At 33.2% G+C, this 71,323-nt stretch overlaps 6 protein-coding genes and 1 pseudogene across 10 annotated transcripts; 5 read left to right on the top strand and 2 right to left on the bottom strand.

Moving 5' to 3' along the window:
* Positions 1 to 1,310: 1,310 nt before the first annotated feature.
* On the top strand, positions 1,311 to 6,488 carry LOC145591816 (putative disease resistance protein RGA1). The gene is made up of 4 exons (XM_081648310.1): positions 1,311 to 1,436; positions 1,526 to 4,306; positions 5,642 to 5,750; positions 6,400 to 6,488. The coding sequence occupies exons 1-4, from the start codon at positions 1,311 to 1,313 to the stop codon at positions 6,486 to 6,488; spliced, it is 3,105 nt and encodes a 1,034-aa protein (XP_081504436.1).
* Positions 6,489 to 7,785: 1,297 nt separating this feature from the next.
* Positions 7,786 to 9,375, top strand: LOC145591814 (putative FBD-associated F-box protein At5g53635). The gene is made up of 2 exons (XM_081648309.1): positions 7,786 to 8,117; positions 8,247 to 9,375. Exons 1-2 carry the CDS (start codon positions 7,786 to 7,788, stop codon positions 9,373 to 9,375), a joined length of 1,461 nt encoding a protein of 486 aa, XP_081504435.1.
* Positions 9,376 to 17,072: 7,697 nt separating this feature from the next.
* LOC145591491 (COP9 signalosome complex subunit 5a-like) lies at positions 17,073 to 24,142 on the top strand. The gene is made up of 6 exons (XM_081647954.1): positions 17,073 to 17,618; positions 19,808 to 20,089; positions 20,184 to 20,331; positions 20,512 to 20,591; positions 23,560 to 23,637; positions 23,774 to 24,142. The coding sequence occupies exons 1-6, from the start codon at positions 17,154 to 17,156 to the stop codon at positions 23,858 to 23,860; spliced, it is 1,140 nt and encodes a 379-aa protein (XP_081504080.1). The 5' UTR covers positions 17,073 to 17,153; the 3' UTR covers positions 23,861 to 24,142.
* Positions 24,143 to 38,154: 14,012 nt separating this feature from the next.
* LOC145591487 (plasma membrane ATPase 4-like) lies at positions 38,155 to 46,210 on the top strand. Of its 2 annotated transcripts, none has more exons than XM_081647952.1 (17): positions 38,155 to 38,221; positions 38,353 to 38,440; positions 41,198 to 41,317; positions 41,435 to 41,671; positions 41,755 to 42,516; positions 42,602 to 42,724; positions 42,820 to 42,924; positions 43,056 to 43,200; positions 43,298 to 43,462; positions 43,655 to 43,893; positions 43,990 to 44,022; positions 44,110 to 44,191; positions 44,302 to 44,462; positions 44,557 to 44,724; positions 44,948 to 45,130; positions 45,216 to 45,400; positions 45,764 to 46,210. In XM_081647952.1, exons 2-17 carry the CDS (start codon positions 38,381 to 38,383, stop codon positions 45,858 to 45,860), a joined length of 2,865 nt encoding a protein of 954 aa, XP_081504078.1. In that variant the 5' UTR covers positions 38,155 to 38,221; positions 38,353 to 38,380; the 3' UTR covers positions 45,861 to 46,210. The 2 variants fall into 2 exon arrangements, with proteins under 2 accessions (XP_081504078.1, XP_081504077.1); XM_081647951.1 differs by having other exon boundaries at positions 38,162 to 38,217.
* A 144-nt stretch (positions 46,211 to 46,354) lies between these two features.
* LOC145591488 (U4/U6 small nuclear ribonucleoprotein Prp31 homolog pseudogene) lies at positions 46,355 to 47,886 on the top strand (annotated as a pseudogene).
* Positions 47,887 to 47,912: 26 nt separating this feature from the next.
* LOC145591490 (peroxidase 45-like) lies at positions 47,913 to 50,603 on the bottom strand. Its single transcript, XM_081647953.1, has 4 exons — positions 50,050 to 50,603; positions 49,609 to 49,806; positions 49,257 to 49,422; positions 47,913 to 48,465 (listed from the first exon to the last, which is right to left on the bottom strand). Exons 1-4 carry the CDS (start codon positions 50,266 to 50,268, stop codon positions 48,056 to 48,058), a joined length of 993 nt encoding a protein of 330 aa, XP_081504079.1. The 5' UTR covers positions 50,269 to 50,603; the 3' UTR covers positions 47,913 to 48,055.
* Positions 50,604 to 54,143: 3,540 nt separating this feature from the next.
* Positions 54,144 to 64,982, bottom strand: LOC145593091 (uncharacterized). Of its 4 annotated transcripts, none has more exons than XM_081649597.1 (12): positions 64,768 to 64,982; positions 64,626 to 64,674; positions 64,494 to 64,542; positions 63,543 to 63,613; positions 63,052 to 63,110; positions 62,779 to 62,877; positions 61,929 to 61,986; positions 59,209 to 59,345; positions 59,060 to 59,116; positions 55,612 to 55,709; positions 54,952 to 55,131; positions 54,144 to 54,376 (listed from the first exon to the last, which is right to left on the bottom strand). In XM_081649597.1, exons 1-11 carry the CDS (start codon positions 64,801 to 64,803, stop codon positions 54,963 to 54,965), a joined length of 882 nt encoding a protein of 293 aa, XP_081505723.1. In that variant the 5' UTR covers positions 64,804 to 64,982; the 3' UTR covers positions 54,144 to 54,376; positions 54,952 to 54,962. The 4 variants fall into 4 exon arrangements, with proteins under 4 accessions (XP_081505723.1, XP_081505721.1, XP_081505720.1 ...); XM_081649595.1 differs by having other exon boundaries at positions 54,144 to 54,385; positions 64,768 to 64,979; XM_081649594.1 differs by having other exon boundaries at positions 54,952 to 55,163; positions 64,768 to 64,978.
* Positions 64,983 to 71,323: the final 6,341 nt, after the last annotated feature.

Here is a 71,323-nt window from a genome sequence, read left to right as displayed (position 1 = left end):
CCTTTTGCTCAATTTTAAGTACTTCGTCTCGCCTAACTTCAAAATCCAATCGGACATGGAAAGGAAACACCTTCTTACTCAACTCCAATTCATCAAAACCCACCTCAATCCTACCTTATAATACCCAGCGAAAGGCCACTCTCATTTTCCCAATTATATTCATTCTTGTATTTCACCGAGTTATATAATAGTAATGCACACCACCTGTTTGACAAAATAACAGCATTTGCTACCAAACTCAGATTGATGATCACCGTTTTTATTCTTTTCATGTTGAATTGGCTTCATGTGATTGATAAGTTGATTGGCTTTAGTAAATAAACCCAACAAAGAGGGCAATTAAGGAATTGCCGAGCGCTTCTTATGCTCCTGATTTGTTTCACCATGTATGGACTGAAATTAACGTATGATTTCTGATTATGGCACTTATTGTTATGATTTCTCTTTCTTATTCACATGTTATTTTAATTACTCCCGTATTTTATTTTAGGGGAAGAGACGTTTGCTTTGTTTTACTCTGTATTTTTAACTCTTTAAATTGCAACTTCTTAGTAAGAGTTGCAATTGAACAAGGCACGTACTCCACCACGTAATCTAGAACATATGGCCAACCAAGAGAAGATAACCCATACGGCCTTACCCATCACTGGCCAAAGTTAAAATATTAAAAAAAAAAACTACAGAGTACTTTATTTGGAGTTACATGTCATTATTCACAAGTTTCTTGAAAGCAGAGTTGTTCTTCCATTATATTACCTTAAATCAAGATTATTTAGTGGAACCTTGCCATGAAATGCGGATGTCATGTTGGGTGGGTAATTTGCTCTCATTTTTAATTTGGTCTATTAGTAGCTTGTTGTTAGTGGTCATGAACACCATTACTAGTAGCTCAAACAAATGTAACCGGAATAACTAACATAGTTATGCTTTTTGTAAACATTGTAGTTGGAATCATATTATAAGTATAACTACATCAAAGCTAAAAAAAAATGGCATCTTCTTATAACTACATCAAAGTGATTAAGTGAATAAATGTAATAGAAAGGTGATTCAAACTATTAAAAATACTTTTATTTTCAATAAAAAGTGAGTCGAAGTTTTTTCATGAAACCGTAATATAGTGTGTAAAATTTCTAGGAGTACATTTGCAACATTTCATATCTCTCCGACAAGTCGTGTGTCTCAAAAGTTGTACCTTATGCTTGCACGTGATCTAGATCATGTTTAAGACCTTCAAGATTGACTATCACTTTCTTATCACTTACACTCTCTTTCTCTCATTTTCTCTCTAAAAATTTCAGCAACCAAAAATGGACATTGGAACAGCAATGTCTGTAGCTCAAACTTTGTTTGCAGCATTGCAGTGTTCGCAGCTCAATGAGATTTGTTCCATTGCTGGCTACAAATCCAAACTTGATGAACTCCGTGCCACCGTCGTAAGAATCAAATTAAAGCTGTGCTCAAGGATGCTGAGGCCAAGCAAATACTGTCCGAACAAGAACGGCTCTATATTGAAGAACTCAAGGATGCTGTTTATGAAGTCGATGATCTCTTCGATGAGTTTGTCACTCTTGCTGAGCGGAAGCAGCTCTCCAAGGGTATCAAGGTTCGTGTGCTTTCACTTTTCACCAAGTTTGGTACTGCTTACAATATGGCTCAAGGGGTTAAGAAGATCAAGAATAAGTTGGATGCTATTGCTTATGATAAGCGGTTCAGCTTGAACATTGATCCTAAGCCCATTAAGAATCGAAGGCTTGAGACCTGTTCTTATGTGTATGAAGCTGATATCATTGGAAGAGAACTTGATTTGGAGAAGGTTGTTGGTGCGTTGCTTGATTCTAATGTTCAACAAGATGTTTCTTTCCTTTCTATTGTGGGGATTGGTGGGTTGGGAAAAACAGCGCTTGCCCAACTTGTGTATAACGATGCAAGAGTCACAAATGCATTCTCATTAAAGTTGTGGACTTGTGTTGCTGATGAAAATCAGGAGTTGCTTGATGTGCAAGGGGTTCTTGATAACATTCTAGCTTCAGCTACGGGTAATAAGATGAATGAGGGTTGTACCATGGATTGGTTGCAAAGGAAACTCCGAGAACAACTTGCTGGGAAAAAGTACTTGCTTGTTTTGGATGATGTATGGACTGAAAATTTTGAGCGATGGCATACATTGAAGCAATATTTGATGGAAGGTCGGAAAGGAAGTTGGGTTGTGGTTACAACACGTTCACATGTAACTGCACAAATCATAGGAGATGGTCTAAGGCATGAGCTAAAAGGCTTGTCAAAAGAAGATTCATTATGTTTATTTAAAAGAGTAGCATTTGGATCACAACACTCAAATCCTCCCGAAGACTTGGTCCATATTGGTGAAGGTATTGTAGAGGAATGTGCTAACGTCCCTCTTGCAATTAGAGTGGTAGGAAGTCTTCTCTACGGGCAAGAAAAAAACAAGTGGCTTTCAATTCAGAAGCTGGGATTAGCAGAAGTTAAAGAAAGCCAAGTTAGTATTATGCCTATATTGAAACTTAGCTACTATAAGCTTGAATCTACATTAAAGAGTTGTTTTAGCTACTGTGCAATTTTCCCAAAAGATTATGTGATGGAGAAGGATACATTGATTAGGCTTTGGATGGCACAAGGCTACATCCCATTTAATGATCCTCAGAGTCCGGAAGATCTTGCCGAAGAATACTTCTCAATTTTGTTGCGGAGATGTTTTTTCCAAGACGTGAGCAAAGATGAAGATGGTAATATTATGTCATGTAAGGTACATGATTTAATGCATGATGTTGCTCAAGAAGTTGTGGGAAAGGAGATATGCACGGTGAAAGCCATGAATGGGAACATGGACAAAAAAGTACGACATCTTATTGTACAAGGTAAATCTTTAAATTATCTTTCTAATAAGACCCATATACGCTCATTTATTCAAACCAAATTTTTGAATGGATTTTTCTCGATGGATCATCTTTGTGTGGATTTATTAATAGCTAATTGGAAATGTTTAAGGGCTTTGGACTTGAGTAGATCAAGGGTCAAGAGTTTGCCGGGCTCAATAGGTGACTTGATACATTTGAGGTATCTAGACCTCTATTGCAATAGTGGTCTAGAATTTCTTCCGGGGTCAATTACAAAACTATATAATCTCCAGACTTTAGACTTAAGATCTTGTATTAATTTGAAGGAGTTGCCAAAAGGTTTGGGGAAGCTGGTTAAGTTGAGGGTCTTGGCTTTACAAGATTGTAATAAGCTGAGGTATATGCCAAGAGGCATAGGTATGTTGACTTGCCTTCACACTCTTAATGAGTTTGTGGTGGGAGGAACAAGTCAAAGTAAGAAGGAGGTGTTTGATGGGCTAGAAGATCTAAAAGCTCTAAGAAACCTAAGAGGTTCTCTTCGTATTCGGCTTATGAAAACAAGTGAAAGCACTTTTAAGATAAATGAAAGAAGGGAGGAAGGGTGCCTGATTAACAAGGAACATCTCAAAAAAGTTAATTTAATTTTTGATGGTGATGACAGTGATGAGGAGTCAGCGGGAAGGGAGGAGTATGATGAAGCAGTGATGGAGATGTTGCAGCCACTTAATTCTAATCTTAGAGAGTTATATGTGTATGGGTATCATGGCGTGAGAATGCCGCGCTGGCCAAGGGAAGATCGCCTAGCAACTTTTCTTCCCAATCTTGTTAAGATGGAATTTTACGATTGTTTGAATCTGCAGAATTTGGGACAAATAAGGTTTCCTCATTTGAAAATATTATCCGTGGAGAATTGCCCAAACTTAACTGGTATACTGGAGTGTCCTGCATTGGGACACCTAGGATTAACCAATTTCAATGATAGACTGGAAATAATCGACATCAATTCCAATTTTAAGAAGGTTAAAGTAGACAGATTGGGATGGCTTGATTCGCTGCATTTTCAGAGTGGTGCGAATAAAGCCAATACGAAGAGTTTTGCATGTCTCTCTGCCTTGGAGGTGTTAGAAATTACAAAATGCTCTAATTCAAGTCTATCAGTACTAGCCTTAGTGCCAGTGAGAGAGCTTCCCTTTTGTCACACCCTCCGCTCCTTGACATTGAGTTATGTCTCTGAGATGGTAGAACTGCCCAATTGGATAAGCTACTTGACTGCCCTCGAATTCCTTAATATTTGGGATTGCACAGAACTGGAATCAATGCCGAATTGGATGTCCAAACTCACCTCCCTTAGGGAACTTCACTTTGATTATTACCCAGCACGCCTACAAGAAAGATGCCAAAAATCAACTGGAGAGGATTGGCCCCATATTCAACACATCCCTAAGATTGTATTTGGGTTCAATAATAGTTTCTTTATCTAGTTTCATTGTGATTAGGAAATTTATTGAATTTTTTAATCTGTGTTGTGAAATAGAGTAACAAATCGTAATATTTAGTGTATTTGTTGTCTTTAGGATTGCGTTGCTCTGTGTAATTGAAGAAGAATCACTTGTACAATGCCCACCACCTGTTCAATTAAATGACTTCTTTTGCTACAGATCTCAAGTTATGGTAACGATATTGTAGTGTGAGAAGTAGTATGTAATTCTTACTCAAGTAGCACCCTTTCTTACAAGATTGTGGATTTTTCTGGTTGCTGAGTCTCGTGAACACAGAGTTGCATAATTTGTATGACACTACTATTCAAATTTTCTGGTTGCTGAGTCTCGTGAACACAGAGTTGCATAATTTGTATGACACTACTATTCAAATTTTCTGGTTGCTGAGTCTCGTGAACACAGAGTTGCATAATTTGTATGACACTACTATTCAAATTTTCTGGTTGCTGAGTCTCGTGAACACAGAGTTGCATAATTTGTATGACACTACTATTCAAATTTTCTTGCACGCTTTCTTCATTTGATTGAGATTATGTCACTGTTATCTCTTATGTGATTGTCAAGCAGTTGAGGTGATGTCAATATATACTTTGAGGAGTAGGGCGGCTAACCAAACTGAAGGTCATGAACTCATGAAATTTTTATTTTAACTCATCAAATCTTGCGAAGGTAAGTAATCGTTGCTTATCAATCACAGCCGAAAAACCAAAAGTAAAAAAAAAAAAAATCAATTGCTAAAAAAAGGACATGTTTTATGATAAGGGACCTTGGCTTTGGTTTGACACCAATAATAACAGAATATAACAGATCTGTTATATTCTGTTATTATTGGTGTCAAACCAAAGCCAAGGTCCCTTATCATTTTATTTTGTATATCTATCAAATAATAAAAATAATATTATACAGATACGTTGTTGTCAAAAAACTAAAAACAAACGTCAACTAATAAAATGATAGTTGAACCAAGGTCAAATTCAAGCCTTTTATACAATGTCTGCGAAAAAATTTGATCAATAACAGTTGAAGTTGCTTCCAGATCGAAGAGATCATAGTTGAGATATTCTTACACAACCATAGTTTGAGACTTTGAGATGAAAATTAAAAAGTATTTGCTAATATATCCAACTACAAGGAAGATTAAGGATGTGTTGAGATATGCTCATATAATGTTGTTATGATTTCTTACATTAATCAATCAAAGCCTTAATCCCATGATTTCTTACAGTGATCCTGATGCTCAGATGCATAATTTTTTTTATTATGTTAGAAATGGTACTTTGAAAGAGAGTTGAAAATGGTACAGGAGCGTTTAAGGATATTGTAGCTCATGGCATTCCAAATAACTCGGTATCGCCAGCCTTGCAGAGTTGGAGGGAGCTTCATGGAGAGACTTGTGAACAATCCACAGGGGACGACTAGTCCCGCATTCAATGTAGCCCCTCTATTGATATCTTGTGATCAGGAGAATATTCAATCTTACCTTCTTTCTTTATAAATTGCCCATCTCTGTTCTTCTTTTTATTAACATTTAATTTTATGTTTAATTTGTACCATACCTACTCTAATCAAATCATTACGACAACTTGCATCCAATGTAGGTTAGTTGCCGAGTTCCCTTGCATAAATCCTTATGTAATTCATGTTTGAACTCTTTGCTTTCAATCATGATCTGGGGACCAACTATAGTCTCAAATTTATGATTAAAGAACTAAATTAACTCAGGCCACTTACAACATACTCTTGATTATGCTACTAAGCATTCAACTTGTCTCTATGTTTGGGAATAGAAAATTCAGTACTGAAACATGACTATTGAATCTTGAATGATTTTATGATCCTTCCACATTCAAGTAGTATGCATTTATTTTCTTACTTTGAAATTGAGTACTAACATCTGAAATGGATGACACAAGGCGGCATTGCCCGTATATATCCTGAAGGTTTAGTTGTGCATTATTGAGCTCCATAGAGAAGTATGAATTTATTGTCAGACATGTTTGATATATACTGGTAATTTGATGTGACTTTTTTTGCTGATGCAGTCTGCTATGAAGAGTCTGGAAACTTCTCTGTACTTCTGCCAAATTTGAAGAAGTGTTATCTAGGCACTCATTTCCAAATGTTCGAGTAAATTAAACTTTATCATAAAGCCTATTATAGAAGAAAAGAAGGTACTTGAGGATGGCTTGTCATGGACTTAAGGCGATCCCTTTATTAACAAGCTCTGTTTCTTGTATTTTCTTAATGTTTACCTATCATCTCTCTTACAGATATGCAAACATTTGAACTGATTAATCCTTTTTTATTTTATTTTTTGAGGGAAATTAATCCTTTTTTATTTCAAATAATGTGAACCTGAACTTACTTTACTTGATCTATTCAACTATGCTGTTGTTTTCATTATCCATGTTTCAAATCATGGGGATCAACTGTACTCTCAATGAAATGAGATCGGACTAACTTGGCCTCTTTCAAGTTTCACCTTACTTCTTGTTCATGCTTCAGTTTATACCTTGCCTTTATGTTTGTTTGAAAATTGAAAGTAGAAAGTTCGGTTGTGCATGCAACATGATCACTGAACTCTTGGATGGATAGTTAATTCATAATATTAAGGTTTGGTAGTGTGTACATATGTTGATTAATTCCCATTTACTCCGCGCAATACAGCCTGCAATGTGAATATATCGGTGAGTATTATTAATTTATTACTACTAGTTTTTCTTTTATTTTTTGGTGTTTAAAGAGTCACAAAGGGAACCGTGAGAAAAGTTTTAACCACTTGAGTTATCATTCACTCTCTTACTACTAGTTTTAACTCTCATAAACATTTTTCATTTTTTTTACACACACATAAACATACTCTTTTTTTTTTTTTTTTTTTTTTTTTTGAAGAAAACATAAACATACTCTTGATTTTACCTTTATATATACAATTTTGGCATAGTTGAATTTGTGACTTTGTGTCCAACACTGTCCCAGATCTTTATTAAAATAACTTATCAATAAAAATTGTAAGTTTATTAAAATAATATAAAACTCAATTTTTTTTTTTAATCATCATCTTTAGACGATAATATATCTTGTTGGTTACGGACTATAATGCCCTTATTTAATAAACGTTTGATCATCTAAATTATAAAATAATTATGCGGAAAACACTTGCTTTGTATTGAGGCTCTTGGCCAAATATATAAAGTACAATAAATAAATAATTGACATAAATAAGTATAGAATCCTACCTATATATCAATATATGATCAAATATTCAAAACTCAACACATCTCTATGTTATGGCAACTAATATATCTCAATAATATCAAATCGAATCTCTATCATATCTTAACATAACAGACTTTATAATACAAACTCGATTGATTTTTATATATATATGAAATGAAGGTGCAATTGCAAATTGCAATTGCACGAATATGGAGTCGGCAAACTGCAACCCCAACCACGAGGACGGAGGCGAAGATCGATTGAGCTCACTTCCAGACGATATCCTCACCGAAATCCTCTCCCGCCTTCCAATCAATTCCGCAGTCACCACCTCCGTCTTATCCCATCGATGGCGCCACCTCTGGACTGGCATCACTCGCCTTGAATTCCACACTACTAAAATACCTACTATAATACCCAAATTCAGTTGTATCTTACAACATCTGACTTCAACGAAACTCGACGTATTCAGAGTTAAGGTCTCACGAATAATCTACTGGCATGATGGTATTGATGAAGAAGAAGACGATGATGGATTAAAGTAATTTATTTATGATATTTGCCATCGAAACGTGCAACAAGTCATCAGCAATATATTCTTTCCGGTACCTGATTGCTTGCTTAATTGTCGATCTCTTGTGATTTTGGATTTGTATGGTCCGTATGAAAGGAAGTATGAATACAAAGCTGCTGATATTCAACTTCCGAGTTTGAAAAAGCTTTCGTTACGATTTCTTACTTATATACCTCATTGGTTAGGGTCTTTACATAAATCTTCTCCATTATTAGAAGATTTAACTCTCACGTCTTCTATACACTTTATGCAGTCTCTAAGTACAATGCCGTCGATTAACATAATTTTCCCGAATTTAAGGTCATTGGAATTAGGGTTGTTCCCTTATAATGTAGAGCAAACGCCGGGTATCAATTCGATTTTTCATATCGATGCACCCAAATTGACAAACCTTGTAACATATGGTTGCGTTTTACCTTATGGATTTCGTACTAATCCACCAGCATTAGTCAAAGCGTGTATCAATTTGAGGAAGTATGTATTGAGACATGAAGACCTTGAGGTGGAGCTTCGTCGGTTTCCCGAATTTTTCAAAGGAATGTCTAGCGTTAGCAACCTTGAGCTAGTGGTGACGATGGAGGGGCAAAAGAATATATTCACTTACTTGAATGTGAATCCGCCCATCATGTTTTTTAATTTAGTCTGTCTTGAAGTGACCTTGTGTGGGTTTAGTCTTAATGATTGCACTGCTTTTTTGGTTTCACTGCGACGCTTCCCCAACTTAGAGCATCTTTGGGTGATAGTAAATCGTCGCCAAAGAGAGCAGAGAAATTGGTGTGCACCAAATGTTGTACCAAGTTGTCTAATAAGTAAGCTCAAGACGATATCAATATCGATAAGGGGATTTGGTAGCAAATATTGTTGGCTCGAGTTTCTAAGGTACATTCTAGGTAATGCAACAGTTTTGCAAAACTTAAATGTTTGTTTGGTTCATAATTTGCCTGAACGAGGTGAACATAAGTTCTGTAAGTCCTTGTTTAAGCTTCCAAGGAGCTCATTGAATTGTGAGGTTGTGTTTTCGGGTAGGTTTATTAAAGGATTATCAAGTAATGTATTCAAAATCGGAAAGCATAATGTCAATTATAGGCCATGGTTGATTGACATTTTTTGGTGCTACTTGTGGTTAACCAAAAAACAATTCAATACTCAAGCAAACATAGAAGATACTGCTGACTATGTACTATTCGATTCCGATTTGTCTCCATTCCAATATGATCACATATAGTTTATTCCTTTGATATGTATGTGTGCATATCCCTTATTGCTTTGATTAATTAATTTCATCAATGAGTAGTTAAAGATCAAATGCCTTATTTTCTCTCTGTTTTTTTTTTTTTATTATTTATATCTGTTAAGTATATCTTTATGTATATATTCGGTTTCCTAATGCATAGCCTAGGATATATTCTTTGTATAGCTGTTTCCTAGTTTGTAGCTAAGTCAGTGGCTTTTGATAAGCCTTGCATATTGTATATATTGCCAAGAGAGCAATGAAATATTCTCACGGAATATAATTCTTTCACTATCATCTATGATGCATTAATTTATGTTAAAAATATAGTGATAAGTTAACTAGCACAAAGGCGATAAAGCATATAATTTTAGTAGCTACTCCTAGTTTTTCAAAAGCCAATTCAAAATTCGAGCAAACACATAAGGTTTGACTGTCTACTCCTTTTGTCACTTTTTATTATAGGGACTAATAAGTACCAACTTTACAATGTATCTTGAGGGGAATGATGATGCAATGGGATCGATCGAGTTGCTAGATGCATTTCAAAAAGTATAATTGGTTAAGTAGATGTGTTGATCTAGGTTGTGTTTTCTGGTAAGTACTTCAAGGTATCGAGTAATGGCTATGATGAAAAATAATATGACTTTATGGCGAACATCTTGTTTTCCAAAATCAACAGTACGTTGAGCATATAGAAAGGGCGCCATATTTGACTGCTTTCCAATTTGATGTGCACATATTATTTTTTTATCTTTGATGTACATTCATGTCCCTCCTGTTAATGATTAACTAGTGCGTGGCTCGGGCATTACACCGGTTTGCCACTTTAATTAAACCTTGTGATTATATGTTTCTAATATTTTTGGTGTTTTTGTACCTTTTTTTATTAGTCATTGTGATTTGCAATCATATAACTAATATATAAAGCTAAACTTTTAGCCAGGTCACGAGGCAGCGACACTTGGCGTAAAAGTTAGTTTAGAAATCTATTTGGATAGAATTTTAGGATAAAATTGTTAGTTTAGAGTTTTATTTTTGATAAAATACCAATATTTTAGATGTACAAATTGAATTATAATTTAATTCAAAAAAAATTATTAGATTATAATTCTAAAAAATTATCATATAAATTTATATTTATATCATAATTTTTTTTTGGGAGCAAAGAATGTAGTTCAAAAAAGTACAACATTCATTTACAATATATCCTAATCGATTTAAAAACAAAACTTCACAATCTAATATGATTTTATTACTTTATGTAGAACTTCAATCGAGTTGGATCACAGGTCATATCAGGTCGAGTCACTTCAGATCACGGGACAAAAAATGTTCACACTAGCACAAAGTTTTAGGTTCGGGTCAATTGAACAGGCTTAGAAATTTTTTTTGATTTGCTTTATTTTTGGCTAATTTTTAAAAATTTCTAATATTTCAAACTTACTTTGCTTTTTTTTTTTTTTAAATCAAGCATTTTCACCAATATTATTATTAGTCATTATATGCCTATTGCATAATTTAAATCGTCACAAAATTACATCAACTAACTAATTTTGTATCAATGATAAATTATAAAACTTGGTATATAGATAAAAGTTTATGTTATAAATTTATTAAACAACCCGGGCATCGCATGGGGCACCAAACTAGTTATATATATTTACTTTCATATTTATAACAAGGTTGTTAATTTGCTTATATGGTTAAATTACCATCTTTCCTATAAGAGGTTGGGGACTATTTTTTAATGATATAATCATCCTGTTTTGAGTCATTTAATCAGATGATATAATCACTTTCATAATGATATAATCAATTTTCGTATAATATAATAACATTTCGTATGATATACTAGATGGTTGGGTGCAAAAAAAGCACCAGTTTCATTAGACTTTACCATGATTTTAACTAATGGATTGGAACGATAAAAAACAATTCAATTAATTCAAAGTTAATTTTCTTTTCAAGATTTATTTTTTCAACTTGGAATAACGTATAAGAATTTGTGGGAAAAAATCTCAAATAATTATTTCTATAAAAGTTTTTTTATTAAAAAAAAAAAGAAAAAAAAAATGGTTTATTAATGTGTTAAGAGTCAGGACCAATGATGTGAATGTTTTTTAATTAACAAATACAAAAACTTTTAACATATTATTGTTAATGTGAATAATTCTATTTACAGAATCGTCAAACACATCATCATGTCTACACGAATGCACTAGACATCTTATGAGATTCAAACCATTTATGAATAATCTCAATCATATTTTCACGATTAAATTATACAACATTAGTTATCTGGGTGTACGGTACACCTGGGTGTATATAATAAATTCTAACATTATCAATTTTTTTATCATTTTCATGCTCTTTTTCATAGGAAAAGAAGGTTGTAGAACATAATTTATCCTCAAATCCTTTAAAACCAGGGAGACATTGAAGACCAACGGCTTGACAGACGATGGACTGACAGGCAATGTAAATGTAAATACTAAGTTTTATGTGAACGTGAGAATAAATGAATAAACATGAGTAGAAATTACAAGTACTCCGTATATCTTGTACAAAAAATAATACTCCCTATATGAGTTTGAGATATTAATCTTCATGTATATATATAATATGTTAATATATAATTAATTTTAATTTAATTTGTTTCATGTTGATTGAACCCACTAATTAAAAAAAAAGTTAGATATGCCAATAAGGGTTGTGATAAATAATAGTTACTACACGTTTTTAAAGATTGTAAGAATTATTGAATATGGTTTAATGCACGAGTTGCAAGGTAAGTTAAACAATATTTCAGGGTGTTTATTAAAAAAGTTGTCTTCATATTTAATCCTATAACCTTGGTAAAATTTGTAAAGTTATTGTTGACGAATGTACTAATGTTTCTCTTATAATAAGAGTGGAGGAAAGCTTAGAATGAAAAGGAAAGAAAAAAAAATATAATGAAGCAGTGATGAAAGAGTTGTTGCCACTTCATACTAATGTCAAGAAGTTGTGGATTTGGGGTATTATAGTCAGAAAATACCACAGGAAGATAAGTTGACAATCTTTCTCAACAATGTTGTTCTAATGGAATTTAAGAATTGTTTAAACATGCTGTCTTTGGCTTTCCGAAAAATTTATTTCTTCCTCGATTGAAAACATTGTACGTGGAGAAATGCCCAACCCTAAAGGTATTCTTGAGTGTCCAGCTTTAGAACAATTAAAATTAGTTGAATTCAGTATGAGATTCAATATAACAAAAAAAATTGTGGCTCATCATCTCCCAAATTATGGGAAGTTAGAATAAACAACAGGTTATATCTTCTTAACCTGCCCCTAGAGTGTGTTGTGAAGATGGTGTTAGAGAAGGACGAGGAGGTAAGGAGTTTGGAAAAAGTTTCTGGGATCAGTGTGGACTTGTCTTCCCTGCAATTGGAGTGCTAATTGAGTTGAGCAGTTCACGAGCAACTCAAACTCGACTCGGTCAAAACTCGACTCGAGTTAGCTCGACTTGAAATGTTAAAGAGCACGAGTTGAGCAAGGTCTAACTCGACTCGATAATATATTTTATTAATATAGAATTTACAAACAAAGTTACTCTGTTTAAACAAATTTGATACTTAATAAGTGTTACTTTATGTTATCAAAAAAGAAAGAGTAAATAAATCTTTAATAACAAATATATAAAAAAGAAAACAATATAAAGTGAAAAAAATAAAAAATAAAGGCATATAATTATAGAAGGGTCAAACTTAAACGAACAGATCGTGAGCTACTCGACACGACTCGAAACTGTAACGAGCACGAGTCGAGCAGGTTTTATTGGCTCGAAACTTTAGCGAGCACGAGTTGAGCACACATAAAAAGTTTTTGAGTCGGGTCGAGGACCTCTCAGCTTGTGATCGACTCGCTCGATAAGCACCCCTGCCTATAATCCTTATCAATTCATCAATTCTCCAATCTGAAGAGTGTGGTTTGTGGATTAAAGCATCTCTGCGACTTGGAGGAATTAAGAATTAGCCATTGCCTTATATTGAGTCAATCTGAAGTAGGTGGAGAGTATTCCTTTTGTTAATCCCTTTGTTCATTGGAATTGGTTGATCTCCCTGAGCTGGTGGAACTACCTAATTGGATACAGTATTTGACTGCCCTCCATACCCTTTGTATAAGGGGCTGTGATGGACTAGTGTGTATGCCAAATTGGATATCTAATCTCACCTCTCTTAGGGTACTTCAACTCGTGTATTGCTCAGAAATCCTCAAGTAAAGATGCCAACAAACTTGTGAGGATTGGCCCCTCATTCAACACATCCCTCGCATTGTATTCTGGGGTTAATAACCCTCTAGCTTCATTGTGCAGCTCTCTGGCCTTCATTATTATGCCTTATTTTAGCTTCTTAATATCTTGTCCTTCTAATTTATCTGTATGGTTGTAGGCTTCCCAAATAATATAAATCCCAACATATTAGATATCTCCCAAAATGTTTGAAAACTTTGAACCGTGCTGAAATGTATGAAAGTAATGTTTGGTAATTCATGGTGAACAAAACTAGAAATCGAGTTCAGTTGCAGTAATAACTGCTACACTCTAAGCAGCTGGCGGCTGTGTTGGTTAGGTGGAAGACAAATTTTCTTCACCCTGTAATTAATAAATATAAGCCTGGGGGTAGCCAATGCTTGTTCCTCCGTAGTCTACTAGTTTGATATTTGTATGTTTTTAAGTTCTTGTGTTGATAATATACCCCTATTTCAAATATAGGCACTTTAATTATGCTTCTCGCTGTGTTAGGAGCTTCATTATATTAGACTGAGGTGTCTGATTGCAACATAGAGAGTTTCTTGATCAACAACCATCATTATATTATCTACTTGTTAGATAAAATGCTTTTGAGATCGATATATGACATTCAATACCTTCTCCAAGATGCACTTCAGTCTATAAAAAGCTGTGAATTTTCTAATTTAGTTTATTATGCTAGTTTTATTGTCATAATATTACAGTTGTGACTCATGAATCTCATGATTATATGATGTGTTGGGTCACAAAAGTTAGGGGTTCATTTTTCTCACATTTTCTCCTCAGTTGTCATACCATTTTCTTCTTGCTATTTTATGAGCCAGGTGGCCCTGGTGATAGAGCCCAAAGACAGGGAAGCAAGTTTAATGTACAAAAAAGGCTAATGTGAAATGTTTATTATCTTGAGAAGTTGCTCGGCAGCAGTATTCAGTCATCTCAATCAAAAGATCCTTAAACTGATCTTGCTCAGGGCCTGGATGTTATGAACAAAATTTTGTAAAAGCAGGCACAAATGTTCCCGAAAAAAAAAACATTTACCAGATATCTCAAGTAAAATAGTTGTTACACCCTTTTTTTTCCTTATTGGTTCATTATTGTAATTGTCACTTTAATTTGTAACCATTTTTTGTTGTTGTTGTTGTTGATATATTACTTCAAAATGCAGCAGATCTTGAACCAATGAACCATGTTTTAAATACAAAATGTTAGATGCAGGAAAGTCTTGTCTTCGTTGCTGAAATTTGTTGAAGCCAAAAAAAAAAATAAGAAATTTTCTTTGGTGAACTCCAACCAAGCCCTTTTCTGCACCCACCTAGCCACCTGACCCCCCTGCCCCCGACCGACCGGCGCCCAACTCCCCTACCCCAACCGGCGACGCCCTACCCATGCCGAACCTCCTGTTGAATCGAAACACCAAAAATACCCAAACCAGTTAGGAGGCGTTTGGTTCGCAGATTATAGGTATTAGGTATAGGTTTAGAATGATCAAAACCCATACCATATGTTTGGTTGTCAAAAATATGATTTTTAAACTCATACCTCAAACCCATGAGGTATGGGGTTTAGAAACCTTGGGGGAAGGTGGGTTTGGCTCATTCCATTCCCTTAGGTATCAAATATATGAAATTAAGGGGACGATATTTCATTCCACAATTGAACCAAACACATGGTATTAAGTATCAAGTTCCAACCCGATACCACCTTAACCCTATTCCTGATTCCAAAACCTATACCACTCTGCGAACCAGACACCCCCTTAAGGGTTTTGAAACCAAACCTAGAAAACGGGTTTGGGTTTTCAACTGGTTTTGGGTGGGGTTAAGGGCCGCGCGAAAAGAGGCGGGGAGGGGAGTCGTCCGGGAAGGGCGTCGAGATGGGGGAAATAGGTTTCGTCGAAAAAGGTGAATGAACGACGGTGAGGCGTTAGGTGGGGAAATGGGAGGTGTCGAGATGGGGTAAAGAGTGAAGGTGGGGCGGGGGAGGCTGGACGTCGCGGCCGGTGGTGGGGGAGGTCGGGTGTCGCCGTCAGTGGCCTGGCCGCCGGCAGGGGGAGGGGCTGGTGGTGGAGTGGTGGCTAGGTTGGGTGGGGGACGGTTTTTTTTTTTCTTTTAAAAAATTTATAATAATTTAATTATTAAAAAATAAAAAAATAACTATAGTTAAGGATTTTTATTAAAATAACACTTATCAATGGTAATCAATAATTTAGGTTTATTATTGATAATAAAATTTAAAAAGGTTTACCGGTTAGAAAATTAAAAAGTTGGATTTTACCAAAGAGAATTTTAAAAAAAAATTAAAAAAAGAAAGAAAATTGCAGGAAAGAAAATGATGATTTTTTATTTTATTTTATTTTTTATTTATTGTTCATGACTTTGATGAATTTTGGAACAACTCGTGTGTATATAGATTATAGATGGTGTGGATGAGTAAGAATGTAGTAGAGAGAGGGATGAGGTATATTTTTAATTTTGTTATTAACGATGCTCATAGGGAATTCATAGGCTAAGATACTCCATAGTTTGTGCTTGGTTGGGAATTCTTGGGATTAGTCTCAAGATGTCCGGAAGTTTCTAGAGTGTGTACGAGTGAGGACAAAATGTGACGGAAGAACTTGTGTTGGTCTATAAACTCGTCTATCGGTCCTAGATGCACCCTTCGTGACATTACACTGTTTCTTTTTTCATCATGGTTAATAGTATAATGAGCTAGCTAGCCTTGACGAGAATCAATAAAAATAAGTTTTAAACAGAAAAATAATTTTCAATTCAGTACAATTAATTTAAGGAAAAAAAAAAAATCTATTTAGTAAATTCATTATTATGTCAAGAGAACATAGCCTTACACCATTTTTTTTTTTTTTTTTTGGTTTTCTACTAATAATTAAATAATGTGAGGGATATTTCTCACAAGTACTGTTGGAATCTCCCGTCCATATTCTCTCCAAAACAAGAACAATCTTCTAAAAATTTATGCATTACTTATAAGCTATTTCCTAGAGAATCATCCATCTATAATCGATACGTAACTAGCTAAAATTATATCACATTGTGGTCTAGTGAAAAACCGCAACAATTTGCTTATGTAGAACCGCTAACAATGTTACGATTAGTTATTTTTCTTAACAAAATCTCGCTATTAAACTTAACAACTTTCTTGTTTTTAAAAACTTATAATCAATTCTACGTGGATAATAATCTGCAAAATAGTTACTCCGCAGATTACAAACCAATACGATATACAAACCAATAAGCATTTTCCATGAAAATCGTTCATGGACCTAGCCCAAAATCTACCTCCACTCTATTTCAAATTGAATTGAATAAACCAAAAGGTTCAAAAAAAAAAAAAAAAAAAGGTTATAAGGTTTAAACTTTAAGCCCACATATTTCTACTCGTATTACAAGTTTACAACTTCCTATTACTCTCTTCACCTGTTCCTTCTTCTTCTTCGTCTTCTCTCTCTTTCTCCTCAACAATGGACCCAAACTCCATTGCAATGGCGAAACAAAGGTGGGAATTAGAGAACAACATCCAAACCCTCGAACCAACCGACCCCACCACTACAACCCCAACACCAATCCCAACAGAACCAACCCCATCTTCTTCATCTTCCACCGCCGCAACTTCCGACGCTTCCGACGCCATTTTCTTCTACGACGAAGCAGCACAGACCAAATTCCAGCAAGAAAAACCATGGGTTAATGACCCGCATTACTTTAAACGGGTTAAGATCTCGGCTCTCGCGTTGTTGAAGATGGTGGTTCATGCTCGTTCTGGGGGTACGATTGAAGTTATGGGGTTGATGCAAGGGAAAACTGATGGTGATGCGATTATTGTTTTGGATGCTTTTGCTTTGCCTGTTGAAGGTACTGAAACTAGGGTTAATGCTCAAGCTGATGCTTATGAGTATATGGTTGAGTATTCTCAGACTAATAAGCAGGTATTTTATCCTAATTTTGATTTTGATTTTGATTTCAATTGGAAGGAAGAGTTAATTTTGATGCGGTTGTTTTTAGGGTTTATTGATTTTTGGGGAAGAAGGGTTTGATCACTGTTTATTTTGTTTTGAATTTCCTTTTTTCTGGGGTTTTTTTTTATTTGATGAAGGGTGGAATTTTCTGTGTGTTCGTTGTGAAATTAATCTTGGTGTTGATAGAACCCTAGTTTTTTTTGGTTGTTTATTGATCAGGGGTTTTGGGGACTTGGTGAAAAAACCCTAATTTGATGTTTGATTTTTCGAAAGCATTGAGCCCTAGATTGTAGTTCTTTCTTTTGATATCAATTCTATGATACTTGAGGATATTTTGAAGGTTTTTGATGTTTTCTGTATAATGAAGTAGTATGAAGTTTTGGCTTTTGAGTGATTTGTTGTCTATTCGGTTGCAATTTTTATGTGAATAACGGGTTACGGTTTTGTCTCTGTGTGAATGTAATTAATGTGATGAATTGGTTTGAAGGGGAGAAGGATTACTCTGGTTCACCTTGAAAGAGTTGACACTTCTTTTGCACTTATGTGGTACACTACCTGTTTTTTAGGCTTTTAGCCTTTTAGTGAATTTTGTCGAAGTCGTTGATATTTCTTTTGAATAGGAAAGTAGGGGGATGGTAGAAGGGAGATGAGTATATTGGCAGCTGTGTGAAGGATGAGGATGAAGAGTGGTCATAGTAAATGATGTGATGTTTTTGCTTTAAGGGAATTTCTGTGTTTTCGTTGTGAAATTAATTTAACAGTTGATAGAACCCTAGTATTTTGTTGTTCATTGATCAGGGGTTTGGGGAAGAATCTGATGTTTGATTTTGCAATAGCATTGAATCCTAGACTTGAGTTCTTTCTTTTGATTTCAATTTAGGATACTTGGGGAGTTGGGGGTAATCTGAAGGTTTTTGTGGTTTTCTGTATAATGATGTAGTAAGAAGTTTTGAGTGATCGGTTGTCTATTTGGTTGCAATTTTTATTTGATTAACGGGTTACAGTTTTGTCTGTGTGAACGTAATTCATATTGGTTTGAAGGGGAGAAGGATTACTCTGGTTACACATTTGTTTCACTTAGCTCGTGCACTAGCCGCTTTCTAGGCTTTTAGCGAATTCTTATTGAAATATTTCTTTTGAATAAGGAATTAGGGGGGCGGTAGAAGGGAGAGGAGTATTCTGGCAGCTGTGAGAAGGATGTTGAAGAGTGGCCATAGTAATGAGTAAATGTTGTGATGTGGTGTTGAATGAGAGTTAGTTTTGGCATGACATTGATGATAGCGTTTTGAGATTGGCTGATAATTTTTATTTTTGTTGTTGTTGAAAGAACAACTTCTGTTTTCTTAATTTGGTTCATTTTACTTATTGTTGCACTACAGATGTGCATTTGCATTGAGTTAACTTATTTTCTCCTAACTAACTACAGTAATTGTTTTCTCTTAGGTGCTTAGAATTGTATTTTCTAGAAACTACACAATTTCTTCAATAAGTCCCCATTCTGCTAATCTTATTTTGACTCACTGTAATTCAGACAAATAGACAGTATAAGTTCAAGTTAGTTCAGACAAAAGCTCAAAGAAATTCAGACAAAATTATTTCAGTCAAAATAAGTTCACATAATTATAGACAAAATAAGTTTTTACCATGCAATTACACACACAAAGAAGAAAAATTCAATGTAAGGTTTTTTTTTCCAGACAACAAAAAGATCAAATAATTTCAAATACGGTAAGTTTTTACATAAAAAGTTGAAAAGAATATGGTCTAGTTATCATCAATTTAAGTGATGTTCATTCTATGTGATTTCTTTGTGCAACACATAGCTTTAAAATTTTTGCACCTCTGTCCTCCTAGTTTTTTATATTAATGGTTGGTTGCTATTCTTTTATATGCCTTATTCTTGAAAATTTTGGATGGCTTGCTCTTCTTTTATATATCAATGTTATTAACTTTAACTATATATAAGAGAAAGTGTTATTATTATTTGTTAATCTATTTATTTCTATTTCACACTAAATAATTTAATTAAGCATATTCTTGGTCAAAATTCAAAACAACAATGAACCTTTTTCTTTGTTGGAACCCTAAAGTTTCATGCCATTATTATTTCTGCTGCTGCTGCTTAGTCAGTGATGCTCATGCAAACATTGGTTGTTTAGGCAGGACGTCTGGAAAATGTGGTTGGTTGGTACCACTCTCATCCTGGTTATGGTTGCTGGCTTTCGGGTATTGATGTTTCAACACAAATGCTCAACCAACAATTCCAGGAGCCCTTTCTGGCTGTTGTTATTGATCCAACAAGGACTGTTTCTGCTGGAAAAGTTGAAATTGGTGCTTTCAGGACATATCCAGAAGGATATAAGCCACCAGATGACCCTATCTCAGAGTATCAGACAATTCCATTAAACAAGATTGAAGACTTTGGAGTACATTGTAGACAGGTCTCTTACAAGCCTCTGTTGCTTTGCTGCAACTTTTGATATTATTGGGTGCTTGATTTCTTCTTCCTCATTTTGTATTTTTCCTACTTGGCAGTACTACTCACTGGACATCACATATTTTAAGTCTTCACTTGATTGCCATCTGTTGGATCTTCTGTGGAACAAATATTGGGTGAATACTCTTTCCTCATCTCCATTGCTGGGAAATGGAGACTATGTTGCTGGGCAAATTTCAGATCTGGGTAATTTATCTATCTAGCCTTGATTATTGTTCTGATCATTAATTTTGTAGTAAAAGCCAGAATTGAAGTCGTTGAGCATCTGAATAAGTAGCTTCCTCTTACCATTTGCTTTGATAGTTTGATATATGAACCTTACCACTTGCTTCTCATTTCATAATCAGTAACTTCTTGATTGTGCAGCTGAGAAGTTGGAGCAGGCTGAGAATCAAATGGGCCATACACGATTTGGGTCTATAATCACTTCTCAAAGAAAAAAAGAGGTCAGCAGCGGGAGTGAATTTTTTTACTGCGGAGAATGGATTGAGTTGCTTGGTTTATGGTTTCTATAGTCATGCATAGTACTTGTTTAAATTTCTAACTATTGTACTGCTTTCAAGGCTTTTTTTTTAAGTTTTGGGGGGGGGGGGGGGGGGGGAGGGGGGGGGGGGGGCGCTCTTGAGTCTTAGCTTAATTATTACTAAGACCGTTCATCTTTTACAGTGGTCATAGAAATACACATTGATCAAAGAACAGGTATATGATGCTGCACATGTACATCAACTCACAATTTTTAAGGAATATGCAACACAATAGTGACTAGATTTGTGAAAATATTATCAAACTCTTAAGTAGTTAGTCTTGTCTTTTCTATGTTTTTTCTGGAAGTAATGTGCGGTAAATGTTAGTTTTACCCTTACCCTTACAAGTCATCTCAATCAATGATACTTGAGGTGCTTTGAATTTTAGGTTCCATCCAGGTATTTGAGTGTTTTTTTTTTTTTTAAAGCTTGAGAAATTGCAACTTGCTTATACCTAATTTGTTAATAGTACATACTGAAAGTAAATACGTTTTTGAGTGCTTTGGATACAATGTGCTGTTTCAGCAGTCTGCATGACACTTTTGGCTGTGTGGTTTTTCCTTTTTGCTGTGATCTGTTTTACAGGTAGTTTTGAGCACATACATAAATTGGATTTACTGTCAAGGTTTTTTTTTTCTTTTTTTTGTTGTTGTTTTAAGGGAATGCTGTTTTTTCTAGATTAATTATGCTTAGCCCTTCTTGCTTTAACTTCAGAAGACCAATGCCGTAGGGCTATCTTTCTGCTTCTTTCTCTTGCACGTGGACTCTCCGTGGTTTGTGTTGGTTTAAAATAGTTACACCAAAAAGATCATGAAGCTTAAAATATCTAGGTTTGAACTGGATTTTCTGTAATGGAATATGGTATAGTTGATGTATTTTTTCCATCATTGCTCCCTATCATTTCTATATCTTGACGCTCAACGGAGGTGATCATGACTTGCTGCCTGCTTGGTTAAACTAACTCTTGCATAAATGTATGCTTACACAATATCTTACTTCGTCACCTTATTTCCTGAAATGTACAGATGGTTAATGAACAAATTCAGAAATATAAGGTCATGCTTGTTTTTGCTATCTTTTTTTTTTTCCTTGACAATACATTTGTCATCACACTTGATAAAATTGTTCCAAGTAATTAAGCTGATGGATTTGATGGCCTGTGTTGTCTTGACTTAACCAAAAATAAAAAAAATAAAAAAGGCCAGTGAACTGTTAATTGTATGAATTTGAAGATGCTTATTCAAAATTTGATGGAAAAGGTATGACTGTATACCTGCCTAAGTGTTAGACCTAGCAATATTGTGGATATAAAAATCCATTTTTGTCTCCAGAATGAAGTGTTAAGTGTCCATATCGATGTTGGGGCGTTGAGGATCCACTGATCCAGCATGGTATTTGAGGTGAAGTGAAGGTTCCGAGTAATAAGTTTGGGAATGAGGTCTTGGATTTTCAGATGGTAAACTTGGAATCTTAATGTGTGAGCCGAAGTTTTGGGTTTAAGACTATTAATTTATGTTACGTTCAGTGGTTTATGACGTGACTTGATGATTTACATAAGAAATAGGGATGGACTTGAAGTGAATCGGAATACTGAAGTCTTGGTTTTAACACAATTAAGTCTTTTGTCCATCAACTGCATTTTTGCTTAGCAAGGTTTTTCTAAGGTTGGTCTTATAACCTGTAGGTTTGGTGGTTTGATTACCTAAAGGCTTAGATCTTTGAATGAGATGGGCTAACTGAGAATATAAAGGTTATTATACATATTCATGAGAAGCTTCACATTGGTCTTCTTGTAAGCTTAGGGTAAGAGAATTGCTTGTGGATACCTAATTCTTTCTATATCTCTTTGGCATTTTTCCTCTAGATGTTCTAATCATTTTTCACTCAACTAGCTGATTCTGGCATAAAGTTTTCGAATTCTTACCAGAAATTGTGTGTGTGGTGTGTGTAGGTTTCTTTCACCTTTTAAAGAAACTGCCTTGATCATTTATGTTTCCCTCTTTCTTTTACCAGTTCTCTCTTTGGAAAAGCAGATTTGCATTGAGTCTATAATAACCAGCTACTCCTGATGCATGTCTTTTGCTTTATGCTCCAGCAGAATATAAATGCTGTAGGCACTTTTATTTGATCAGCCTGATGACAAACACTAGAATACTCACATGCATCCCCCTCTATTAAGAGCTGCAAAAATACATCCTTATGTTACATCATTGGGTCACTTTAATGTTTTACCAACCTGAAGTCTAGCAGTCAATCTACGTTAATTTCTTGGATTTTATGTAGTATTTTAATCTTGAATCTGCAATTCTGCTAATATGTTCCCTTTGTTTGGAAGTATGTGGATTTACGTGAGGATGAAGTTTTGGATCGTAAGGGATGGAGGAGAAAGATTTATGTTGATGACTACACGGAATAATCAAATTTGGTTCATGTTAGCCGACCCCACTTTTGGGATTAAGGCTTTGATTGATTGATTGATTGATTGATTGTTTGGAAGTATGTGGAGCTCTAAATGTATCGCACTGAATGCCATTCTTGCAATGTCAAGTAGAGCTTGAAATTTGTCAGTTATGGGCTCTCTAATATTAGTTTCTCTGACTTCAATGGGATGATCTAGTTATCTACAAACGATGAGAAAGTTTTTATTCTCTAACTTTAATGGGATGGTCTATTAAAAGATGAGAAAAAAGTTTTTTTTTTTTTTTTTCTCTCTCTAACTTCAATGGGATGATCTAGTTATCTCCAGAAGATGAGAAAGTTCTTTCTTTGTACTGCTGCAATCTTTAGCCTATATACTAGGATGTCTGCAATTATGGCCAACATTGCTTTATTTTTACATCAGATATGATCTGAATTACTTTTTTTGGATTTTGACTTACATCAATTGCAGGAAGAACCGGCACTTGCCAAGATTACTCGTGACAGTACAAAGATAACGGTTGAACAAGTTCATGGTCTGATGTCGCAGGTATATGGCTAATTTTGTTTGTTATGCACTAGTGCTTATAGCTTTCCACTAGTGTATCTCTAGTCATGTGATGACCAATGTTTTAAATCTGTTTTCACTCACCTATCACTTTATGGCTCTTGTTTCCCTCTCACAGGTCATTAAAGATATACTTTTCAATTCTGTCCGGCCAGATCGGTCCCAGGCAGAATCATCAGAGCCCGAACCAATGGTTGAGGCATGAGTATGGTATGCATCCCATGCAAGATCCTGGAGTTTTATAAGCCTGAGGGTTTTCTTTTGAACATTTTAGATGTAAATCCCTTGTTGATTTTTGAGCACTCACACAAACTTTAGGATTCTTATAACTGACTGTGGATCTTATAGTCATTAATCTATAATATTATTAAAACTCATGGGAACAACATGCTAACAACATGTGTCACCCATATGCCACATGTGCACCACATGTCATTCTATGTGTCATCCCTCATCTCTCACCATATTGAATTGTATTAATGTTTAGTCTCTTTAACAAAAACTCTTCATTTGTCTAATTTTAATTCTATATAATTGTGTTTAATTTAATTGAAAAACTTTTCACATGGATCTCTTATTACATTTTTATTTAGTTATTAATATTGTTTAACATTAACTCTTCTAAATTAATTTAATCAAACTTATAATTTATGATGATCCGGGGCATCGTCCGGGTCACTAACTAGTTAAAGGATTAAATGCTTAAAATCATTCCATGTGTGATATTACTTGAAATCTGTTATGAACCTTAAATGCTTGCTTGTTCACGGTTTTGCCGACTGATATAAGGTTTGTCGTCTTTGTGGTCTTCCATCAGCCCGTTTTATCCATACTCTGTTACAAAAGCTACAATGGTAGACTACATTCTTTTCCTCAGATTTCCCCATTGCCTTGGGATATCAAGGCATATTGTTAAAGGTGACTAAAGAGCTTGTTATGGGCCCTTTGATTGAGGCTGAGAATATGGGTTAGAGGAAAAAGGCTTATTCCATTGTTTTGGCCTTTTGCTTTTAAAATCCTCTTCATCACTTTTGCTGTAAGAAGTTTACCACAAAATTGGCAAGTTGATTCCCATTTTGCTAAAAGGTTTCATGATTCCCCTACATAGAGAATCTCAATTATGAAATTGAAATTGGACCATATTAAAATTTAAAACACCACCTCTTATCCTCCCATGCTATAGAATCTATTATGTACTCGGGTATACCTTAAGTTAAGTTAGGTGTAACAAAGGTTACTTCTTAAAATACGCCTTGGGTAAACAAAGTCCTTGATCTACCTGTAAGAAGAAGGTTTTATACTTCTATTATCTTAGAAAATACGTATACAGTGAGAAACTTTAGGAGTTGGGATTTTGGCATGTATGTTTCGTGTATTGGTCCAATCAATAATTCTTCACTCCAAATATCAATCTCATTGACAATCCATCTAATGGACCCATGACGCATAGAGAATGGCTTCCATCCTTTATCGAGGGATAAAAGTCTATGATAATAACTACTTTAGTATTAGAAGACAATAACACTAATAAATAGTACGTGGATAATTGGATTATGCCAACATAGTTTATATACATCTGTAGTTTTATTGGGCAATGAGAGTGAGCTCAGGTAGTTAAAGTTTTCCTCCTAGTTTCTTCCGAGATTGATTCTCATCACTTGCCCTTATGGCTCTCTAAACACTAAAATAAAAATCGTTCTTGCATTGTTTGGGTATAATAAAGTAGTGATATGACATAAGATAAATTATCTACTACTAAAAAATTCCCTAAACTTGTTTAATTGATTTTTTAGTATGGGAAAAAAGTTTCTGAAATCCAATGAGACATGAACATCTTGTAAAAAAGAGTAGCTAAATTTGGTATTGGTAAGCAATAGCTCTTGAAGGTCTAAAAGAGCAAGTAGAGTGTTTTGCCTAGGAAGAGCCATTGATTTGAAATTCACTATTCAAAAATCAAATATTGTGGAATTTGAAAAGGAGTTAGTGGTGGGGCATGAATGACTTGAAAGGAAAATGAAGGCCACATAACTTGCCTTACTACTCTCAGTGAAGAATTGAATAGTTGAAGAAGACAGGAACCACAAAATTAGAGACTACCTCAAAATGGAAGGGACCAAGGGAAGTAGCACCCAATATAAATACTTAGTTACTTATTGAAAAGCTCATATACTCATTAAAATTGAAGGACAATGCAAGCCATCGTTGGTGGTTAAGGCTATTCCGCATAACAGAGTATCAATTAGTGGATGTCAATTATCTTAGTTGGTTAAAGTATTAGAGGTAGTATTTAAGAATTGTGATTAATAAATCCTGTGTTTATCATTTCCCTCCGCATTCTCTCTAAACCAAGACCGGGAGAGGAGGGGGGGGGGGGAGTATTAACACCTTAAGAAAATATATTGGATTGTTTATAGCTCTCCCTAACATTTTCTTAATCAAAGGATCTTCACAACTGGTAGATGAGAATCAAACCTTACTTCCAACTTTTCATTTAGAAGATAATATAATGAAGACTTTATCAAATCTTATTGTATCATGATAAATCTAGGAAAATCTCACAATCTTAATCAACATGTTAAAATGAGTAACGCTGAAAGTTTTTTTTTTTTTTTTTTTTTTCCCCCCTTAAAAAGGGAATACAGTTATACTATTCGAATTTGATTATCATATATATTTTAAATTTAAATTAAACTATCAATAATACAATTTTGTCAATTTAAGTAAAATAATGGCTGATTATATACAAGTATTTGCATTAATTTTTAAAAAGATTTATATACAAGTATTTGCATTAATTTTTAAAAAGAGGACAATATCAATTCTTTTTTCTTTTGACTAGATTACTCCCTTCCATTTTTCATTCCTTGCCTTGCCTTGTCTTCCTCCATATTGGTGGGTTGGAAATGGGGGTGTTACAAGCAATCATACATTCTCATGACTTTTTATCATCTCTATATCTATCATTTGAGAAATGGGATTGGATTCTCTCTCTTTAGTATTTAGGTTCAAATTGGATGCTCTCTACAATATCCTTAGCTTTTTGAACATCTTCACATGGCCTTTACCGACCTCCACTATTTCTTGGATTAGATTCTCCTAATATTTGGCTCTGATTATTAATAAACACTATAAATTAAATTAAAAGAGAATTAAATCAAAGAGTAAATTGATGCTTAAATTTCTTAGAACAAAATAAAATAAATGATTTGATGAAATTGGCATAAGATGGATAGAGAAGTATGTTTAGAATGGTGTCAACCTTGTAATAAGAGAAATGCAAGGTGCATAGCACATAGGTTCGTTGCATGATGTTATGGCCAAATTTTAGTGTGCCTTGTTTTTTAGGTGTTGCTTAAAAGTTAGACAGAGTAATAATTTCTCCTGACCAATAATAATGCTATACTATGAATTCCCAAAAATAAAATAAAAAAAAATAGTTGATGCAATTTTTTACTTATCGATTTTTGTTAGAAGTATATTTGAACCAGAGATAATAAAGCTTACATAAAGAAAGTTTCAAACTTTACTCATTATAAACGCTGAATAATGAATATATTAAAGCAACTTTAGGTTCTATAATTTTAGGTTAGGTTCAATTTTATCGAGTTTCTATTCTTTTAAAAAGTAGTTTATATAGAGGTCTTTTATGAAAAAGGGAAAGAAAGCGGGTGGGGTAGGGATTCAAGTCAATACAAATTTTAAAATAAGATCGTCTTACCATTATGCTTGCAGTGACTTATACAATACAAGCAGTCTTATGATGGATGATGAGGCGATTTTACGCAACCGTTTCTCTTAAGTTAATTAGGACAAGTTTTAAATGGGTTGTTTGCATTGCATGTGTTTGGTTCGAGTGGTGTTTAATTGATTTATATGTAAGTCACTTAGCCTGATTCATCATGTTTATAGGTTTTGGTTTGTTCAAAATCCTCTCATAACCCAAGCAATATACATTTTACTATTTGAAATGTTAATGTTTTTTATGCTATTAAGAATTTGTTCTCTGCCTTAAAAAAGCATGCATAGTTAATTGAGTAGTCCAACCCAATCACGTGTTAGTATAACACAAAATTACGACATATAAGTTCCAATTACGTAGTATTTCTATTTCAGAGGAAAAGAACACGGTCGATAACACTCCTAAACCCCTAAAATTATAAAACATACATCACACACTTAGAACAAATAATCATTTATTATCTACCAAGTATGATGGTTAGGTATGTAAGACCATAGTGTTATACTCCATTTGTTTTTCTTTTCTCGACTCACTCTTATATTTTATTTGTCATTATTTTGTGTTCTTTCTAACTTTAAGGCATACTTTCTTAATCATTTTACCCCTCTTACAAATACTTTGAATCCAACTGCATTAAACAATTTATAAAAATTTATATTCTCTTTTACTTAACCTTACACCTAATTAATTATATATATTTTATAAAATTTCTTATGCTATATGTATATATTATATCGATCAATAACTGAATATAACATAAAAGAGCGAAATTGTGGATTGTTTGCATAAACAATGTTTCTTAGGACATGGGTTTAAACATTCCCTACATGTGATGATATTAGGATCGGTCGTTATCGGCCAATCGTAATATCAAATTTAAGCACACGTTTTTTTTATTACCATCTTTCATGCATCACATGCATGCATGCTCTCTCATGCAATTTCAGCCTTCTCGACTTATTGAGTCCCGTGACAATTCCTTTAATTTTGCACCAATATAAATAATTTTTCCCAAATTGCATCATACATAATACATTAAAGTGGAGAAGAATTCAGGAGCATTACATAATTCACAATGACTATACTAAAATGTTACATTAGTAAAATAATTTTTGCGTGTAACTATCTATAGTTTTATGAGTTATTTGTTGTTATTTGTAATAGTAAAATAATTTTTGCGTGTAACTATCTATATTGGTATTGTTATTTGTAAGTTTGTAATTTGAGATTAATCCACCTTTACACTATTGTTGTTTGTGAATTGTGACATATATAAAAGTGTATAGTCCATCAACTGAATTTGAACTTTAAAATATTGGTCTCCATAATAATTAAATGAAAATCAATGACTTTGCCCAAGTATGTAACGACCTATTTAGGTCGCTTTGATAGATTTTAGAAAATTTAATTTGGTTCATGGAAAACAATACATAAGAGTAATCGATGTCAATTAACAGTTCATATTACAAATTAATAATAAAATTACGTATTTATCCTTATAATAACGATTATAAAAATAATTAATTTTACCTCAATTTCACACTTTTACTGTACACAAAACTTTTTACCGTTCTCTCTAGTGGTCAACGGCCACTAACGCTCATCGAACAACCACCCCAACCACCGTGAGTTTCAAAATCAAACAAATTTTTTAAATTTTGCAAAATCAAATTCGTTAGTTCTTATGGAACAACGACGAAATACCAGAAACACAACCTTAGATGCTCGCCAAAGGCTCGTCGAATCGTACGGAATCGGTACGTCTCAATAATTTTGTAAAAAAAATTCGAAACCCAAGAAACGCCTAGAATTTTTGAATACCCTAGGCTGAAACGCCTAGTTTTTTCGAAACATCCTAGGCTATTCGAAAAAACTAGGCGTTTCAGCCTAGGGTATTCTAAAAAACTAAACATTTCACCTCAAACGCCCAGATTTTTCATACAACCACACGGTTGTTTGCACGAACTAGGCGTTTGACCTTAGGACGTGCTTAAAATCTAGGCGTTTGCCGCGAATTCAGAAAATTAAAAAAAAACAAACATTTTCTCCGTCAGCGACCGACTTGTCTTTGTCCTTACTCGTCACTACTGCGGCTGTGTAGATCATGAAACCGGAGGTAAGGAGTTGGTGGTTAAAAGAGGAGGAGGAGGTGGTGGTGGTGGTGGTGGTGGTAGTGGTTGTTAGTATGAAGAGGTGGTAGTGGTGGGTAGTATGAAGAGGGGGGTAAATTGAGGGGGTAATTTTTTTTTATTAAAAAAGGGTAAATTTGTAATTTAAGTTTATTTTGCGGGCGTTAGTTAGATATTCGAGGGCGACGTTTAGCTTTCCACACAGAAATACTTGCGTGGACCTGGTCCACAATAATATTATTGTGGACCCGAGGTTTATACACACGCAATTGACATTATATTGAACATGTGACCCTTATTTTTAACATAGTAACCTTATTTTTAACATAGTAACCTTTTATAAAAGTTGTATAACGTTTAATACTATTGTGAACTTGAAGTACGACGTTATGACCCTAATTTTAACATAGTGACCTTTATTATTTATATTGACCTTATAAAATATTTCATTAAAAAAATTAACCTCTTATAGCCTATATATTACCAAAATGACTTTTATTTTCAACATAGTGACCTTCATTTTATTATATTGACTTTTTTTATTTATTAATAAAACAACCATAGTTTCTCTAATGTTAGTGGTCCACAATAAATTAGTGTGAACCAGGTCCATTTAAGATATAGATTTGACCAATTTAGAATTAAATAATCATTTTTATTCAACCAATACTAACACGTCACACCAAATCAGAAACCTTTTTTTTTTTTTTTTTTTGATAAAGAAATTAAAAAGCTTATTAATAGCTTTTCAAAATAAGTTTATTGAGTTTAGAATGTACTGTATCTCAATTTTCTCTCAGTCAAACACTTTGGGCCTGTTCTAATTAACTGAAATGAGCTGAAGTGAACTGAATTGTTTATACGAGAAAGAAATTAGGAAGTGAACTGAACTGAAATTAAGCTGAAGAGAACATGTCCATTAAATATTATAATTTGTGATCAAAACTCTCTTTTTGTCCCAAAACCCTTCTAATAACGGTCTAACACCCTCTTCACATCACTTCATTGGTGCAATCAATACCAAACAAAGAAAGTACGTATTTAGTCAATCCGATAAATGGAAACAGTACAATAGGATTAAGGGACTATTGTTCCTAGGAATCTCCTTTTCCAAAGGACAATCATAGGGCAATAGCAAAAGCACTGGTTCATAACAAATTGGAGGTTAAATACACATGCACTTGTGCTGTTCATTATCTTTCTGGCATCTATGTTTATTTTCTCCTTGTATAATTATCACATACTCTTACTTTATGCTCCTCCGGAGTTTGTGACCTTCTATTATTTGCTTATAACTAAAAAGTCCAATGTTTAAATTTTTTTTTTTTTTTTTTGAGGGGAGTCCAATGTTTAAATATGCAGTGCAATGTTATTGTTCTGAATTAAAGGAAAATAATTTTTACCATTAGAAATTACTTATTAGTTATATGTAGGTGCAGTTTTTTTGGTGTTCTACCCGGTTTACCCTTAGGGGCTAATCCGGATTCGGGGATCGGTTCTTGATGGTTAGGTTCCAGTCCCCTCTCGATTGTTGTTGTGGGGGATCGAATACGAGTCCTCCCTACCAAGTGTAATCCCAATCATCACTACACCAACATCCAAGTATGTAGGTACAGTGTTGTAGTGTAATTAGCTCCCCAAAACAAACTTCCAGTTACAACATACTATTACAAATTACTTGGCTACTATATCTATTTTGGTGAATCTTTAATTTATTATTTTGAAAAATAATTATTTCCTATAATGATATAAGAAAATATAAGAAATAGATAAATGGGTCAATTGATTTAAGGCCTTGTTCTGTTCAATTTATTTTTGGTAAAATTAAATATTTTTACCAAAAACATGAATTATTTTCTATCTAAACTTTTGCTTACTAAACCCTATTTATAGTATAAAAGTAATATTTTAAAATTAAAACTTATATTAATTGGTTTTCTTTTTTATCGGTTCTTTAGAGTTACTAGTTAGTTATTTACCGATTATTTCTTATACTTTGTATAGCTAGTTATTAGCTAAAAGACCAACTTAACCAAAAGCTTAAGCTTATTGTTGAAGTTCAAAATTGGTTTATATAAGTCCAAGATCGGTTTATATACTCTATCAAAGATCAATGATGACTATGTGAGAATTTTATAATATGAAATATAGTTGTTTGAGGTATATAATTGTTAGTGGGAGATAAAATAATAATATAATAGTGAATTTTTATCAAAAAAAAAAAAGTGTTGCATTTAATATCTAGAATGAAAAAAGTGTTGTAATTAATTAAAAATGAATGAAAAAAAGAAAACATTGTCCAATATATCTAGTAGGACAAGAGGATAGAGGTAGGGAAAGACAAAGAATTAGAAAGGCACATTACTCCTTCAACTAAATGTAAAAAGCGGGCCAGTCCTAGATAGGTTGGGCTGGTTAGAGGCAATGTGGGTGATAGATAGAGTGTAAAACATTTTTCTGAGTCTCAACTATCCGTTTAAATTTTTGATTGAGTTGGTCCTTTAATATGGTATTAGAGTCAACGTGACACAAAGGTCATATGTTCAAATCACATCCACTGACACTTTCGTGTGAGGGGACATGATAGAGTATAAAACATATTCCTTACCTCAATTATCAGCTTAACCTTTTAGTTGAGTTGGTCCTTTAACATTGAGTAGGACCATTCTAGTTTTGTTTACGGGTTAGGTTGAATTGTGCACAAGTTGGCTAGGTCAAATCTAGCTTTGGCTAATTGAGTTGTGGGTTTGTTTCAAAAAAAAAATTTGTGTTGTGGGTTGAGCAGGTTAGGTAGCTTGGTGCTAGAATTCTGAAGTAGGTTGGGTTTTCTTTTGGATAAGTTGTGTATTTGATTGGGTTGGGGCGGGTTTGACAGGGTTCATGGACCATTCTTTTAGCCCGAAAACAAGCAACCATCAGAGCTGGGTTGTATCGTGTTCAAGGCTTTGTGTTGGGTTGTCAATCGGTTGAGCGAGTTGGTCCAAGTAGACCATGTGTAACCAACTTAATGGATACCCCTACCTCCAACAATCAACAAGTTAGTTTTATTGATAGCATGAAAAATGACGTGAATGTATTTTCTTAAATGGAGTAGTTTTCTCACCATGTCAAAGAATTGGAAAACTTCATTAATTTGAATTGCATTGGAGGCCGGTGGATGTTTGTGCTTGATTGTTGAATTTGGGTCATGTAATATAGCTTTTTCATTTGATATTGTTGCACTACAACACCTTTTTGTACTCAAAAGCTCCAAGTCGATAACTCCAAATTAGCAAAACATTGAGTTGAGACTTTTATGGTCCGTGTAATATATCATTATAATGTGTATCTTTATGCAAGAGTGGTCCTAGTCATTTGGTGCAAGTCTCAAACAAATACTCATTATTTATTTAACTATTTATTTTTAGCATTTTTTGTTTACAAATATATAGATTTTGATGTCAGAAAATTTGAGAGAGCGATTGTTCAATGCAATTTTATAGGACTTATTCTATTCTATCCAATACGTTTCTTGAGAGAGACTAATGCTTGACTTAAAATTTAATCCAATATTCTTGTATCAAGAAAAGAATTTTCATGATTTTTTATCGTTTTGTATGCAAACTATCTTGCACGAAATATCCCTATCACTTTCATAGTTTAATTACATAGCATCGGTGTATTTTTATTTGATTATTTTAAAAGCAAATTGTACTATCGACATACATTCACAAGTAAATAAACTCATGAACATTTTTGTTAATATTATATAGTCTATCAAATGAGTTATTAAATTCAGTGTACTCCATAAACTCATTTGTGTGAATCCAAACACCAAAATAATTTTAAATTTTCTAATTAGTCATTTTATAAATGAATTGTGTCAATCTAACAACTTATTGGGTGCATTTTATTTATCTAATTATCTACACTTAATTGAGCTCTAGTTTTCTATACGTAGCTGAAAATAAATTAATCCCTTTAAGTTCATGTGAGAGATAATTGATTAATTTCATTCATATAAAAAGTTAGTTTATGATAAAATCTAATAAGTGATGAACATCTATTGGATAAATTGAACAAAACCTTATATGAACTTATTAGAGCTTTTTGTTAGAACTTATAATTCATATATTTAGTTATAAATACGGATTAAGCGGCCTTGTTAAGCCGTTTAAAAACTTAGCATGACATATATGATCAAATCATCAAAACATATAAATAACCATGCAGGGAAGGTGATGAACTTTTCTAAATTTTGTATAACAAAAACAATCTTTTCGGAGCCATATTAGTTTAAATGTGGTATACGTTAGGTAGGTAATAAAGTGAAAACATTAGGGTTTTCTCCTTCAATTGAAAAATATGGACACATGGTTCATGCTAACTTGCTCTAGTGACCTCTCTTGGAAAAGGAGTGGCTCATGAACAAACATAATCGGAGTCCAAATAATGCACTGGCTTGGATTTAGCACTAAGAAGCTAAGCATGCGCATAGAGTACTCCCTTTTATCATATGACTACACGAGTACATCTTTGATGAGATCATTTTACGTTTAATTTTTATTTTATTTTATTATTACTTCATATTAAGGAGTTAAGGACATTAAGGTCATTTCATTAATTATATGAAGTAAAATGTAACTAGACACTTTCAATAAAGAAAAAAAATTACAATATAAGGTGAGTTTATCTTATACAAGATATGTCATTGATTGTCATATACTCCGTTATTTTTAACAGCTTTGCCGATGCACGGCCCAATCCCACATGCAATTGTGCTAGGTCATGTCATATTTACATGCTCAAGTAAAATTATTTCACTAATTTTAACATAACAGATCATGTCATTTTTTATTCTTGCAAGACCAGTCTATCTCGGTGCTATCTTTACTTCTTTTAGTGAGAAACAAGTCCATAGAAAAGTGTTGAAAGAACATAGGAATTATCTCTCAATCTTTGAGCAAAATCCTAAAATATCAAGTGGGATTGAGTAATAGTATGGCTTTTGTACCTTCCACTGAAATGGAAGTTTGGCTTGAACATGAGTGGGAATTATAGGTGAAAGTGTGGAGGACAAAAGATGAAGCACCAAATCGTACGGCTTATCACAAAAGAAACTAAAAATAAAATCGTACGGCAGAGAAAAAGGATTTTCTCTAAAGTACTGAACACAATGAATCAACTATTGAACACGTATCAATGTCAAAGTGGAAAATCATTGACCCTATCTAACCCGGAGCCCACTATGGATAGGGTCTAATAATTTTTTTTTTTTAGATTGATTTTTGTCGTTGACGCTTGAGAGTCGAGAAAAAAATGGTGAACTTTAAACTTGTACTCTATAAGTTATAACTTAAAAAAAAAAAAAAAAAAAAAAAAAAAAAAAAAAAAAAAAGCCGAATTAATAGTTTGTGTTTAGATTAGACAAGTACATAAGTGCAAAACTAATCCATATGATTATGATATACTTATACTACTCTATATCTTATTGGTTTGTTCTTCATTGTTATCAATCAAAATACATACATGCAATATAATCATAATTGACTAAATGAGGTTTGATACATAGATTAAGAGCATATATAATTATATTCTATTCGGAAGTGAGGGATAGCTCAAGTGATTAAAGCTTTTTTACTTAATTACAGGTGATCCTGAGATCGATTATCACTCGCCATTGTAGCTCTCTGTACACCGATAGTAGTACATTGATTATTTGAAAAACAAATTATTACTAACTAGAGGTGGTGTATCGGTAGAGTTTAATAGTTTTGCTTCAAATTAAATAAATAAAAGGTTAAATTATTTAGCTCATACAAATGATTGATTAATGTGGATGTTTATTTAAATAATAAAGTTAAATTTGAAATTTTGGTTTAATTTATACTCCCTCTGTTTCAATTTGTTAGTCACATATACTATTTTGGGCGTTTCAAAAAGATCTACCCATATTGAATGTATTCCACTTTTAACTAAGTTTTTATTTCCTATTTTATACATAGTAATTTCTGATTGGTTAGATTATTTGATTGTGAATTAATGACATGACTCTAAGGGTCTGTTCACATTTACTGAACTGAGCTGAATTGAACTGAACTGAACTGAACTGATTGGTGCTGAATTGAACTGAACTAAACTGATTGAAACTGAACCGAACTGAACTGAACTGAACTGAACTGAACTGAGCTGAAATGAATATTTTATGAGAGAGGGAAATTAGGAGCTGAACTGAACTGAACTGAGATGAACTGATTGGAGCTAAATTGAACTAAACTGAACTGATTGGAGCTGAACTGAACTGAAATTAAGTAAATGTGAACAGGCCATAAGTAAAAAAAATTACTCCCTTAATTTATGCAATTATGGCTGATGTTTTCCTAAAAAAAAATCAAAAAAGTTAAATAAGACAAAATTATTTATGAATTGTTTTTTACTTTAATGCTAGATTCCAAATATTCTCCTTTTCTTTATTTATGTGATTGATTGCATATGGAACTATTATATTGAAACGGAGAAAATACTAAATTAATGTATCAAATGTCTATAATTAAATATACTTCGAATTATTTACTTTTGCTAAAGACCCTCAATCAAAAAAGTATTTCTATCTTTTCTTCAAAGAAAGAAAAAAAAAAATCTCTTTGTTCTTAAAAAAAAAAAAAAAAAAAAAAAAAAAAAAAAAAAAAAAAAAAAAAGAGAGAGAGAGAGAGAATTGATGATCGAATCTCTAGTCAAAAATTACTTGCTTTAGCTTTGACGAACTCATGTAACCATGTACTCATGTAGGCAAATATTATCCCATCATTTAGGCAAATAATATAATTGTCTAAGATTAAGAGTTTCTTCCACTTAAAATTAGGGGTTTATATAAATTTGTCAACTAACCGTCCTTAGTAAACACCCACCCTAGAAATCCCATTCTATACATTATTTTTCTTGTTGCCGCTCGATTAGGCTTCGCAAGGAAGATCGGCATCTTTTTTCTTTTTATTTTTTTTTTTCCTTGTAGAAAAGTTGAATTTCTATGTACAATCATTGAATTGTGGTTAATTTTTTTTGGGTTTTGAGTTTCGGAATTTTTAACTCTTACCACCTCTAAATAACTTTAACTAACTTATTTTATTTTATTTTTCTAAAAACCTATTTTGTCCAAAATAAGATAAAATAAAGGCAAATTCTTGTAAAATATAAAGTAACTAAGAATTAAATTATTATAAGTTAATGAATGTACAAGGTTAACTCAATTTTTTATTTGTGGCTGGCCACACTGTGTGACGGGTATTACTTGTGGGGGGTTACTCGTTTGGTCAGGGGTACTTGTAGGGGTTATTTATTTTGGGATTACTTAGGGTCTGTTCTGATTTACTAAACTGAGCTGAGCTGAATTAAACTTAACTGATTTGAGCTGAGCTGAACTTAACTGATTTGAATTGTTTATGAGAGAAGGAAATTAAAAATTGAACTGATTGGACCTGAATTAAACTGAACTGAAATTAAGCTGAAGAGAACATGTCCTTATTCAGGGGTTACTCGTTTGGTCAATGATACTTATTGAGGGGTTACTCGTTTGACCATGGGTAAATTATATAGGGGTTACTTATTTAAAGGTTACTCGGTCGTTCAAGGGTTACTCTCACACAAAAAAAAACGCGCGCTAACTCATGACCGAGTAAGTAAGCCCTACAATTAACCCCTACAAGTAACCCTTGAGTAAGTAACCCCTACAATTAACCCCTGAAGGCATGAATAAATAAACCATACAAGTAACCTTTGAATAAGTAACTCATACAAGTAACCCTTGAATAAGTAACTCATACAAGTAATCTGTGTCACACGGCGTGACCAGCTACACAAAAAAGTTGTTGAAAAGTTAATTGGTCTAACAAACTATTCTAAGGGTCTGTTCACATTTACTAAACTGAGCTGAGCTGAATTGAATTGAATTAAACTGATATTGAATTGAACTGAATAGTTTATGAGGAAAGGAAATTAGGAGCTAAACTAAACTGAACTAAACTGATTGGAGCTGAACTAAACTAAACTGAACAAAAATTAAGCTGAAGTACACAGGCCCTAATTCTAATCAAACCGTTTGACAAAACACTTGCTCAAAAAAAAAAAAAAAAAAAAAAAAAAAAAAAAAAAAAAAAAAAAAAACCAACGGACTAAAAAAAACCCTAAATATCACACTTGTCACAATCTCAAAAATTTGAAGTCGCCAAAAAAGAAAAAACAATTAATTAGTCTAATTAACTATTCTAATCTAGCCTCTAACAGAACACTTACTCTAAAAATTAAGATTGGACCGACCAAAAAAACCCTAAATATCACTCTTTTTTTTTTTTTTTTTTTTTTTTTGAAAACACCTAAATATCACTCTTATCACAATCTCAAAATTTCGAAATCTCTCAATAAAGAACACACATATCTTAAACAACTCCCTAAATGACATTGGCTAAATAGGAATAGAACTATAGAAGAGATAAAGAGAGAAAATATCATTAGAAGAAAATTACAAACGCATAAATAAATAAATAAAGCGAAAGCGAAAAAAAAAAAAAAAATCAAAAAAGGTTCTAGGTCCCACCAATTTCTCAACCTTTTCGTACTGCTAGTATAAATACCTGCCTCTGCACTTCTCTCTAATTCCTCTCCCACTGAAAAACGTGGCATTTTTAGAGAGAGAAAATTTCCCATTTTTCATCCCAGAAAGTGCGTATGTACTCCGCTTACTTCTTCCGCCATTGTTGATTTCCTTCCTTCTTCACTTTTTCTTCTTATTATCTCCATTATTTTTCTAGGTTTTCTTCTGTTACTCACAATTTTCTGTGTTTTTTCATTCCTCAGTTGATTAGAGTTGACGATTCGACTCAGTATGCCTGGTGGTGGAATGGCGGCGAGCCTTGAAGATATTAAAAATGAGGATGTTGATCTGGTATAATTTTATTTCTGTTTCTTCAAATTTCTGTGTATTATTAATAGATTATGCGATTTTTTTAGTACTCAGCTCGTATGATTTTATCGTAATTTTGGTGAATATAGTTCGTAGTTTATGTGATGAATAATCGTTTGAAATCGACGTTTTTTTTACGATTGAATTTTGAAGATTTCGAATCTTCATGATGATCAAAAATCTCTACGTAATCATCAGTTTAAATTGTTATTTTATCATTTTTCTGGAAATGAATGATAATATTTCTTAATCTGGATTATTTTTATGTTAATTATGTTATCGTGATATTTTTCCGGCGCTTTTTGCCAAATTATCGGAGCAAATTATAAAATCTGGTCATTTTTTATGCACGATTACGAAGAAAAGAGTCATAATTAATCATCAGCTATACTGAATTACTAGTAACACTGTTTCAGTTAATCGCCAAATTTTCGGAGTTAGTTGTTTTTATTAGTGTTACTAATTTTTTTGATTTTATTAAAAAAAAAAATGAATATTTTGTTTTTATTTTCTATTTTGCTTGTACTTTGACACAAAGAAATTGCGGACGAATCTTTGAGTGGAAGGCCAGATTTACGATTCTCTCACTCAATGGTCCTGATTTAAAAAAAAAAATTACGTTTTTTTCCCAAAAAAATAAAATAAAATAAAATAAATTAAAGTATGATACTTCACTAATGACATGTATGCCTGCATAAAAATCCTATGGTTATTAGATCAAATATTTATATTTATGTGAAGGATATATTCTTTAAAGATAAATTTTATGGACAATGGTTGTACATGAAGGCTTTAAGTTACCCCTCCCAATAGTATTTTGTTCTTAGGTTTTGACACATATTTGAAGAAGGGTTGCCTTGTTATAGAGCTGGACATAAAACTAGTAAACTTATAGTAAGTGAAAGTACATAATAGTGAGAAATAAAGTGTGAATGTGAAAATCAATTTGTAAAAGAAAATAATAATCTGTATTAACTTTCATACAAGAGGTGGTCATATTTTTTTAATTGTAACATTTGCACATCTAAGTAAAGAAAATCGAGGCTATGAGACAATATATTAATATAATAATAATTTATAGTTTTTGTAAAGTTATGTTAGAAGTTGTTTATTTTAAAGCTATTTTATAAATAGTTTTGAGAAGATTGTGGTAAATTTGTAATGCTAAATAGCATGTACTCTTATGTGTTTTGTTTTGTTAAGATGGAGTATCAATTAAGAGTTTTTAATGAATAATAATAATTGTTACTCAAATATGTATTGGTTATTAAAGTTACTAAGGATTCTTACGTCTTGTCAAGCTTGTAAAGTGACAAGCTTTCAAAAATATGCGGAGTTGATTATTCGTGGATATCACAAATTCTGTGACCCACTACTTTGGCAATCACTTACTGGAGTATATCAGTAGGAATATTAGAATATATCCTCTCCTAATTTTTCTGTTAACAATTACTGGAGAACTAAATTGACCTGATTAATCAAAGGTATTGGAATGTTTTTTTTTTTTTTTTCATTGATTGTTTAGTTGACAATCACACTGCTTAAGTACACTATTGTTAAAAGCTCCTTCCAAAGGTCAAAAGTTATGTTCTTTGCTCAATCAGGTTTATAGTCTGACTTTGACCAGTGTACATTAATTATGCAAATCTTTTTTTCACTTTCTTTTTTTAGACAATATGAGAAAACAGATTCAATCATATAAGAAGTAATTATTTGAGATTTTGTCAGCAATATTATTGTGGAGATATTTATAATATAAGTGAAGTGTACCTATAATGCACAATTTTGACCATATATTAATTTTTTTTTAAAGTATCTATTAATAATAGACTTTGAGACTAAGCCAAAAACTTAATGAGTTTTAATGCATTAATAGTGTAAAAAGTCAAAATAGTGCAAATGTTTCCAAACTGAGGTAACGATAAGTGTAATTTTGATTGTTTTTGAGCAGTTATTAGCTGATTATTTGAGCTTCCGTCTAATATGATGGACAAATCTGAATAACTTATCCTTGTAAATTGATTGGGAATAATTGATGAGTAGAAGCTATTTGTATAACTAAAAAAATAAATAAATATAGTAAATAAATAAAAAACAAACTGTTGAGATGCCTTCATTGATGAAGGCTAATAGAGTAATAGCTAGTTCCTGCTTCGGGGTGCTTGAAGGTCAAAGGAAGGATATAATTCGCGGTCAAATTTTGATGCTAAATAGCCTTTAGGAAGAACACCAGTATGATAGTACTTCAGTCAAGGCTTTGAAGACAAGCAGAATTAAGTACCTTAATAATATAAATACATAAGCATTACTGCAACAGTTACTAATTAGAGGTTCTTGTCTCATGAATATGGACTATGGATTCCATTTCCTGCATATTTTGATGTAGGTTCTGCAATGTTGTGATGAGTTTTTAATTTTAAGTTCAAGTCCTATTTAAAAAAGTTGTCTGGCTCGTGTTATGGGATAAGATGGTGTGGGTGCCAATGAAAGATAAAATTCTATATGCCTTAAAGCTGTCAGTTTGTATCACTGAGTATGAGGTAGAGAGAGTCCATTGTGGAGCACTGGCCTGGTGTAAGATAGAGAATTGATCTGTTGGATACTTTATTGATTTATTCCCCCTTTGCTTCTTAAACGTATGCTAATTCGTTCTGTAAAAAAATGGTTTTGATACTATCTAACAATGATTTATGAGGGGTTCATGTTTTCAATGATTAAAAATTCATGTGTGCTTTGCAGGAGAAAATTCCTATAGAGGAGGTGTTTGAGAGTTTGAGATGCTCAAGAGAAGGTCTGACTTCAGACGATGCAACCAATCGTCTTCAAATTTTTGGACATAACAAGCTAGAAGAAAAAAAGGTTTATCCATTGTTCTTTCACTCTTCAAGAAAATTAAGTATTAACTGTGTTCATTAACTTCCAGTCGATCTAATCAAGCTTTTTTCACATCTGATACCGTTGATCTGGAATTAACAGGAGAGCAAACTCTTGAAGTTTCTTGGCTTTATGTGGAATCCATTGTCATGGGTTATGGAAGCAGCTGCTTTAATGGCTATTGTATTGGCAAATGGTGATAATAAGCCTCCAGATTGGCAGGATTTTGTGGGTATCATGGTGCTTCTGGTGATCAACTCTACTATTAGTTTCATAGAAGAAAACAATGCTGGTAATGCAGCAGCAGCGCTTATGGCTAACCTTGCTCCTAAAACCAAAGTAAGTCACTGACGAAAAAAGGCTCAAGTGTTCACAGTTGCAGCTATATGATTTATAAAAATAATGCCAACTCTTCAATACAGGTTCTTCGAGATGGGCGATGGGGTGAAATGGAGGCATCAATTCTAGTCCCAGGGGACATAATTAGCATCAAGTTAGGAGACATAGTCCCTGCTGATGCTCGTCTTCTTGAGGGTGATCCTTTGAAGATTGATCAATCTGCTCTCACTGGAGAATCTCTTCCTGTCACTAGGAATCCCGGAGATGAGGTCTTCTCTGGTTCAACCTGTAAACAAGGTGAATTAGAGGCAGTTGTTATAGCTACTGGTGTTCATACCTTCTTTGGCAAGGCTGCACACCTTGTTGACAGTACTAACCAGGTTGGGCACTTCCAATCGGTGCTTACAGCAATTGGTAACTTCTGTATTTGTTCAATTGCTGTGGGAATGTTGATTGAGATCATTGTCATGTACCCAATTCAGCATCGTAAGTACAGGGATGGAATTGATAATTTATTGGTTCTGTTGATTGGTGGGATACCAATTGCTATGCCAACTGTCTTGTCTGTGACTATGGCTATTGGCTCACACAAACTGTCTGAGCAGGGTGCCATCACCAAGAGAATGACAGCCATTGAGGAAATGGCTGGCATGGATGTACTCTGTAGTGATAAGACAGGAACTCTGACATTGAATAAGCTCACTGTGGACAAAAATCTTATTGAAGTCTTTGCAAAGGGAGTGGAGAAAGAGTATGTATTACTGCTCGCAGCTAGGGCCTCAAGGACTGAAAATCAGGACGCGATTGATGCTGCCATGGTAGGGATGCTAGCAGATCCAAAGGAGGTATAATCACTTCAACAGACTCGTTAACATGGTTTTTTATTTTATTTTTAATGTCTTTTTAAGACCATTTTCATGTATACTTTAGGCACGGGCTGGAATACGGGAGGTCCATTTTTTCCCATTTAACCCCGTGGATAAGAGGACTGCTTTGACTTACATTGATGCTAACGGTAACTGGCATCGAGCAAGCAAAGGTGCCCCTGAACAGGTATTATTTTTTCCCATACTAATTTAAGCAGCTGGCTATAAAGGTTGAAGAGCCTACTCACCAAGTGCTACTATCATTGTGTTATATGTTTACAGATCATAGATCTTTGTCGCTGTAAGGAGGACGTCAAAAAAAAGGTTCATAAAGTTATTGAGAGTTATGCTGAACGTGGGCTCAGATCTCTAGCTGTTGCAAGACAGGTCTGTGCATCCTGCCTTTTGTCAAATGCTTTATGTACACGCAACACCTTTGTACATTTTTCCTGTGTCATGTGTCCAGAAAAAGAGGACTAAGTACACCTTTGTACATTTTTGTGATTGTCTTTCTGTAGGAAGTACCAGAAAAAACAAAAGAGAGTCCAGGAGGTCCATGGCAGTTTGTTGGTTTATTGCCCTTATTTGACCCTCCCAGACATGACAGTGCTGATACAATCAGTAAAGCCCTCAATCTTGGTGTCAATGTAAAGATGATAACAGGTAATGCTATTGCTAATGCTGGTGTTTCTTTCATAATTTGTTACTTTTGACTCATAATTTCAATGGCTTAGTTTTTGTATTGCCCTGTCAACTCCAGGTGATCAGCTTGCTATTGCCAAGGAGACTGGTCGACGACTTGGAATGGGGACCAATATGTACCCCTCGTCTTCATTGCTTGGACAAGATAAGAGCTCAAATGTCGCAGGTCTCCCTGTGGATGAGTTGATTGAGAAAGCTGATGGATTTGCTGGGGTGTTTCCTGGTATGTAGTGGTTAGGAAGCTTTCCTCTGCCAGGATACTCTAATGAATTTCTGTATTAAGTTATGATTGACTGGCTTGTCTCCAGCTAATTTGGAACACTGTTAATGATGTTTTAATCTTCCTTTTAAATTATAAATCATTAATTACTGTAAATGAGATGATTGTGCTGATTGCTTTTTGTCCTCATCATAGAGCACAAGTATGAAATTGTGAAGAGGCTGCAAGAAAGGAAACATATTTGTGGCATGACTGGTGATGGTGTCAACGATGCTCCTGCTCTGAAAAAGGCAGATATTGGAATCGCAGTTGATGATGCTACTGATGCTGCTAGAAGTGCCTCTGATATTGTCCTAACAGAACCTGGATTAAGTGTTATTATCAGTGCGGTGCTTACCAGCAGGGCTATCTTTCAGAGGATGAAGAATTACACGGTCTGTTCATTTCCTTGTGCAGATAATGAGTATTTATATTTCATGCATAGACTTTCTAAATTTTCTTTTTTTCCCTTCATGGGTATGTGTATGCAGATCTATGCAGTGTCAATCACAATCCGTGTTGTGGTAAGTTCTGTTTATACTAATGTTGATTGGGTTTAGAAACTTCTTTTATGAAACATTAACCATCTCCTCATCCTTTTTATGTTGCAGTTTGGCTTTATGTTCATTGCATTGATTTGGAAATTCGACTTTTCTCCATTTATGGTTCTGATCATCGCAATTCTAAATGATGGTAAGAATTGCAGCGCAACTAATATACATCAATCAAGCTATATGTTAATGATTTATGCTTATTATTAGAATCTCATTGTCCTCACTTTTTCTGGTATATTTGGCGACTAGGAACAATTATGACAATTTCAAAAGACAGAGTAAAGCCATCCCCCCTCCCAGACAGCTGGAAGCTGAATGAGATTTTCGCCACTGGTGTTGTTTTGGGAGGTTACCAAGCGCTAATGACAGTAATATTCTTCTGGCTCATGTCAGACACTAGCTTCTTCACGGTAAAATGCTTGTTATATCAGCCTGTGAATTTACTTTCTGTAAGAATTCCTTCATAATATATAAAACCCATCACAATTTACTTTGTCTTTGCAGGACAAATTCCATGTAAAGCCATTGAGTCACGATCAGATGATGGCGGCCTTATATCTGCAAGTGAGTGTTATTAGCCAGGCCCTCATTTTTGTCACACGGTCTCGAAGCTGGTCCTTTGTTGAACGCCCAGGGTTGCTGTTGCTCGGTGCTTTCTTGATTGCTCAGCTGGTAAGCTTTGTACAGTACTCATATATTTTTATATAGCAAGTAAAAATAATTCACATGTATGCCTGTTTCATAAACAAAGCAGTTTTAAAATTGGAAAGTTGATCTATATTCATGAATCCATTTACTTTAAGGACTTCTTTAAAATCACTGAGATCGACATCTTTTCTTCCTTTGCCCTGCTTGCTTTTGTGACAGATAGCTAATTCTTTCCTATTCTCGACAGATTGCAACTGCCATAGCCGTCTATGCCAATTTCCGCTTTGCAAAGATAGAAGCTATGGGATGGGGATGGGCGGGTGTTGTATGGATTTACAGCCTGGTCACTTATGTGCCACTTGATGTTCTGAAATTTCTCATTCGCTATGCACTGAGTGGAAGGGCTTGGAACAATCTTCTGGAAAATAAGGTAATATTTGTGTTGAAGCAGAGAAAAAATTCTAGTCTCTTTGTTGGTTTTGCAACTGAATGATGGATGTGTCCTCTTGCCTTAGACTGCTTTTACCACAAAGAAGGACTACGGAAAAGAAGAGAGAGAAGCACAGTGGGCGACTGCACAAAGAACCCTGCATGGCCTCCAACCTCCTCCAGAATCCACCACCTTATTCAATGAGAAAAGCAATTACAGAGAACTCTCTGAGATAGCCGAGCAAGCGAAGAGGAGGGCTGAAGTTGCAAGGTAAGACATAACCCTTAGCGTTAACATGACTTTCAGGTACAACTTTGATGATACATTCATATCTTCCACTCCTTAAAATACTTATGAAATCACTTTTAAGTTGTTAAAGCCTTATCTCCTGAATATACTTGCAAAATCATTTTAAGCTGATAAAAACATGTTTAGTTATAGTCTATTAAAATAAGAACTATACTTATAACAAGTTGGCTGGTTGTAGTTTGATTTCCATATAATAGAGACCTACTATCCCTCTTTTCAAAGGAAAAGTTTTAGAGATCATCTGGCAGATTGATTTCTTGTACGAAAATTATGTCGTTTGATTTCCAGTTAATAGATGCTTTATTTCATTATTTATGCATGCAGGCTGAGGGAGTTGCACACGCTGAAAGGCCATGTGGAGTCTGTAGTGAAACTGAAGGGATTAGATATCGAAAACATGCAGCAACATTACACTGTGTAGATCAGAAGACCACAACAGGAGGGAAGAGAGGAGAGTGCAGTTTGTTGAAAGACTGCACTGATGCAGAAGATAAATAGGTAGAATTATGCGTCCTTATAACCAAGGGCACTTGAATTTCTTAGCAGTTTACGAGTCTGTTTTTACAGACCTAGTTTAGATTTGTCTTCCACTCCTTTAAGAACAACTCAAATTTCAAGGCTGATTGCATAAGAAAAGCAGCAATGGATTCTGTTTTTTCTGTGCTTTCTTTGCCTCATTGGAAATTTTGTACACACGCGAAATAAGCAAATTTTTGTACCTTTGATGATGACGATGATGACAATCAGTTTACACGTCCTGATTTAATGCCACTCTTTTCTTCCCGTATCAATTTTGAGGTCTATTGGCCTTTGAAGAAAGCTACGTGAGTTAAGTTGAATTTCATTCCTTGTGTTTTCTTTTTTCGTACTAATCAGTTGGGAACTATGTCCGTCGTAAATGAGATCTGCTGTCTAGTAAAATATTGTTCTTCTGTTTTGTTACTCACTTGATCACAGCAACAATGGCAACACTTGCAGACTCATTCTTGTCTGATGATCTTGAACAATTATCAAGCGAAAGAGAAGGCGTTGATTAAGAGAACATAAAGGAATTTAATAATGATGGAATTTTGGCATATAATGATCTCGATAAAGTTCTGAAGCTACAAAATTCACTTTACATTTACAGAATGCAGAAAGTTGAAGACAAACTGTACAGAAAGGTTGTGAGATTTCTCCTAATCATGAAATAGTTTCTGAAAATGACAAACCTATCAATTGATCGTTGATTGTAATGCATTAACAGTCGATATTGATAATGAAATTATTAGTGTACACAATTTTATCCGTGACTATTAGCTCAAAGATCTTGTTCGTCACCCGTGTTGTTAAAAATATTGGTAAGGAACGGACTTGACCGACTAAAGTTGATCTTGATGGTGTTCTGCCTTCTACCGTTATTATGGTAGTTTCGGTCGTGGCTTCAACTACCAGGGGTAAGCCACTTGCTGAGAATGTTTTACACAAGACTGTCAAGGCTTGCTACCATGCAATCGAGCTTGATTCAGCAAGAAAAAAGGATGCTAAATTTCGTCAAGAGTAGAATGGTGTATTGCACCTAATCTTTTTAATGTTGTTGGGAGTTCTGTTGCAGCTATTCTTATGGGGGCTGCTGGAGGTTTGGCAGAGTTAGCGAAGATTCCTGCTTGCAACCTTCAGAGTCAGGGGCTGAAAAAAATAATTTAGCAGGTTTTTCGACAGCAACATCTCAAATTGTGCTGGTTATTTTGAGCAGACAGATATTTCAGAGTACACCCCCTTGTTTTTTTTTGGTGAATCACACCCCCTTGTTTACGAATGCGTGTATATAGTCTTTTGACTGACAAGTCGTCCCTTGCAATTTGAGTAGATAACACAAGAGGAGATTCAACTAGAAAGACTAGAAGGACATATCTTGAATTGATCTGCAAGAAATCGAGAAGTGGCAAGAGCTACCGCCTCCTAGGATAGTAAAACCTCTTCCTGTGCCTGATTTGAATCCAAAAAGAAAAGAGGTGGAATAAGGCGAAGGAAGATGTAGGAAAGATATGATGTCACACGTATTAGGATGTTGTCTAATAGGGTGAAATTTGGTGTGCCTGAAGCTAGAGAGTTCTCTTGGGTATGGGTTGGGAGTAGGATATGGTATGCTTGATCAAGATGGAAGGAGTTTACGCGTTCCTGCTACTTCAAGCAAGATCGCGGCAAACGGTACTAAAAACATCAATAAGGGGAAGTGCTGAGGAACTTGGCTGCTCTTCACTGAATTTGGCATTTACTCCACTGCAGGGCATTGAACTTCCAGCTCTTGCACATCAACCCTGCAGTGGAGCGGCAGAGTACTAAGTAAATATTTCTCTGAAACCGGCACATTTTCAAAATTCAAGAGTAGCTGATGAAAACACAGAGTTTAAACTTATGAGTGCCGTATTGAACCCTGTTGGAAATAAATATATGCAGTTCACGCACATACATTGTCGAGTTTCATTGAAGGTGTATTTTCTAAACGGAATTTGATTTCAGATCTTAGGTACCATTCACATTAGTAACAACTGGACCTAAGCGAAGGGAAAAAATAAGATGAAAATGCAGTCTATTAAGACAATTTCAATTATTGTTTCAAAGAATTCACTAATACTAGCTATTAATCACCCTACAATCCTTCCTAATTTCACCTTGATTTCCTGTCTTGACCCCAAGTCGACCAAGCCTAGTCATGGACGAAACGAAAATTCGTTCAAACAAGGTACTATTTGAAGCAAATGCATTAACTACCCTTTTCGATTTTCTTGTAGAATACAAGGTTTGATCTGAGGCAAGAAGACCTTTCCCTTGTTGAAGGTTCTTGTAGAACGAGTTGTCGAATTTTAAAGGAGAAGCAGGGTCTAAGGGAACAGCAACTCTAGGATCAACATCTCTTGGACAAGCCTTTTGAAGTTGCTTTGCATATCCTTGATTAAGTGTTGGATCAATGCTACTTTGGCTGTTGTAATTGTATATTCTCTTGGAGAATTGGCCGCAATGCGTAAACCCCATTGTATGTGCTCCTATATAACAACAACAACAAAGCTTTAAGTCCCAAAATGATTTGGTGTCGGTTAACATAAATCAGCATGTTAGACTCTAGAAGAGAAGATAGAAGGGGAGCAATATGACCATAATCATGAAGATGGGCGTGGGGGAGGGGGGAAACCAAATCCTAGTTATCCAACCTAAATCCAAACTGTTCCGAAATTACATGACTTGATTTGACCCAAATCGAAATGTGGACAAATACAAATAGAATATTGATTTATTTATTATGTCAGGCTAATTGACATTATAATCTAGTAGATTCAAACCTGAATCAAATGACTCATCACCCAAATATGACTCAAACTGTACTAATTATCCTAATTTGAACACAACCTAATTAACACGTTTGACACACCTATGATACATGTGGTTTTAAAATAGAATAAATTGTTGATTCGATTTTGATCCAAAATCCAAAGAGAAATCACCAAATGACATAGCAAAAGCGGTTTAGTACCCATAGTATATGACAACAATACTAAAAAGGGTCAGTAAAACATGATTTTGAACTGATTATCATTACTTATGTAAGTATGTCAGATTACAATACTTTATAATTAAAAAAAGAAAGAAAAGTTCGAATTGTTTTATAAAGTACTACTACTCGTAATTTTTTAATAAGATATGTAATTTCTAAAACAAATTAATCAAGTTGACAAAACTTAATTTTCCATGAGAAATTAAGGGAATAATAATATTTACACCTAAAACTTTGTAAGACAATGATGATAAAGTCATGATTATTGTGAGGAGCAGAGCGAACCTGATAAAGCAATCAAGTCAACTTCAGAGAGGCCATGAGAAGCAAACATGTTTCTCAGTTGCTTATAGTTGAAGTGAGCTTGAGGAAGATGACCTCCAACACTAGCTTTTGTTGATATCCTTCCATCTTTTCTTCCCAATTCCACACCATATTTTGGCCCTCCACTCTGTATCGGAAAATAAATAAGGTAAGGATAAAGTTGCGTGCATCTGAACCTCATCAAATATCGTTTTTTTATTGAGATTGATGACTTCAAAATGATGTTGGACCACATGGTCATTAATGATTATTGTGCTATGTAAAAGAGGCTAAAATATAAGTACATGTACAAATAATGAATCATTTGACATACCAACAATATGACATCTCTAGTTGCCAAGGCCAATATATCAGCACAAGAAACCTTGTTCTTACACTCCGGTACACTTTCTACGGCCTCTTTCGCTCTAATCACGGTGTCAAAACCATCTCCGGCGAGTGAAAGATCATCCTCGGCGTCTTTCTCAGCATCGCCGGTACGTGATGCAAGTATTACAGAAGCATCACATCCCTATATATAATGTAACATGCAACAAAAATCACACCACCACATTATTACACAATTTATAGTCACAAGTAGTAAACTGTACAGAGTTTAAACAAATATATACTTGACCAAAACTATGTAAATTTTGAACAATAAACAAAACGCTAGGTCCAAAATGATATGGGGTCGACTAACATGAATTATCATAAGGAATTTGTACACAAAAGGCGTAAAAATATGAACAAAAAAAGTAGGAAAAAAGAGTACCTGGATGAAACAGTCATGGAAGAAGAGTCTAAGAGTGGCAGGACCAGTGACAAAAGTCTCTTGGAGCTTCTTCTTCACTGAATTCCGTACAATTGACTCAACATTTGGACAAGAATCGCGGTAGTAGTCACGTTTTAATTGAGCAGAACATTGATTTGGAGATAGAATTAGGAGAAATAATAGAGTGGTTAATAGACATATGATGCAATTAGTCACCATATTTGATGTTTCTTAGGCTTTTTTGTATACTTGCATAAATAAAAAAGAATTAAATGTTGATGAGTTACATATAAATGGGAGAAAGTTGATGAAATGAAACTATGAAAGTATTAAATGGAACAATATAATCTTAGAATTGTTGTTCTTCCATTAAGTATAAAAAGGATTTTATTTGATTCTTTTTGGGGTTGTAAAGAAGTGCACTCAACAGAACATCCAAAGAATGAAATAAATTTGTTTTGTTTTACAAAAAGCTGTATAATGACAAAATGCAGGATGCTGGAGGAGCATGCACTGACAATTATACATTCATAAGAATTCATAAAAATACATGAAAATAATTGAATAAAGAACGCTCTCATAATAATATCGAATAGCTTAGTTAATGTAATTTTAAAGAACATTACTTACACACTTGTAATTGAATTTCACTTATATTATTGTTTTAGTACCTTTTATAACTCTTTATACACTAGAAAAAAAAAATATATATATATATATAAGGAAAATTCCAAAAAAAGTGGAAGTTCTTTTTGGAAAAAATTATTCTTCCTCACATGAAAAGAAAGGATGTTCTCATAAAATTGATATTTTCTTCTGACATTTATTTTGGTGCTTATAATTGTTGATTTATGCTTAGTTGGAGCGGTGGAAATTGTGGGCTTTTACAAGTTGTATACAGTTGGATCACTATAATAAAATACTTAGAAAAACAACTTACGAAAGATAATTTGGATTTTAGCATATTAAGTAGCATAAGAACACAAATGAAAACTGTTTGAAATACAGCAATATTTAATGACTTAGCTTGATTATACACATTATACGATTGTGATGTTTACTTTGTGTCTTACCCATTTGATAAAAGTATTGGTTTTAGATCAAAAGTTTAGTTTTCCCCTTATTTATAATTTATATGGTACATAATGTACATTTCATTCTTATTTATGAAATAAATAATTACTCTCTTAGTCTCATAATACATGACGCAGTCAAACATTACACGCATATTAATGTACTTGTTTGACTTTATTTTTATATAATTAAATATTAATAATTATCATTTTAAAAATTATAATATGAAACTTTATATTAAAACTTATCTAACAATATATTTTGTGATAAAATATATTTTTATTATATTAGTAAAAAATTATGGTTAAACCTAATGTATGAATAGTGAAAAAAAAAAAAAAAACATCTCATGTATTGTGAGACGGAGGGAGTATATGTATATTTTCGTTAGTCTTGTTTGGCAATGGGCTCATGATTGTCGATTGTTTATTTCAATAGGTTTGTTTGTCTTGATGATCATTCTATGTTTAACTTGTTGTTTCACTATTGGTTGTTTAAAAACTCTCTTTATTCTACAATGTAGCTCTCTATTCCACTTTAGGTGTTTCGTGTAATTTTAATCTTTTTATCTTTATTTTACATAACTTTATCCATAATACACCAACTTTTTTTTAACTTTCCCATATACAATACCCAACATTTCTCCAAATTTTTGTGCCATTATTAACTTTTCCTAAATAACATATTCCTATCTCCAAACCTTCACTAGTTGTTGTTATTTGTTTTTTTTAAAAAAAAAAAAACTTTTTCCATTTATAAACTGCCTTCACTTTTCATAACATACTAGTTATATATGCACGCAATGTATTTTGAATATTTACGAAGACAAACATTCAAATTTTCTTCTTTGTCTTCATAGATAATCAAAATAAGAAGAAAATTTTAATGACAAGAGAGTACTTAATAAATATTACTCACTCTATTCTTTTTTATTTGTCTCATTGCATTGTTATACAGTATACAATGCACAAGTTTTCGAACCAATATCTTCAACTGTGCTAAAAAATTACAAAACTTAAAATTTGCAATGATACCTGGACACATATTTAACAAGACACTATATGGATATGTTATTTTTCTTTTTATTTATTAAAGATTTTGTAAGCTTCTCTTATTATATAAAGATTTCAAATGGGACAAACAAACAAAATAAAGATATTGTTTAAAGGGTACAAAATTACTTCTTATTTAAAGTGATGTTCACTTCACTTTATTTTTGCTGAATTGACTTTAATTTTACTGAACTGGAATTATTTTTGTTAAACTTAAATTATTTTTACTGAACTGAAATTATTTTTACTGAATAGAAATTAATTTTGCTGAACTGAAATAATTTTTACTAATGTCTATTATATTTCTTCTTTAGAGTTACTATTTTTGCTGAACTGAAATTATTTTTACTAAATTGAAATTATTTTTACTAAATTGAAATTAATTTTACTAAACTGAACTTATTTTTACTAAACTGAAATTATTTTTACCTAATATTATTTCTTTAAGGTGAACCGAACAGGGCTTAACACTACCAAAGACAAAAGCCAGTGTTAGTAGCTTTTTAATTTAGCTTCTAAGCCAACCAAAAAATGATTAACCAAACATTTTTTAGACTGTTTCGCCACGTGATAAAACTAAATGACAAATAAAAAGTCAGTTACCATTCTTACCAAACTTGGCTCTAGAATGTGAAAGTAACATTTCTAAATTTTGTTAGCATGGGATAAAATTGCTATTCGTATTTCTATTTCCCTATCTTTTCTTCTGATATGATCATAAACTCAGATGGTGTATTTATTGCAAGGCCTTGAGGCCAAGCCTGCCTCTGAGGCCAGTATGAGTGAAGTTTAGTCTTTTACCAAAAGTTTGGTAATACTCTGGAATCAGAGGGAATAGTAGGGTAAAATCTGGCATCATAGTGTAAACTGTGTATCTAATTTTAAACAAATAATACGTACCAATTGTTTGTGTATACTGTATATTGACCCTGAAAGTTACCAATCCTTATGATAGGAGAAGAGAAAAGAACATAAGCACATTGTTTTAATATGACAGCTCTGGTTTTTAATGTGTAAAATCGGCCAATGGTACACATTTTGATAAAGAGATTAGACCAAGTAAGCTTACAGTTTAGCTAAAGTAACTTAAAAACATCAATAACAACACGTCTCGGTGTTAAACTGTATTGGCCGGTTGAAAGTTTACCTATTCTTATCACCTCATCAGAATTCCAGTTTCAAGGTAGGATGGCTATGGATAAAACAGTTGTCATTTTAAAATAGTTGCACAAAAACATACCAAGTATAATCAGTGGCGGATCCAGCGGGGGTTCAGGGGGTTCAACTGAACCCCGTTAGATCCGGAAAAAAAATGGAAATTTTATTTTAAAAAAAAAAACAGAAAAACTATATAAATTGTATTCAAAACAAATATATACAATGTTGACCGCGCAGCTCAGTTGGATAAGTTAGTAAATTTTGGACTGAAGGTACCGTGTTCGAGACTTATAGTAACACATTCTTCGTTTTTTTTTTCACCTTTGCAATCGAGCAGCTTATGGCCCATTCAGATAACCAAATCAAGTCCACCTCCTTTATATGCTGAATATTTTGCAATTTCGTGCTGCTGTACTTCTCAGTTTTTTTTATTATTTTTTATTATATTTTTTTTTTTCAAAATCTAAAATATTTTAATATGTTTTTCACTTGTTTAAATTGAACATTGTTGATCTTTTTTCTTTTAAGTGTTAATTTGTCAATTGTATATTGTTTTTTAATTGTATTATTGTTTTTTTAATTGTATATTGTAAATCTAATAATGAACAGTATCAAAACCATGCGAATAGACTAAACATGACAGTAAAAATCGAGAGATCAGAAACAATCGGATAAACAGCAGTTTTGTTTTCTACAGCCAGGGAATTTCAAATTGTTGTATTACACAATACAGATAATGCAATAACCATATTAAAGAGTTGAAATAAAATTGATGTATATCCACAATTATCACCCCCCCCCCCCCCAAAAAAAAAAAAAAAAAAAAAACACACACACACACATTAATTAACTGAAACAAAAGGCCAATAGCGTTACTTGCGCGGAGAAGTTAAAATTTTCTATAAAAGACTATACAGAGCAGCGCATTGGACATAATTTTGCCTACAAAGGACTAGTGTGGCTCTACCTTTCTAAATCTCAATCAATTGATATCTACGAAGAAAATATCTGCTGGAGTGCAGGTGGCAAGTTCAACACAATTTCTGCAAAAGCTGAATAAAACAATAGTCAGGAAAAACATAGTCCTAACAGAATGCCAATAGCAAGATTTATACACCACCCTTCATTCCAAATAAACTGCAACTTTTGTCAAAGATTAAAATTAATATTGATATAAATTTATTTTTTTTAAAAAAAAAACAAAAAACAAAAAAACTGCAACTTTTCCTTCTTAGTGGATTTCACAAATATTGAAACCTTACTGTTTGGAAAAAATTGTCACGCGTATTATTTTGGGAAGTCTGGAAAAAATTCACAATTCCTAATATAATAACAGGTTATCGTTATAATTTACACATACCCCTATTTAGTTGGAGTGATGAAGAGAAGATAGAAAGGGGACATTTTGAAAATTTTAAACCGGTGAAATCATGGGAATCCTTCATTAAGGGTTGAAAGTTTGAAACAAAGTGAACATTCAATTCAGAAGGGACTGAGTAGCTAGCTACTAGCCTACTAGTAGCATATCTTTAATTCAGATATATGAAGATTGTGAAAACATAATTATCTATCGACCAGCTCAAACTGAAAGTTGTTCAGTTCAAAATCAAAATATTACCTTCGGGTAAACTAAAAATCCGCAGGGCATCTTCTGCATAAGATAGACGCATGGGAATAAGATGATTTGGCAATGCTCCATTTCCCTTTCTGCTCATTGGACCCGGAGCAAGGCCCTTCTTGGATGAGTGCAATGGCCAAGCCATGACTCTGACTCGAGTTGGAAGGACAGACACCAAATCTGCATATTTAAGACTGATGGTGATCCTGGTGCTGAGAGGAAAATCACAACCATAATATAGTGGTCAGAACATAAATTACATGGCAAGATAACAGCAATCCCATGATTATTCATATGCATACAATAGCTTAGCATAGTCAAATAGTTAAATTCAGACTATTTAAGGTGACGAGAAACAATAACTCATGAGGTCCAACATTCAGCTGTTATAAAGGCCACCAAACAGAAAACGCAACACCCCCCCCCCCCCTCCCCACCCCCCAAAAAAAAACACTTTTTTTTGGTAAAATTGCACATACAATTAGAAATCATGCACCTTCAAACAAAGCTACAAAAAAAACTAGGCATTAGTTGTTTACAAAGAAGTATCTGAATCAAACTCCCCCTCATCCACAGTCCATCCTAACAGCAATAAATGTGTGATGCAACAACTCACTAAGTCTTCTACCAAAGGAACTCAAAATAACATAATGTACTTACCTTTCAAAATCCTCCAGCACAAATTCGATCATATGATAAGGCAGACTATGATAAAGATCTCCAATTTGATTCTCATATAACTCTTTCATAACACGAACCTGTGTGACAAATTCAGAACGCCATCATAATCATCAGTACATAGGACCATATTACAATTCTGAACAAAACAATTTTCCTAAAAAGGACACACTGGCATAAATTCATACAGCTAAAATACACTCATAGTCTCATACAAGCAAATCACCCCCACCCCGTCCCTTCTTCTCACCTAGCACCAAAATAAGGCAGTAGAGTAAGTGCGAGGAAGGTGAAACAGAATTAAAATTGTCTTCTTTAATCTATTCAGCAATCAGCTTAAAAACTTGATTTTCTCCATTATCTTTTACTTCCATGTATCTCTGCGAGCAAAAGCTTTGCTTTTTCCATCATTGGATCAAACATACAAGAAGAGGATTGATTATCAGATCCATTACTTTTGGATATTTGCAACTAAGGCTATATTCTTTTCAACTAAAATAAGGTGATATAATAAATGAACTGAATTTTTCAAGGTCTGGTCAGATGTGATCTCCTGGTCTAATTGAACTTGACCATATCTTTAAGATAAATTTAAAATTATAAAAAAAAAATTAACTAAATAAATAAAACATAATCACATGGACATGGAATCTAATTTCAATGTATAGTTTCCAACCATATTTAATCATCATTACAATTATAAATTAATTAAATATTTCTTATGTAAGTAACAAAATTAAGGTGAAGAGAACATCGCTCTAATGGCTTGAACTAACCAATGAACTTATAAAAAGTGCCAAAAACCACCACACAATATATTTCATTTATAAGTAAACATAATTAAGGTAAAGAAAACATAGAACACAGCCTTTTTTTTTTTTTCTCACGTAGCCAAAGAACAAATTAAAAGTGCCTAGCTTCATAACACAAAAATCCTCATACGTTTCTCACTTAAAATTCCTCCCCTTGTAGTTTGGTGGTCCACGGTAAACCCACAACTCTTACGTATGAATCCAACCTGTCTATATGTTAAACTAGATCTAAAAATAGACACATGAGAAAATTACTTACCAAAACATATAATCACCTATTTCACCCCCAACATTTTGTGATTTTATATTCCACCCTATCAATCTTTTGACATTTTTTCGGTTAACAATAATGGACAGGTACAATATACAAAGTATGATATTTATCACTCATCAAAAGGTGCCACTTGAGGCATCAAATAAAAAAGTGATAATCTGTGCAAGGATCAAATAATCTTTCCAATAGTATATTTCAAACTGATTGCCCTAGATAACAATTTTTCCTCAGTGCAGTTGATCCACTACACAAAAATCTATTCTTGTTGGCTGTTCTCTACTTGACCCAATCTTTGTCAAAAGTAAATTATGACAGTTTTTAACAGTGCAGGCCTAGAATGAGGGATGAGAGATCCAGAAAAGGAGACTGAGATGTTATGGTCTATCCATAATTTCCATCTGTCCAAGGTTACTGAAGTACGTGTACCTACCAGAGCAAGGAAGTTGACACTGATACCATAGGTATTGCCAATGAAAGTCCAGGATATTACATGAGATACCCATTCAACCAAGAACATAACAATAATCTGACTGAAATGTTGCAATATCACATTCACTAAAGAATTTCAATTTCAGCTACAAAGATTTGAAGGAAGAGGAAGGAAAAGTGGGAGATGATGTCGATGCAAGAAAAATGAGGTTTCAGAAAAAGGCAAGGAGAAAATAAAAAATTAGAGGACTTCTTCTTTGTTGCCCATGCTCTTCATCGCTCATAAACAATGAGATAACGTTGCTGAACTGCAATATGTCTTATCTATCAGTCCTCACTCCTCAACCCACCCAGCTTACAATTCAGCTTTTAGAAATTGTTTTTTACAAAAAAAAATCCATTCAAGGATTAATAAACAGATGGTTGAGGCAGAGAGGTTTCAAATTCAGGTCTTGTATGCATGTAGACCTCCTTAGAAAATTACAATTCACCTATCCATAAAAAGACCACCAGGTAAAGACTAAAGAGTCACCAACCATCCAAGATACAACCCTTAGCAAACATGAGATAGCACTTGTTTAGCTCCCCCTATGACAAAATCTAGAACTCAAACTCTCAGACAAATGTCGATGATTTTACTATTCGATTTTACACACAAGCTTTTGTTATATATATTGTCCCACATATCTTGTGTCATGCACATCATATCAGTCATTTTCTCAATCTCACATCTACAAGACTTCCATGATCCAGAACCCCATGAAGGAATTGTGTCTTCGATAAGTGCAATTACTAGATATATCAAGGATCACTATTATGGAGATAATAAGTTCATTCTATTGGGGCGTCATCCTCTGTTGCTAGACTATGAGAGATGATCTTTGGGCTAGTCAAATAGCCCAAAGCCCTTTAGAATGGATCCTATATTGGTCACACACAAGGGTATTGGGTTAAGCAAGTTAGAGGCCCATTAATGGGCCTCATGAGCAATCAATTAGTCATAAGCATGAGTGGGCTAAATGTAGTTTGAGTGGGATTAGGAAGTGGGCTTGGATTTGGACTTGGACTATTATTTAGAGATACGATCTATAAATAATAGCCTTGCCTAGGGTTGATAATAGAAGTCACAATTGCAATCCAGTGAATTGTGAATCAAGCAACCACCATCCAAAAGCCCTCATCCTCCTTCTCTCACACGCACGCCTCTCTCCTCCCCCTCTCACCCACGGCCGGCCACCCCTAGTGGCCACGTGGTGTTGCGCGGTGGTTCTTGGCTAGTTGATCGTTCGTTCATCTCCGTAGAAGGTCGATAGAAGTGTTCTTTCGCGACTAACTAGCATTAGTGGAGGTCTTAATCTGTGCCCGTGGACCAAGTAGAGGAATCGCATTTGAGGTTCTTTATCTCCCCATTGTTCTTGCTCGATCATCGTGGAATCACGCTCCAAAGGTATAATTCTTACTTCTTTATGTGTTATGCATGAGATCCTTGGTTTGGTGCTATATGAATATGATTCATGTTAATTCCGCATTTAGTACCTATAATCTCCTACACCCCACACCCCCCCCCCCCCAAAAAAAAAAAAAAAAAGAAGAGGAATGGGACTTTCCTAGCCAAAACATCAGGAGGAATTTACACCATAAAGGAAAGGCAAGGCAGTGAACATCTGATGCATTTTTCTACAACTTCCAATATGGGATCCATAAAAAAAAGGAATCACTAAAGAGTGTAGCTATTCATACCAGAATTCATTAAAGGAATTATAGCAGTGGCAAGGATAATATTATAGACATAATTTGTTGATTACGAAAGAAGAGGAAAAAGATATGGCTTAATTAAGAAATCTAAACAAGCAGCATAGTATATCATAATCAGACTTCTAAATCAGGAGACACCAGGAAAACAAGGTAAATTTACCTGCTCCCGCCTATCCACATATGCCTGCAACAGTTCTCCAACATGATCTATAAATTTCTGAAACAGGATATACACAATTCTTCTCAGAAGAGGCAGATAAGGTATGGATTTACAAAGCAAATACACAAGGGTAAGGTAACTAACCTCACCATTGCATTGGATGAGAGAAGATCATTTTCAGCTTCTCGTATTGGCAGAAAGAAAGATATGGTGTGTTCTAAAACAGTCATCTTCTCCAGAAATGACTTGCTCTCTAGCACACAATGATACAGTTCACATGGCTCTCCTGCACATAACGAATATAGTATGGTGAAACAATATCTAAAAGTACATGCAAGTTCAATTTACAGCAAGCCAGCAACCATTCAAAATCACAAAACATATCACATACATAGTAATAAAAATTAAAACCAAAAAAAAAAAAAAAAAAAAAAAAAAAGAAAGCTTCTTAAAACCACGTACTACCTAAGAAGGCTAACATACCAGGAATTCAAGATGATGTTCAATTTATAGAATTAAAAGACTCTAAGAATATCATAATTCTAAAAGGAACATATGTGCAAATGAGAGAGATGATCTAATAAATTAGATAATAATAAAACATTAGCCCTATACAAACTTCCAGGATTCAGCAAGGAAAAAGACTTCTAGCCACCTTGCATTAAATAGGCTTTTCCATTGACAAGATTTTTGTCCTGATATATGCGACATTATGATCCATATAGATCTTATCCAAATACAGTAGCTCGCCTTCTGAAGTGTTTTTGTGTCCAATAATAGATCACATCTACTCCTCCGTCCCTTGATTTTACAAATACCTATTTGAAATGTCCCTACTAGCTTACAACATACCATTTTTGGTAAGATTTTTTCTCTACTTTTCATCTAGATTGAAGCCCTACACCAAGGCAACCACTTTCTCTCTATATTTTCCAATTTCTTCAAACTGCGAGCTATTTCACTATGGTACAATATGTATGGGACAAAGGGAGTGCATGCTTTAAGCATGAAATTCAGAATATTTTACCAGATAAATTGCACTTTGGTTATCACCATAATTGTCCTACTGCTTGCTATGTACCATTCTCTTAAACTCTTTAGAGGGCATTTGAAATGTAGATGTTAGGTATGGGTCTAGAATGGGTAAAACCCATATCTAATGTTTGTTTAAGAAAATTTCTATTTCTAAGCCCATACCTCAAACCCACAAGGTATGTGGTTTAAAAACCCAAGGGGGTAGGTGGGTATGGCTCATACCACACCTCGAGGTATCAAATAAAAAGAACAAATTCACTCCCTAACAACAACCAAAAACAAGGTATTAAAAATTGAGTTCCAACCCCATACCACCTTGCTACCACTTTGTGAACCCCCTTATAAGCTTGCTTCAGTTTGTTTCTTTAATTTGATAAACCAACCAAATACAAGAACTTTGATGCCATCGTAAAGCTCCCCTAACAAACATTATCATGTTACGCAATACAAATTGCAAGAATTAGAATCATTTACCATATCTCACTGATCCCCTTATGTCACAAAAATCAGAGCTCTAGAAGTGTTTTGCTTTCTCAAAAACAGTTTTTAGAAAAAAATAGGTAAAAAACATAAGAAATGCACTCTCCATGTACAGATTATCTTACCACTAAACTATGTATAGTGCAACTTACTTAAGTTGATATTAGCTTATTTCTGAAATAATCAAATTAGATGTGAACTAATCTTGTCTTTTTATTAGCATTTAGTTTATGTTAAATATCTTTAAATTTGATATTAAAAGTTATGAAAATTTCATATCTGGAAAGTACATATTAATATGAATCTACTGACATCTCACTTGATATGATTTAATTTTACAGATAAGTGTACAAATAAGGTCAAAGTTTGGTCAAACTAAAAAATCTGATCAAATCAGAAAATTATAGATCAAAACTGAACATAACCTAAATTGACTCTTAGGAATTTAGTCGAAAAGATATCTAGATAAAGGAATCCCACACATCAGATTACCAAATAATAATCCTGCCCTAAGACCCAAAGGATGAAAAGAAAAAGAGAAGAAGATCAAATTAAATGAAGCTTCTTAAAAACCGGAAGTTCATGTGTTAGATACCAAGAGTAATGGCAGTAACCAATTTAGATCCAATGCTATGCTGCTCTGGCTATCTTTATGGATTAGAATAAATTAGATGCAAGATTTAACCAACTTTATGAGCCACTGAACAGGAGCTACACCACTCTGACCTTCATCCTCTTTTGTACAGGAGCAGAAATGCTTAAAGATGTAATTATCCAGATCAAAACTCAAGCAATACACTTCAGTGATCCTCTGGTCTATATTTCACGAAGGAAGCAAAACACAAGCAAGCAACACAGCTACTCAGCATAATACCTACTATAGGTAGGGTATGAAGAGATGTGGCCACATGAAGCTCATCTTGAACAAATTTTTAGTTGAAGAATTGATTCAAAAAGACCAACAGGAACCATAAGCAAGCACCAGATTAAAAAGCCAAGAGAAGCAAAGCCGACCATAGAGCAACGATACCTCCAGCTGATATTATATAAGAGTCAATGTCTAAAAGCTTCATTTTTGAGGTCTGGTTTGATTAACAAGAATAAGTAACTGAAAAAGGGTGAAGCAAACATAGCCCAAGTCTGCCAAACAAATTAAGTAATTGCATATAAAGTACTGTTGTGTTAGTGTGTTACTATTTCTCATCCAGTTAACTATTGACAAAACTATCAAAATCACCAACGCCGAGGGCATTTGTTCAATCACATGAGTCACAATAGATTCAAAACCGGGTACAAAATGTAACAAGTAATATTTCACGGTGATAACAAACAGCATCAAGGACTTTTAAATTACCAGCAAACGATGTTTCATACTGTATACCAATCCTTGCACCTTCCAAACAACATATAACCTGTACAACGAGTAAATTAAGATTTACTATATAGTATTGACATTAAATCAGACACTTCACCCAGAAAAAAGCTGGAAATATCAACTAAAATTTTAGCTGAAATTTGGATTATAATTATAATTTTGACATGACAACCACCCAATTGTCATTCTACAGCATAATCATATGCATATGCATTCATTAGTCAAGAACATAAAGTTCAATTGATGTAAATGCTGTGTCGTGTAGCCAATGTATACATTAACCTAAATAATAGAACTTCCAAACCACTTAGATTTCAAACAATGCAATACTCAAGATGAGGGTTTTGCACCCCGCATATTCAAGCCACCATTTCTAGGATCAGATCCCCCCATTATGCCCACTCACTTCGGTTTTTGTGGAATCAGGGATCACAAGATTATTCCATGCAAAAGAACAATTTTCTAACTTAATAATTCAGAAAGCCAAGGATGTATGGTAGTAAAAGAATTAAGTTCCATATGAAGTGAGAGTTCCATAAGAACAGCATAAGGTCACTGTAGTAATATTTTATCCAAAATCAAAAACATGTTAACACCAAGTTTAGCAGATCATGACCCATTTCTAAAAGACAGAATTTAATACTTTTCTGCTGTTATTAAAATACTTGAAAAATACTCTATTGGTCTTGAAGTCACGAGAAAATTTCCATGCAGAGATACTAACACATAATAGTCAACATTACTTTGAGAGAAACCATTGTATACTTGGTTCCATCAAGACTCTTACCATTGACACTGTTCTTACAAATTGGACTATAGGTGATATTACCTTACTTCCCACCCTATAAGTGATTTTTTCGAGCAAGGGAGAGTCTAGCTCCATATTGGAATCCCCTGATGTTGCCTTCCTATCTGCCTCCATGTGAACCTAACACGGGAAAAAAATAAAAATAAAAAACAAAAAAAACAACCTCAACCAATTGCAAGTATGTGACAGAGAGTGAGGTGAAACATTAAAACAAAAAAGTACATTATTTGACATACAAATAAATAGATAAAAACTTTACAGAACGATACAAAAACATGAATCCACATGGCATACCCTCTCTCTTATTGTGGCTAACAGTCCATCATTCCAATCTTCACCTTCCAGATAGATCTCTGCAATACGATACAAAACATAGGAGTATATGACAAATGGAAAAAGATACATTAGACAAACATTGGTGTCTATGACAAGAAGGAAAAGTGCATAATCTTATACAGAGTACCATTTAGCTTCCTTAAATTAGAAATGAGAGAGAAGGAAGTGTTAGCAGTCATAATATAGCAGTATGTGACGGCATGACATAGTTAGGCATGGGACAAAGTGAAGGTGTACAGCGTATAAATGATGTCACGATTTGAAATTGTAAAGAACATTTCTTAACAGCTCGTCAAACACTTATGAATGTAATCATTGGTAAAAGAGAGTGAGCAAGCTCAACAAACATATTATACGTAATTCTATGCCTATGCCAAATTCTATGATAAGCGTGTGACTGGCAGAAAGACACCAAATTCCCACAGACTTAATAATTATGAACCAAATACCTTGAGTTTGAGAAGCTAGTGCAGCTTCAAATTCTTTTTGCAAACGATCAAAAACCATTTTGTCAGAATCCCTACAAGACAATCAAAAACTCCAGTTAGAAGCTATTTTTACATAACAAAATTATCAACAAAAGACTGTCAAATCCAAACAACCAGCTAAACCATTCCCTCTGTCCCAATATGTTTACAGAGAAATCTGAAGAACTGAGAATCACAACTTTCTACCTATGTTAACTTTTTTGCGATATACAGCAAATGTTATTGGCTTATTGCAGATGAAATATATTATAGTATAAACAATAGAATAACAATTTGCTATGATTGTAATCAAATACTCCGCTAGCTAGTAGCCAAAACATTCATGTAAAGTAGTTATCCTCTGTAAAAGGCCAACTAGTGGCTTTAAGAGGAACATATAACGCAAGTCTTTACACAAACTGTATGATGTTATTTGGTACGTCTTACTGTATGAACACTAGGCACACATCTCACATATAGTTATATACAAGTGTTTGCATAGAACAGTGATTTTCTTTAAAACATCAGGGAGTGCCATGATGAAAACTAGTTGCAATTGGATTTAACTACAATCAGACAGCATAGAACTCGTGCGGGTATTAATGACAGCAAATGTCATCAGGATCAAATAGCACTCACTCCAGCTGTTAGCATACGAGACGTGAACTGATCAAGTAAAAGTTTTTATTGACAATTACGAAGCTAATATCCTCTGAAAAATTATACAGTAATATACAAACCGACTTGATGCCATGAAAGAATGAATCCATTTTTCCAATTATTTGATCAAATACTAGTCATTTATGATAAAAGGAGCAGTGGAGCACAAAAGTTAACAACAAAATTTTGAGAATGCCATAATTTGAAGCTTGATTTCATTGCACAAAACCTGCAATTAACTTCTTAACCAAATCGAAATCGAAAAATTCATACCTCGAAAGACGCTCTGTCAATTCAGCATGCCTTTTCATGACATTTCTAACTGTAACAATGCCAAAAACCATTTCAAAACTCATACATTTCATCAATCATAAACAAAGTTGAGTTTAAATTACAGAAAATTACATCTAGCTTTGACCGTATCAAGCCGAATATCTTCATCATGAATAAAATTCTGCAAATAAAAATTCAAATAAAATTCAGCAAGAAAAACACCCAAATTGAAAGAATTAGGGGAAAGCAAGCTCAGTGCAACGACGGAAGTTACCGATTCTCCCATTGAATAAGGGTTTTGATCGACCATAATTAGGGTTTCCTTCACCGAAATTAGAGGAATTTCTGGAGATGCAGGGGTTTTCAATTAGGGATTTGAAAAAACAAAATTAGGGCTGAGCTCAGCTCTGCTATTTGTTAATTGCTCAATTGATTCCAGGAGGGCAGGAGATTTGGATTTGGAGGTAAATCAGAATTATTTTGGAAATTTGTGATCTAGTGATCCACTAAATCAATCTATTTATTTATAATCTAATATATATAAATAAAGTAGACATTTTTCGGGAGCATTCGACGCGCCACATAAGAAAATGTATTATTTTGACCAATGAAATTTTAGATTAATAATATATTTTAGAATTAAAAAATTCACTCGCCACCTAAGCAAAAGTAACGAATAAGATTTAAGAATTTTGTCACCTAGCTAAAAATAACGAATAGTGAACAATTAAAATTTAAATTATCTAAAAAACTAATAATTATCTTTTTTTACATATATGGTTGTAAATCTTTGATCGTAAATATCTTTAATCTCTCCCTAGCAAATATTATAAAAATTAGAGATTAATAATGTGCTCATCGAAACGAATAAAACTAAATCTTATATCACTATGTTTTTCCTTATATATAAAGAGAAATTTAGAAGATCCCCCTAATTTTTTTAAACGTTAAAAGATTCTAGATGAGACTAACATTTTGAAACATAACAAGTATAAAAAAACGCATTTGCAAAGGACTTACTTTAACCAATAAATATAATGATTTGTCATTTATTTTTTATTAAAAAATTAAATTGTTAACTAAGCAAAATTAAAGAATAAGGTTTGGGGTTTTAAATTCAAGCGCCACGTAAAAGATAACTTTAGTGTTAAAATTTAAAACAAAAAAAAAATTATCTTATGATATTAGGAATTTTATCCAAATATCTCTAATGAATGATCTTCATATAAAAAAATCTTAAATTAATATAAAGATTTACTAAAACCGTGCATCGCACGGGCTTATATCTAGTTTATAATTATAACTAAAGAAAAAAGCGCTTACATCACATGTGTACACATATCATTAAAAAATTTCCCTTCAATTTGCTTATGACATCATCATTTTTTTTCCCCCTATTTTTGTCTTTTGAAATTCAAGATTGGAAAAAATAATTCTTAAAAATAAATAAAAGTGTGAACATCAATTAATCAAAAACATATTAATGATTTTTCTCTTTTCAAAAACCCTCATTTTGTGATTAATTATTTTACACTCTCTTATTGATTTTTTTTTTTTATTCTAATTAAATCGTGCATCGCACGAGTACTAATCTAGTGACTTCAATGTTGTTACTATCCAAACAAAAAAAAAAACAGTGTTGAATAAACTTTAGCCAGGTCACGAGGCAGCGACACTTGGCGTTCCAACTTTTCGTCAAGTGTCGCGCCACGTTGAATAGATTTAAATAGACTCCATAAGATAAAAAGTTAGTTTAGAATTCTATCTGGATAGAATTTTAGGATAAAATTGTTAGTTTAGAGTTTTATTTTCGATAAAATACCAATATTTCAGATGTACAAATTGAATTATAATTTTATTCAAAAAAATTATTAGATTATAATTCTCAAAAATTATCATATAAATTTATTTTTTATATCATAATATTTTTTGGAGCGAAGGAAGTAGTTCAAAGCATAAAACATTCATTTATAATCTATACTACTCAGTTAAAATAATATACTTCACAATATAATAGAATTGTATTACTATGTAGACTTGTTAATTAGGGTCGGGTCATGAGTTATCTCAGATTGGGTCACTTTAGGTTACAAGTCCAGAAATGTTCAACCCTTACCCAAAATTTTGGATTTTGGGTCAATCCAACGGGCTTTAAACATTTTTTTTATTTAATTTTTTTTGCTAATTCTTTATTTTTTCAATGTATTAAATCGAACATTTCCACAAACATTATTATTAGTCATTAGATGTCTACTAGATAGCAAATCATCACAAAAGCACATCAATTCGTAACTAATTTTGTATCAATGATATATTTTAAAATTTGATATATAGATTAAAAATTTATCTTAAAATTCAATAAACAACTCGGGCATCGCACGGGGCACAAAACCAGTATATATATAAAGTAAACATTTTTGGAGAGCATTCGGAGCGCCATGTAAGTAAAGATATTATTTCGACTAATTAAAAATTAGATTTGTATTTTATTTTAGAATTAAAAAATTCACTCGCCGCGTAAGGAAAAGTGACGAATGAAATTTAAAAATTTTGCCACGCAAGTTAAAACGACGGATAGTGATTTATTAATATTTAAATTATTTTAAAACTAAAAATTATCTATTTTTTAAAGATGATCTTTTGATATTAGGAATTAAATTTTTTAAAAAAAAAGAAAAAAAAAAACTATTTATTATATAAGTATTATATACAAACACTTTAGAAAAAATATCTGAAAATAGAAAAAAAAAAATGTGGCAGATAAAAAAAACAATTTGTATAAACATGTTAGGCCGGTAAGTTAATTTTTTTAATTATTTGGGTGTTCATAAATTGATTTCATTTGAATTGGGATTGAATGAATGAGTGAATTTATATGATTGAATGTCACAGGACATGGAATTTGATTGGAGAATTGTAGTTGGGTTTGATTCGATTCTTTGGAGCTTCATTTGGGAGTGTTGGAGTAAACAGCAATATAAACAAAAAAAAAACGTTCTTTTATTAAAAAAATAACACTTTAAATGAAAATAAATTATTAATAATTAACCAATATTCTTAAAAAAATAAAAATAAAAAATTGAAACAATAATGTTCAGTTTTTATCTTGATTAAATAAATAAAAAATTATAAGAGATTTATATGTATAGAGGAACAATGCGTTTTCCTTATACAAACGAATCAGGGTTAAAAAAAATACGAAGAGGATTTATGATTTAAATTATTTAAAAAAACGAAATTATATTTTTTCACATTTAAAATCTACTTTAAAATGTAATTTCAAGTGTTAAACAAAAATCTATGAATAGTTATTTAGAATTTAAATTTTAATAAAAAAATATCTTTTAACATTATATTAAATATTTATTCTAATATCTATCATACTTATAAATTTTTTTATTATATAAAGTATTCAATTTTCATAAATATTAGTGAATTAAGGTTGCATTATAAGTTGCATAAAAATAATACAAATTATCCTTTATCTAACAAGCAAATTAATCAAAAAATTATATGTAGGTTAAATATAATGAAGAAAATAACCCTTTTCTGATTTATGTATAAAATACTGTGCATTGTACGGGCTTCCATCTAGTTCGGTCTAAACTCGATAACATTAGTTAAGTTAGTACGAGGCTTCCAAAAAAAAAAATTAGTACGGAGTAAATAAAAAGAAATTAAAAAAGCTTAAATCTCATTTAGCATTTCTATAAAAATAGGTGTGATTAGTTATTAGTATACCACTACTTTTTTTACTTCTTACAGGTACATCCTAGATTTTGACTCCCTAAGCTAATTGGTGTGATTAATTAGGCCCTGTTCACTTCACCTTAAAAAAATAATATTAAGTAAAAATAATTTTAGTTCAGTAAAAATAAGTTCAGTTCAGTAAAATTAATTTAAGTTCAGTAGAAATAATTTCAGTTCAGTAAAAATAAGTTCAGCACAGTAAGATTCAGTTTTCTTAAAGAAGAATTATAATAGAAAATCAGTAAAAATAATTTCAGTTCAGCAAAAATAATTTTAGTTCAATAAAATTAATTTAAGTTCAGCAAATATAATTTTGTTTCAGTAAAAATAATTTCAGTTCAGCAAAAATAAGGTGAAGTGAACGGGGCCTTAGTTAAGTTAAAATTAGTAACTCTGAATTAGAGCAGTTTAGGTTACTAAACACAATGAAATGACTAATATGCCCCTTTTTAAAACCTTCCTTCTAACTTTTCCCACTCAAAATGTCAAAGCAATCCCTATTTCCTACCAAAATATTGATGCCCCTCCTTTATAAATTGATGCATGCGCCATTTTTTCTCTAGCATTTGTTCCTCTACCTATTTCTCTAATATGGCCGGCTCCATAGATACAAGTTCTTTTGGAGCAAGAATGGAAAGGCCTTATGGATCAGCAATAAGTCTTGTGTAAGGTGGTCTTACGTTAGTTTTATTGTTAAACGGTCAATTTAAGGGTAAATTTAACAATTTTTTTTAAAACTTTAATCCCTTTAAGAGTAGCTTTTGATTTGTAATGAGTTTGATTGTACTTAATCTGTAATTTCTAATTGACACATGCTATAAAGGCTAATATAATTAATCTAATACAATATAAGTGTTTTTTGACGGTAAAATTTATGTTAGATTAATGGTAATTATTTTGGTATTATATAAGAATAACTTTAAATGCTTATAGGGTAAATTTAACTCGCCTAACAATAATTTAATGAAAGTCCGCCTTAATCAATAATTTTTTATTTTTTTTAATATAGCAAAAATATTTCATTAATTAAAAGTCATACGACATCTACAATAAAGATTCGACGTTAACAAATACATAAGATATTGAATCAAATAGAATTTTCCTTCTTGCACTGTGGAACATCCCTCGCTTATATCGCTAAAATATACAACCTTGTTGGAGAGACAATCTAACGATCTTTTGTAGTCGTGAAAATATTTTCCTTCTGATTCATCTATCTATATTCGAAAACTTGATAACTTTTTCACCAACGAAATAATTTCACGACAATCCATTACATCTAATATCATGGATTCAAAACTAAGAAATTTCTCCCCCGAAAAGAAGAGATAAACCTTGTCTTTCAAAGGAGGTCGAAAAACCCTTATTTTTTGAAGGAGATAGGAAACCCTTTCTTTCGAAGGAGAAAAATTCCTCCCATAAGGAGGAAGCATTATTATAAAACCTAAATAAACTTTAAAGAAACAAGGATTAGGGCTTTCCATCGGTTAAAACCGATGGAAGCCTCTTCGATATTCAAAAATGGAGGCTAGGGTTTTAGAGAAATGAAGGAGGAGAGAGAGGAGAGAGACCTAATATGCCTTAATCAATAATTTGTGGTGGATCAAACACAACTATTGTAACTGTCATCCACCAAGACTTGCTAATATAGGTTTTCTGATACCATTTTGAACCCTGAAAGAGCTTATGACAAGTGCATGTACTGTGGTTTTTCGTGTGCGTTGCTATGGGGGTATTATCTACGAATCTTGACGAGGCATCCAATCTGAAAGTTTAAGAGAGGAATTTGCTAAGTTTACACAAAGAGTAGATGAATTTGTAAGGTGCATTTATATGGTTGTTAAGATTGTTGTTGTCATATATTTGATATTAATCTTTGGTGCTAATTAGATGTTTGCCTTTAAATTAAACAAGCAATGTAATGGAAGATTGTGGTCTTATGGTTGTATTAATGAATGAAAAATGGATTAATAATTGGCATACTTATTTTCTATGCCTTGTTAAGTATTTGAATTTCTGTTGAGAATTCAAACCAAGCTTTGCGTAAAAACTTATTGAACTTTCATAAACCAGAATGTTTAACACAAACTATTTTAGTATCCCAAAACTAAGGTACACCATCAAAACATAACTTAAGTACATAAATTATCAAAAACTAACTTATACTTCTAATTCATAAGAGTCATAACAAAAATTATAAAGCTAAGGTATTCAAATCTAAGATTGAGACTTAGATTGAGATTGATTCATTGGTTGACTTTGCAACTATGAATCAATTAACTATGTAGGAGCTTGAGATGTGTTTCTTACTTTCTTCCCTATCTTTGCACCTTTCTTCTCAGCAGTAGACTCTTGTCCTCTTTTCTAAGATGTTGTTGCTGCCTTAGCTATATTTAACCAATCTCTAACATTAGGGTTCCTAATGACAATAGGCTCAGTTGCCTTTAACTTCTTTCGTTGTTAAACCCCGCTTACGTACAAGTCCTATAATTGTGTCCAGATCATCGACACTTTTTGCACTTAATTGCCTTGGACCTATTCCTGGTTTTCTTTTTTCCTATTGCTACTAGCTCTTACAATCTCTCTTTTCATCTTAAGAGGTATAATACACTCTCCTGATTGATTACAAAACATACTCTTATTATTTTATAGGGTAATTTTGGACAAGATTTCCTTACACTAATTCTACCAAACCACATCAAAGTAACTCAAATCAAGTTCTAATTAAACTAACTTCATTAGGCCCATTGAACTCAACTCAACCGTAGCTAGTTTCATCGACTCCAATCCAAACTCAATGTAATAAACATGCTAATATCACCTTTTAGTTTTAACGAGTCAAACTTTATCAAAGAATCAATATGTTATATTCCCATTTTGACTATGTTTATTTCATCTAATTTTGTCTGAATTATCTTATTTAATTTTGTCTGAACTTATTTGATTTCATCTTTTGTGAACTTTGTTCTAACTAATTTTATTTGATCCGAACTTATATTATCTGAACCTATTTTACTTTCTATTATCTAAATCATTTAAATTTATTTTCTCTAAATAAGATGAAAAAAATACATACTTGT

This window comes from Chenopodium album, chromosome 18 (genome assembly GCF_948465745.1).
Source record: "Chenopodium album chromosome 18, dcCheAlbu1.1, whole genome shotgun sequence".
Lineage (NCBI taxonomy): Eukaryota > Viridiplantae > Streptophyta > Magnoliopsida > Caryophyllales > Amaranthaceae > Chenopodium > Chenopodium album.
This window is presented reverse-complemented; position numbering and strand designations above follow the sequence as displayed.

Excerpts from the sequence above, each read along its gene's own strand:
- LOC145591487 (XM_081647952.1), top strand. The coding sequence starts at position 38,381 with ATGCCTGGTGGTGGAATGGCGGCGAGCCTTGAAGATATTAAAAATGAG. Across the intron at positions 42,517-42,601 it reads TGCTAGCAGATCCAAAGGAG|GCACGGGCTGGAATACGGGA; the intron begins GTATAATCACTT and ends TGTATACTTTAG. Across the intron at positions 43,463-43,654 it reads ATTTGCTGGGGTGTTTCCTG|AGCACAAGTATGAAATTGTG; the intron begins GTATGTAGTGGT and ends TCCTCATCATAG.
- LOC145591491 (XM_081647954.1), top strand. The coding sequence starts at position 17,154 with ATGGACCCAAACTCCATTGCAATGGCGAAACAAAGGTGGGAATTAGAG. Across the intron at positions 17,619-19,807 it reads ATTCTCAGACTAATAAGCAG|GCAGGACGTCTGGAAAATGT; the intron begins GTATTTTATCCT and ends TTGGTTGTTTAG. Across the intron at positions 20,090-20,183 it reads TTGGAGTACATTGTAGACAG|TACTACTCACTGGACATCAC; the intron begins GTCTCTTACAAG and ends CCTACTTGGCAG.
- LOC145591814 (XM_081648309.1), top strand. The coding sequence starts at position 7,786 with ATGGAGTCGGCAAACTGCAACCCCAACCACGAGGACGGAGGCGAAGAT. Across the intron at positions 8,118-8,246 it reads GAAGACGATGATGGATTAAA|GAAGTATGAATACAAAGCTG; the intron begins GTAATTTATTTA and ends TCCGTATGAAAG.
- LOC145591816 (XM_081648310.1), top strand. The coding sequence starts at position 1,311 with ATGGACATTGGAACAGCAATGTCTGTAGCTCAAACTTTGTTTGCAGCA. Across the intron at positions 4,307-5,641 it reads TTCAACACATCCCTAAGATT|AGAGTTGAAAATGGTACAGG; the intron begins GTATTTGGGTTC and ends GTACTTTGAAAG. Across the intron at positions 5,751-6,399 it reads GGAGCTTCATGGAGAGACTT|TCTGCTATGAAGAGTCTGGA; the intron begins GTGAACAATCCA and ends TTGCTGATGCAG.
- LOC145591490 (XM_081647953.1), bottom strand. The coding sequence starts at position 50,268 with ATGGTGACTAATTGCATCATATGTCTATTAACCACTCTATTATTTCTC. Across the intron at positions 49,807-50,049 it reads TCCATGACTGTTTCATCCAG|GGATGTGATGCTTCTGTAAT; the intron begins GTACTCTTTTTT and ends CATTATATATAG. Across the intron at positions 49,423-49,608 it reads CTAGAGATGTCATATTGTTG|AGTGGAGGGCCAAAATATGG; the intron begins GTATGTCAAATG and ends TTTCCGATACAG.
- LOC145593091 (XM_081649593.1), bottom strand. The coding sequence starts at position 64,803 with ATGGTCGATCAAAACCCTTATTCAATGGGAGAATCG. Across the intron at positions 63,614-64,493 it reads TTGACAGAGCGTCTTTCGAG|GGATTCTGACAAAATGGTTT; the intron begins GTATGAATTTTT and ends ATTGTCTTGTAG. Across the intron at positions 63,111-63,542 it reads ACTAGCTTCTCAAACTCAAG|AGATCTATCTGGAAGGTGAA; the intron begins GTATTTGGTTCA and ends ATCGTATTGCAG.